Source organism: Spermophilus citellus, assembly GCF_964194105.1.
Source record: "Spermophilus citellus genome assembly, chromosome: 11".
Taxonomy (NCBI): domain Eukaryota; kingdom Metazoa; phylum Chordata; class Mammalia; order Rodentia; family Sciuridae; genus Spermophilus; species Spermophilus citellus.
In genome coordinates, this window is record NC_138192.1 from 98677620 (window position 1) to 98739846 (window position 62227).

A 62227-nucleotide genomic window follows, 5' to 3' on the forward strand; every position below is an offset into this window, starting at 1 on the left:
TGGCTTACTTCACTTAGCATTATATTCTCCAACTTCATCCATTTACCTGCAAATGCCATGATTTTATTCTCTTTCATTGATGAGCAATATTCCATTGTGTATATATACCACATATTCTTTATCCATTCATCTATTGAAGGGCATCCACAGTTTAGCTATTGTGAATTGTGCTGCTATAAACATTGATGTAACTGTGTTCCTGTAGTATGCTGTTTCTAAGTCTTTTGGGTATAGACCAAGGAGTGGGATAGAGCTGGGTCAAATGGTGGTTCCATTCCCAGTTTTCCAAGGAATTCCCTCTGTTAATTTCCTGATTTTGACAATTATACTGTGGTTACGTAGGACATTAAGATGCAAAAATCTGTCCAGGAGTGTTAGTTCACGCTTGTAATCCCAGCAGCTCAGGAGGTGGAGGCAGGAGGATTGCACGCAAGTTCAAAGCCAGCCTCAGCAAAAGCGAGGCACTAAGCAACTCACTGAGACCCTGTCTCTAAATAAAATACAAAATAGGGATGCGGGGCTGGGGATGTGGCTCAAGCGGTAGCGCGCTCGCCTGGCATGCGTGCGGCCCGGGTTCGATCCTCAGCACCACATACCAACAAAGATGTTGTGTCCGCCGAGAACTAAAAAATAAATATTAAAAATTCTCTCTCTCTCTCTCTCTCTCTCTCTCTCTCTCTCTCCCCTCTCTCACTCTCTTTAAAAAAAAAAAAAAAAAAAAAAAATAGGGATGCGGATGTGGCTCAGTGGTTGAGTGCCCCTGAGTACAATCCCTGGTACCAAAAAAGGAGGGGAGGAGAACTGGGGTTGTGGCTTAGCAGTAAAGTGCTCACCTAGTATGTGCCAGGTGTGCTGGGTTTGATCTTCAGCACCACATAAAAATAAATAAATAAAATAAAGGTATTGTGTCCAACTACAACTAAGACCAAAGAAAATTTTTTTTAGAAAGGGAGAAATCTGGGTATGGGTACATGGGATTCTTTATATCAGTTTTGCAACCTTTTTATAAAAATAAAATTATTTCAAAATGAAACTTTGAGCTGAGATCATAGCTCAATGGAGGCACTGGGGGGGGGGATGAAAAGTTAAAACATTTTAAAATCTAGAGGGCATTTGGTCGTTTTTAAAAAATGTTTCTTGGGCTGGGGCTGTATGTAGCTCAGTAGCAGAGCACTTGCCTAGCATATGTGAGGCACTGGGTTTGATCCTTAGCACCACATAAAAAAATAAAAAATAAAATAAAGGCATTCTGTCCATCTACAACCACAAAAAAATTAAAAAACATACAAAAAAATATTTCTCAAAACATTTGCCTTGGGCTGGGGTTGCGGCTCAGTGATAGAGTGATGCTTAGCACATGTTAGGCACTGGATTTGATCCTCAGCACCACATAAAATAAATAAATAAAATAAAGGTATTGTGTCATCTACAACCAAAACAAAATTTATTCAAAAGCAAACAAACATTTACATTGAATTCTGGCTACTTGCATAAGAGTCAATCACCTGCCCTTTCTACTTTGTGGTTGAGTCATGCATGTGTGCACACAGGTGATCTCCTTGCTGCCATTTATCATTGGAATGATGCCTATGAGAACAGTCACTTCCCTCCCTTATTCCTTTTGTGAAGTAGGATATATCCAAGAAGTATACATTAATAAGAACAGTAAAACTTTTTCTAGTCTTCTCCAGCTTATTCAAATGTAGGCTGTTAGCTCTGAAATGAGATGCATTGGCCTTGTTAAATTTATTTTGCCAGCAGTTGTGCATAATGCAATAAAGATGATTCCCTCTTCTGATGGTAAAGTCTCACCTCTATATACCTACCCAACTTTACCTTAGATCCCCAGGTCACAGTGTAAACACCTTGTCCTCAGTGGAAATTTAGCAGAAGAAAGATTTTTCTAAAACAATTTTTAACATTTTCTTACAGATTTCTTTTGAATTCCGCTCACTTCTACACTCGCAGCTTGCTACTCTGTTTTTCGATGAAGTTGTAAAACAGATGGTAGCTGCCTTTGAAAGAAGAGCATGTAAGCTGTATGGTCCAGAAACAAGTATACCTCGGGAATTAATGTTTCATGAAGTTCATCACACATAAAGAAAAAAAAAACTGGTGTCACCAACTTTTAATTTTAGTTCACTTTTAGGAAGTGCTTTTGTGGTTTATTTTCAGAAGTCAGAAAGCATTTGCTAAACCCAACTTTGATTATAAACCTGCTCCATTGAAAATTTGCACATAGAATATGGACCCACTTGTAAATAGAATTATTTCTTCAATCAAGTATAATTCAAAGTAATGTGTACATCAGCAGGTTCTGCATTTATAATAATGGGATGTCATCATTATTGCCAGAATATTGACATTACTCTTCTGTATGGAAGTTGAAACTGTAAATTTAATTCTTTTAATTATCACCTTACTTGAAAGAGATTAGTTGAGAATACTCCCTCTGTGGAGCACTTCAATATATATTAACCATATCATGTTTAAGTTATTATATTCAGAGTGTTTGTAACTTATTGCTATAGGGCCTGCCATATGACCTAGAATATTTGAGTAATCATCATATATTCAAAGTGAAAAACTTTGTTCATATGGGTAGTAGTTGATAATTCACTGTTATTGTGAGATTAGCTCCCAGGTAAACACTGAAGGTGTTTGTTTGGTTTTGTTGTTTTGTTTTGTTTTGTTTGGGTAAGTGGTCCAGAGCTTTGTGATACTGAGTAGTAGTTTGCAGCCTTCTCCCAGGTTTTGTGTCTTCTCTTTCAATAATGCTAATCACGTGTTAAATTCTGTCTACCACAGTAAGCAACAGATGAAAATAAGTTGGTTGGTATGTCTCCAGCACTTTGCATCCCTGTTTTCTATTTATTGCATGTATTCACTTTCAGTAATATATTCCAAACATATTTTTTTAACAAATCAATATAAGAACTGAAGTAGTAACTTAATAAAGTTAATTTGTCTATTTTTTGTACAGTTATTTTGTTTATTGAAATATTACTATGTTGTTTCAAAGTATATATTATACTGTATTGTTTGAAAGTGAAGTGTTATAGCATTTCATAACAAAAATACTTTTATAGGAACAGACTATGAAAAATCTGGGTGAAATTCAGTCTTTAATCAATACTGATCTCCTTCACTCTTTTCACTCCATACACACCACCCTCTAGCGTCAGGTTAGTGCTACTAAGTGTATTTTCTTGGATCAACAATCACTAATATGTTTTTATTTAAAGTGAGTGTATATGAATTTGTTCAGTTAATCTTTTCTTGAGTACCTGCTTTCTCTAAGACACTGACTATATAGTGGTAAAGAACTCACCTGGGAGTTTTGCTGTGCTGTCACACAAGTAAAACAATATATTCTCACTTATAGATGAGAAATCTTTCCAGAGAATAAGTAGTCTGCATATAATTATGTACCTTTTTTTTCCCTTTTCTTTTTTGCAATGCTGGGAATCATTAAACTCAGGGCCTCCCATGTAGTAGGCAAGTGTTTTGCCACTCAGCTATGCTCCCAAACCCCCCAATTTTTCTTTCTTTTTTGTACCAGGGATTAAACAGAGGAGTGCTTAACCACTGATCCACAGCCACAGCCCTTTTTAGAGATGGGGTCTCACTGAATTGCTTAGGGCCTCACTAAGTTGCTGACGCTGGCTTTGAACTTGTGATCTTCCTGCTTGAGCCTCCTGAGCTGCTGGTTACAGGGGGGCTCCACTGCACCCAGCCCAGAGTTTTTCTTAAATTGCAAAAATTCATATATGCCCTATACTGGATTTTTTTCTCTTTTGATGGAAATAAAAACTTACCATTGCTTGTACATGGTATCATAGGTAAACTTTTAGATTCAGAATCTGTCATTGGGATGTAACTGGGCTAATATGAGAGTATGTAATGGCATTTTGGTCAGGGAACTCAGGAATACTGAACTGTTGTTTTAACTATTCCTTTGACCCAAGAGGTTCCCTAGACATGGGCAGGATAAGCACAGGAGAGAAAAAAGGACAGCACTGGTTTTAGCCTTGTCCAGATGCTCATTGGTTCATGTAGCATTTCAAGGATGTTCTAAATTTGGGATTAAACTTAGTTGCCTGATCTAATTTCTCAAGTTCTAGCAGTTGGTTTTAGTAGTTTTCTTGCTTAGATTAACTATGGTGTTTCCTTTATTTATACAGCACCACAATGGTCATTTGAAAGGGATGCTAATCCTGCGACTTAAGCCCAAGTTTAGAGTGCCAGAGTTATCGTTCTATAGTTGATTGTATTCTCCAGGGAATTCTGTGCTCAGCCTCTCATCGAGGATAATTTTGATACTTCCCTTTATTTCTCCTACCTCATCTACAAGAAGAGTTCAGAAGACTGCGACGTGTAGATCTCTGGGATTTCATGGGGCTACCCACATAGATTTTCAGGACTCAAGTTTTTAGGCACTTAAAATTTTTTTGATGCTGTGTGTGGTGGTTCTCACCTGTAATCCCAGCTGCTTGGGAGCCTGAGGCAGGAGGATTGCAAGTTTGGGGCCAATTTAGTGAGCCCATATCTCAAAATTTTAAAAAAGGGTTGGGGATATGGCTCAGTGGTAGAGTACCCATTGGTTTAATTCCCACTACCAAAACTTTTTTTGTTTTGTTTTGTGTACTTATATAGTACTATGTGTTAGACATAGTAACTCTTTCAAATACATTCTATTATTATCCCCATTTTACATACAGTACAAAGAAAGAGATGGAGAGGTTAAGTAACCTTGACTAATGTCACAAGAAGTGATAGAAACAGGTTAAAATCCCCACATCACTGGTTCCTGTATCTTGCCTGACCTGGTCTAACAGTCTTGAGACCAGGAACTATTGATTTAAAATTTGTCATCTGTGCTTTCCATATTTTTTTCTTTTTGGGGAGAGGGGCCATTACCAGCGATTGAACTCAGGGCCACTCAACCACTAAGCCACATCCCCATCCCTATTTTGTATTTTATTTAGAGACAGGGTCTCACTGAGTTGCTTAATGAACTCGGGATCCTCCTGTCTCAGCCTCCTGAGCTGCAGGGATTATATGCACGCACCACCATGCCCAGCCACATATTTTAAGGGGAAAGAAAACACCAACTTTATAAACTTACCTGGTCAGTGGTATCTAAGATTTATAGCAGTGGGATTGCTTGGTAAAATTATTCTCTCTGTAAAAGGAACTTCTCTTCCTTGGTGTTGTGTTGGTTTTTTTTTTTTTTTTTTTTTTTTTTTTTTTTTTTTTTTTACTGTTTGAGGACCTGAGGTTTGTGGCTACATCTTCCATCTTTTTACTATGGAGAGGACCCAAATTATTTCAGAGAGGCTAACTCAAAACTCTTTAACACCATCCTTGTAGTACCAACTTTACACTTCTCCTTTGGGAGATAATAGACTTCTAGTGTTCAAGTCACTTGAACACAATTATTTGTAGGCCAAGCCTTTATCTTCCTGCTCCAATCTGAACTGGTTGCCCTCTAGGATGTTGTTCAGCTGTAATCTTAGGGATTTCCTGCAGTCGTTGCAGGATTTCCTTCATCTCTCTAATTTTGGGTCCCTATTTCCTGAATCTTTTGGCCTTTTAAAATTTTTATTTACACCCTAATGCTGAAGGAAATCCTTTTGCAGCTTTCTGAGAAAGGGTGACTGAGAGCTAGATTTTTAATTTGTAGTGTCAGAATATGTCATTGTTTTATAGTTGATTGGAGGGGACAAGCACTCAAACACTTAGCAGTTAGAAAAGAGCCAAGAGTCGAAGTTTGCAGTGTAGGTGCTCCCTTAATCTATTTTTAGTTCTCTGCCTTACTCTTGCTCTCTTTTCTCAGGCTCAGTCTTTCTAATTAGATTTATCTGTTTTTCTTCCCTTCACAAACACTTAAGTACTACACTGTATTGGCTGTTACTCTTTTCCCTTAGTGACCAGGAGTTCCTTATGTGTTCCTTGTTTGTGAGGCCAATCGTTTTTTAATATTTTCTCTTGGAACAGGGAGCAGAATAATTTTATTTGTTCTTAATACTTAATTTATTAATCTTATGAATTTATTGTACTTTAAAAATTAAACATTCCTTTAAATATTCACATACTATATGGAATAAGCAAAATAAATTTCCCTGAGCATTTAAATATTGCAAACCTAAGGATTTCTAAACATTTAATTAAAATTGCAAATCCAATTTATAAAATTCTCTTGGTTTTTAAATTATTTTATATGTATAAAATTTTTTTAGTTGTGAATGGACACAATACTTTTATCTATGTGGTGGCGAGGGTCAAACCCAGGGCCTTGCATGTGCTACGAGCTGGGTGAGCGCTCATCCGCTAAGCCACAACCCCAGCCCCCAGCCCTACTCCTTTTTGTTTTGAGTTGGGATCTCAGTTGTCTGACCTTGAATTTGTGATCCTCCTGCTTCAGCCCCTGGAGTAGCTGGGATTACCCATGTGCACCAATGCATGACTTCTCTGGATGTTTTTGAAAGTATTCATGCTCTCAAGCTATAACTGTTCTAGATCCGTTTGATATTTTTCCCATCACAAACCATGGTATCCTAGGAAGACTGTTTCCATTATTTTGCAGGGAGGTTGTTAGGGATTGAACCCAGCGCCTCATGCATACTAGGCAAGCACTAAGCATCTCCGGTCCTTCATTTTGAGACAAGGTCCAAGTTGCCAGGTAGGCGTCATTGTTGCAATCCTGCTGCCTCTTCCTCCTGAGTCTCTGGAATTACAGCTGTGTAATGTTTCATTTTTTAAAGTATGAGGGTTGAATCCAGGGATACTTTGCCACTGAGCTACATCCCCAGCCCTTTTTTATTTTTTGAGACAGGATCTCACTAAATTGCTGAGGCTGGCCTAGAATTTGCAGTGCTACTGAGTCACTGGGATTACAGGTAAGCACCACAATTGGCATCTTAACTCCCAACATAGATAGTTCCCAGCATTTAACCAAGTTTGAAAATGATCATACTGAATTTGTTGCTGTAAGAACTAGGAAGATACCTAAATCATAGGTCCCAAACTAAAGGTTTTTGGATGCTCCAAACGCTGAGCCTAGCAGGGGTTATCTCAGTTAAAGTAGAAATGTTTTACTTCCTCACGAATTTTCCTGAGTCAGCAGGATCTGACTCCCTAATTTCCCATGGGTTATTCCTGTTTTATCCAGGTTTATTTCCATGATTGGGGCTAAATACTGGATCATCGTTTGCTTCCCCTCTCTCTACATAATTCTGGACATTTTTATTTGAAAAGCCCCTCCTTCGTACATATAGATCCTTGGCAGAAAGGCAATTAAATCCTGCTTGTTTTCACAAGCCATTCCATGCTGCTTTTCTCTTTAGGTCAATCTCTCTTGACATTTTGTGAGTGGTTTCCCAGGGAATGTCCATGAACTGACTTGCACCAGGTTTCTTCAAGGGATCTAAATAAATACCTGTTTTCTTACCCACACTGACATCTTTAATAATTTAAAAAAAAATTTAGTTGTGTGCTGAGGATTGAACCCAGTGCCTCACGTGCAAGGCTGTGCTCTACTATCTTGACTAAATACTGTTGATATTCCTGCCCCTTTCTAGAACCTACCCCAAATTTCTGTTATCACAGAAGGTAGAACATGCTTTTCATGGATAGATTTTCTTTTAATATATTTTTTTTAGTTTTCAGTGGACACAACATCTTTATTTTTATGTGGTGCTGAGGATTGAACCCAGCACCCTGCACATGCCAGGAAAGCACACTACCGCTTGAGCCACATCCCCAGCCCAGATATTGTCTTTTTCTATTGGATATTTGGGAGGTGGAGGTTGGATTAAAGTCCCTTTCATCTTTTGTCATGAGCCTGGCCTAAAAATGGGTTTATTAATCATTTTCTACTTTGAAAGAAGTAGAATGGAAAGGATTAAGACTATGGTCTACACAATTCCATTAAGTATGACCATGGGTGTTTGCACTTAAGGCTAAGAAAAAAAGAAATTTCCACATCTCTCTGGCTGCAGCCTTTTTGAATTCTCTTGAAACAATTACCTAGAAGATAAATTCTTCCTACAAATCCTAATATTAAGGCATTTCTTCATTTTTTAAAATTTTTGTTGACCTTTATTGTATTCATTTATTTATATGCAGTGCCTCACATATGCAAGGCAAGTGCTCCACCAGAGCCACAACCCCAGCACCCCCCTTCCTTTTCTAAAAACCTCACTTGACCTCTTATTTGTTAAATAACAGGTCATTTAGTCTCCTCAAATCTGTGACTTAGTCAACTAAGAATACCTTGCTCTGGTAACTAGATGGAAGATTTCGACTTAAGATTTCTCATCTGTGACCAACTTTTCCTTTTTAAACGGGACTCTACTTCTGCCCAGCTTACATCCTTAAAGACAGCAGAGCACTTGCCTACTGTGTACTAGGCCCTGGGTTCAATCCCCTGCATTACAAGACAGTAAGAACATATACCTCAATGCCTAGTTTGGAGAAGCAGCCCAGTGCCAAGCTTAGTAAAATCCTTTCCCACACGAAAAGAGGTATACATTCTGCAACTTCAAGATAGACATCAAGTACACTGAGCCAGAACCTATTTCAAGTTATTAAAAAATAATGAAGTGCTTTGGGATGTAGCTCAATATTGTGCTTGCTTAGCATATCCAAATTCTCCATGCTGGAATGGCACACCCCTTACAAAAGTAAGACTTAGTAGGCTTTGTTCATTTGTGGGCACCCAGCAAGAACTACTCCTAACTCCCACAAGAAATAACAGATTGCCTATTATGACCAGGTCTCAATACACCCAACATTTCCCCCATTAGGTTTCCTGCCTTCTTTTAAAATTCCTCCAATTACCAATGATGCAATTCAGTGTGCAAAAAAAGAGCTACATGAAAATACTATTGGTGAAGTGTTTTACACATGCAAGCTGTCCCTCCTCTCCAACTTAATGTAAAAGCTAACACAAATATTAACTTTAAACAAATTTTTATTACACAAAGGTTGTCACATAATTGGATATTTCTCTACTTTGTACACAATTATTCTCCACAGAGGCTGCTTCTGAACTTCTCATCTGGTGATGGCAAGCACTAAAATCCTGATTTTAGCAGAATAGTAGTAGAAATGCCTCAATGATTTAAGTTGAAAGCAGTACATTGGTACATGGCTCTTGCACCCAGTATCAGGAATGTACAAATGTCTTTATTCAAAAATACAAAATAAATTATTTGTAGGCATGGACAATGACAGCAGTAAACTATTATATACTGTCAACTGAAACCAGTAACTGATGGTTATAGTGATTTTCTTAAACATCAACCAGCCTTTTCTTCAGTCATTCTCAACTGACTTCTCTGAAGTTATTGGTGAGGAACCCTGCCTTGAGCTTCCTGTCACAGTTCATTAATAATGGTAAAGCACTATTCTGAGAATTAGAACATGCCACCTCCCATACCACCTCCCATTCCACCCATTCCACCCATTGCAGGGTCCTTTTCTTCTTTAGGAATTTCTGTGACTACGACTTCTGCTGTAGTTAACAGAGAAGCAACTCCAGCAGCATCCAATAAGGCAGTTCTTACAACCTAGAAAAAGTGTAATGAAATGTTATTTTTCTCTTAGAAAAATGAGTTATGATAATTAAATTTGTCTCATATTGAGTTGTTAAAAGAATTAAAAGATACCTTCATTTTACTTATTTTTTTTTAATGTGGTACAGAGGATTGAACCCAGTGCTTCACATGTGATAGGCAAGCGCTCCCCCACTGAGCTAAAACTTCAGCCCCTTCTAAAAGAATTTTTTAAAAATATTCAACTAGGGCTGGAGCTGTAGCTCAGTGGTAGAGTGCTTGCCTCATACACATGAGGCCCTGGGTTCGATCCTCAGCACCACACAAAGATAAACAAAAATAAAGATATTGTGTCCGTCTACAACTAAAAATATTTAACTACTTACCTTTGTTGGATCAATGATTCCTTTTTCTACCATATTCACAAAATCTCCAAGCATAGCATCATAGCCAACTTCTGGGGAACTCTGCAGAATTTTCTCCACTATTAAAGAGCCTTCAACACCTGCATTCTTAGCAATAGTCATTGCAGGAATTTTGAGTGTTCTTTTAATGATTTCTATACCTGCAAAAAAGCAATTTTTAGCAAATTTACTTTCTTTCATTAGTATCACTATATTATTCTACTTCAGTTATTCAGGAAACCAAAATCAGGCTTCAAGTAAACTCATTTGAAAGTTTTGTTTCTTTACCAATTTTCTGATCTTCATTAGCTGGAGTTAGTGAGTCCAAGGCTGGAATGCACCGAAGCAGAGCACAGCCCCCACCCAGAACAATGCCTTCTTCAACGGCTGCTCTTGTAGCATTGAGGGCATCTGTAACTCTGTCTTTCTTTTCATTCACTTCGACATCACTTGTCCCACCAACCTAAATGTTAAAAGAATTCCAAGTAGTATGGTCTCTCCCATTCAAGATGTAGACGCCAGATCATTTCTAAAAAGCACCCAGGGCCAGCGGATCCCAAGTTCAAGGCCAGCCTCTGCAACTGAGATCCTTTCTCACAAAAGAAATGTTTTGGGCAAAAAATCAGAATTTCCATGACCAAGTTAATCCCATAAATATTAAAAAAAAAAAAAAAAAAGAAAGAAAGAAAAGGCTCAGAAGCCAAGACACTTTACCCCCTATAATAAATCTTACCTTCAGCACAGCTACTCCATCTGAAAGTTTTGCCAGTCGTTCATTCAGTTTTTCCTTTTCATATTCACTATTTGTCGTTTCTAATTGCTCTGTAATTTCTTGAATACGCTTTTCAATTTGAGCTTTATCACCTTTTCCTTTCAAAAGCATGGCATCATCTTTGGTGACAATGACCTCTCCAACTTTTCCTAAATCATGAGGCTGAACATCTTCAATATTTAGGGTCAAACCCTCCTCACCAAACACCTACAAAAAACATTACAAAGTGAATGCCTATAGGTTACAGTGTCTTCCTTTGTACCAAGTTTATTAATGCAAGTATTTTGACAGGAGAAACATCTTGAAATACCATATAGTTTTTCAAAGCTACTACTAGGTCAGAACAAGATTTGAATAGTCTTTCATTGCATTTCCAACTTCTCACTTAATCATCACAACTGTCATTAGTATTATTTAAGAAAACATCACCCAGTCTAAATTCTATATCCATTCTATCATATTCCTTCAAAACTGAAAACAGATATAGTCAGTAAACCCATTCTTATGCCAGACTAATTGCAACGAAAGAAAGGGAACCCAATCTAACTCCCACTTTCCAGACATCCAACAGAAACAGATAGTAGACATTTACTCATACATTTCAGACCTGGAAGTATAAATAACATACAGTAAATGAACATCACATTTAACTTACTGCACCACCAGTAGCAATAGCCATATCTTTAAGTTGGTTCTTTCTGTTGTCACCAAAACCTGGAGCTTTAACTGCCACAACCTGAAGACCAACTTTCAGCCTGTTAAGAACAATTAATGATAAGATTTAAATAGAATAAAAATACCCAGCTTAGTTCCCCTTAAGTTGCAGTACTATTACTTAGGACTGCTGCCATTGATTTTTCTTTCTTATTTTCTAACTTTGGTCAAATTAAGACCAGAAAGATATGAGACAGGCAGGACTATTTTCTACTCATATACATATTCCTATCTGATTACCTTTTAAAAAAATAAACGGATAGCCTCCCATTGCAGTTCAACAGCTAGACCCAGGAACAAAGAACACATCATTTTAGGTTAAAGGGTACACTGATAACTATTTTATAAATGGTAAAAATAGTAATAATAGATATTAAATTTGAGTCATCTAATAATCATTTTGCTCTATGGGTTCCAATCAATATTATAACAAGTTAGTATGAACAAGCAATGTTCTGAATGGACTCTTTTAAAATAAATGTTATATAAAGCTGATGGTGGCATTAAATTTACCTGAAATTTTATCAGGTAAATGAATACTTGGAATACAAAATTAAAGAAATGTCCATCTGAAAGCAGATTGTAGAACAGAAGGAATATTTAGATTTGACTCAGAGCTGGTCTATAGTACCGAGACAGACAGAAATCAGAACAGTAAGCTGTGATGATATGCCAAGTGAATCAACATCAACTTCACAGCTATCTATCAGTAAATGATTCAATAAAAACTCTGTAGGCTTTAGGGGAATATATATATATAGTGCTTGCCTAGCATATGTGAGGCCCTGGGTTCAACACTCAGCACCACAAAAATCAAAACAACTACCAAACAAAACAAAACAACAACAAAAAAACACCAAGGTAGGTAGGCTTCAAATTTCACTATCTACAAGGTTTTTCTTGACTCCCCTACTCCCCACACTTTGGAAACCTAAGCTAAGGAAGATATCCCATTAAGCAAGCTCACATAGAACTTTTCGATCAACTCAAGGTATTTTATATCTGAAATACACTTGCTAATTAATTTGTACATTTTCACTATAACAAAACTAGGAAAGTATTGGGTTGGATATACCTCGATTCTAAGATAAAAAAAATCTTAATGCTCGAGATTATGTTTATAGCATGAACATTACTTGTATTAAATTTTAAAGTGATATTTAAATACAGATTAGTGAAGAACTCGCTTTGATTGCTAATTTCTTTCAGATTGTTTATTAATGTTTACACATGACATGAAGTGCCTAACATTGTTTTATTACCCTAGCTACAAACAAGTGAATCAAGCCAGGCATGGTAGCACACTCCTATAAACCTAAAGATCCAAGAGGCTGAGGCAGGAGGATGGAAAGCTCAAGGCCAGCCTTAGCAACTTAACAAGGCCCTAAGCAACGTAAGACTTTTTTTTTTTTTTTTTTTTAAAGGGCTGGGGATGTAGCTTGGTAGTTCTGCACCCCTGGGTTCAACCTCCCATACTGAAAAACATAAGTGAATCAAATGTGGAGACACAAAATGAATATCTCAAACAGAAATATAAATAATTCTTTCCCCTAGAAATATAAACCACATACACTGCCTATTACCTATTCAAAACAAGTGTACTTAGAGCTTCTCCATCAACATCTTCAGCAATTATGACCAATGGTTTACGGTGAGCATTGGCAATTTCAAGAGCAGGTACAATGGACTGGACGCTAGAAATTTTCTTTTCACTCAACAGAACATAAGCATCCTGGAATTCACATTTCTGACCTGCAAAAACAATGTACGTTTCAAATCAAAATTTCACTACTGAGAATAATTCAACCACAACTTATTTAATGAAAAGTTAAAACAATGCTTCAATACCATTATTAAAAAAGTGGTGAAAAGGTTCATATTTTTTCCTTCTTCGCTTACTATAATATTAACTTTTAAAATATCACAAATCTGGGCTGGGGTTGTGTCTTAGAGGATTTAGCGCTCGCCTAGCATGTGTGAGGTACTGGGTTTGATCCTTAGTACCATGTAAAATAAAATAAAGATATTGTGTCCACCTATAACTAATAAATGTTAAGAAAAAATATTACAAATGCTTTCTAGTGGTGTGCTACCAACTAAGTAACACCTATACTAGTGAGGTGTATTTTTAAAGTTTTGCTCTTACCTTTTGATGTATTAATAAAGTACGGAGAGATATAACCTCTATCAAACTTCATGCCTTCAATAATTTCTAATTCATCCTCAAGTGTTTTTCCATCCTATCAAAAGTCAAAGAATTAGATATAGGACTTCACTGATAAAACACAAAACTTGGAATTACAGACCAAATTAATAACAATACAACCCACTGGTCGGTCATAACTCATTTAGAAAGAAGTATACAAATGCCTAGAGCATTCAACTCCAATTCTGCAACAATTTCCCAAAATATATATTTGAATAATTCTTCCAGGGGAATGAAACCTAACTCAGAACAGATTCATTGCAGGAAACCAAAGCTATTAGTTCACACAAAACCCAGTAAGTACTAAACTCCGTAGAGATGTGAACACATTAAGTAAAGTTTCAATTACCAGACACCTCATTCAAGCTATAGTTAAAAATACACAGTTGCCAAGCAGATGCAGTGGCACATGTCAATGGTTCTAGCGACTTGGGAAAAAGGAAGAGTTTAGGGCCCATCTGGGAGATAAAGCAAGGCCCTGTCTCAAAACAAAAAACCAAACACTTACCTTTACTGTAATCACACCCTTTCTTCCAACCCTTTTCATTGCATCAGAAATAATGTTGCCAATTTCTTTGTCTCCATTTGCAGAAATGGTAGCAACCTGAAATAATTGTTACTCCTCAAAATTAAATGGTAATGCTATTGTCCTCAATCAATACCCTTGGAGTTTCCTAGTAGCTTCCAAACTGATACTTCTATCCAGAAGAAAGGGGAATTCACTACATATTTTTTTCTTTTCCATACTGGATATTGAACCCGAGACCTCACACATAACAATGTATAAGCAACACCCCAGGTCTTTAAAACATGGTTTTTTGTTTGTTTGTTTTTAATTTTGACACCAAGTCTTGTTGCTCAGGCTGGTGTGGAACTTTGGAAACCCCTGCCTCAGATCCCTAGCAGCTGGGATTATAGGTGTGTATGTGGTAGATTTAATCAAATATTGATTCTCTGGTTCAGTGCTTTTTAAACTTATTACTTCGAAGATGGAATAAATACATCATCTTTTTAAAAAATATTTATTTCTTAATTGTAGTTGGACACAATACCTTTATTTTTCTTTAATTGCTGATACTTTGTATTTATTTATACGCGGTGCTGAGAATCGAACCCAATGCCTCACACATGCCAGGCAAGTGCGCTACCTACTGAGACACAATCCCAGCCCCTCCACAATACCTTTATTTTACTTAATTTTATGTGGTGCTGAGGCTCGAACCCAAAGCCCCGCGCATGCTAGGCAAACACTGTACTGCTGGGCCACAACCCCAGCCCAAATATATTATCTTAAACAAAAACAGCAAGAAAAAACTGATCTCATTTTTTGTTGGCAAATAAGGTGATATCATAAATTGACATCAAGGGTAGGAGTTTAGCTCCATAATAAGAGTGCTTGCCTGTCACATCAAAGACCCTAGATTCAATCCCTAGCACTGCAAGTAAAAGCATAACTGACAAGAATCAAGAACATGTTCATGTGTGTATGAATCCATTTTACAGCCACACAGAATAACCCATAAAGATCCAAATGACAGGGCTAAGGATGTGACTTGGTGGTCTTGACTAGCATGTGCAAAGGCCCTGGTTTTATCTCAAGCACAAATTATGGCAAGAGAATTTTAAAAACGTTTTAGAAGTGCAGGGCATGGTGGCATTAGCAGGCAAACCCAGCAACTGAGGATGCTAAAGAAAGAGGATAACCCAGCCTGGGCAACTCAGGAAGACCTGCCTCAAAACAGAAAATAAAAAGGATTGGAGGATGTAGCTCAGTGTTGAAGCACCCCTGGATTCAATCCCAAGTACGAAAAAAACCAAAACAATAACATACCAACCCATACATATCACTAAAAGCAAACCCTTATCATAACATTACAAAATGTCCTTACCTGAGCAATTTCTTCAGGAGTTGTCACAGGTTTAGACTGCTTCTTGAGTTCAGCAATTACAGCATCAACAGCTAACATCACACCTAGTTCAAAAACATATATTGGTTTCATTACTTCCATGTACAGTAGAAATACTGAGGTGACTATTTACTGGTACTACACACTGAACCAAGGGTTCTTATGCATGCCAGGCAAGCACTCTACCACTGAGCTACACTCCCAGCTCATGACTAATATTTTAATCCCTTAATTAAGTCTGTATACAGCTTTTGTACCAGTGCTTTTCCTAATCACATGGAGTTGGATAATATGCAATGAAGCAGTAAATTAAGATTTATCTAATGTAAACCGAGTCTCACAATACCAAAATTATTTTGAAAACCGGACCAAGAAAAGGTCCATGGGTATAATTTCAAGAATTTCAAGTCTTTCTAATTAAAGTATGTTGCCTGTCTCTAAGGTTTACTCAACCCCTCTCACTCCATTATATGACAGAAAAGAAGTCTTATTTCCAAAAAGTAGTATTTTTAGAAATAGTGAAATAAAGACATTTGTACCTCTCCTGATTTCCACAGGATTAGCACCCTTGCTAATCTTCTCGAAGCCTTCTTTGGCAATAGAGCGTGCCAGTACAGTAGCGGTGGTGGTGCCATCCCCGGCCTCTTCATTTGTATTATTGGCAACATCTTGAACAAGTTTAGCTCCAATATTTTTGTATTTATCCTTTAAATCAATTGACTTTGCAACAGTCACACCATCTTTTGTTACTTTGGGACTTCCCCAACTCTGTTCAATAATTACCGTTCTTCCCTATAATTGCAGAGGGAAAAAAATATGACAAGACCACTATAAAAAAATTATACTTTAACTTTGAATGAGGTATTATGGGAGGTAAAAATCCTAGGGACTAAAAGATGTCATCTTATAAAATGAACAAGAACATAAGACAAACTATAAAATTCCAGAACATTATCAATGATATAGAATTTTATATGTGTTTTGGAACAAGTGATGGCATAAACACACTATTATCTATGGGGAAAGAAAATGAGACTCTATAGTTCAATGGGCAATAGTTTTCCAAGTGCAGATGAAAAAAGTTGTGGAGATGGATGGCAGAGATGGTTGCACAATGAAAATGTAATCAATGCTCCTAAAGTATACACCTAAAAAGAAAAAAGGGTAAAATTTTAGCTAGGGTGGCACAGGCCTGTAATCCCAGCTACTCAGGAGGCTGCACAGGAAGATCAGGGAAGTGGGAGGCCACCTTAGAGAACCTGCCTCAAAATAAAATAAAAATGGATGGGGATGTAATTGCAGGGGTAAAACAACTGCCCAGCATTCAGGAGGCCCTGATCCACAATAAAGTGTAAATTTTTTAAAGCATATTTTACTACAACATAAACACACACACACACACACACACACACACTTGAGATATGGTAAGACATAAGCCATACTCTTTCCTCCCTCTATACTTAAATATTAACTACTGGGAAAAGATCCAAAATTTAATTCAAGTAGGCAATCAAAATTGTACCTTTAAGTTTTAAGAATCCACCTTGAGCTATGAGTTACTTCCCGATTACATCACACATTGTACAAAATAAATCGGTCGATCTGGCTGAAGCAGTTTAAGTTTTAAGACCACTAGATCTAGATAGACAAAACAAAAAACCGTCCCCAGAAAGTACAATAGCTTCAAATTCTTTTAAGTACTGTTTCATAGTTCAGTGAGACTACCTACATTAACAAAACGTTATTCCTTGCTTAATAATATTGTAATTAAAATAATAAAGAATACTGATACCTTTGGCCCCATTGTAACAGCTACAGCGTCGGCTAAAAGGTCTACACCTTGAAGCATTAAGGCTCGGGCATCTGCACCAAATTTTACATCTTTGGCATAAGCCCGAGTGAGATGAGGAGCCAGTGCCCTAGACACTGGTCTCATCTGGCGAAGGACTGTGGGTAGTCGAAGCATTTCTGGGGAAGAAAAGGAGATGATCAATAATAGCACTACCCTCGTGTCTCAGGAGAGACATGTCCACCTGTGTTTAAAAAAAAAAAAAATACATGCAACGTTTTCTGTGGGCTGACCTCTGATAACCACCACTATGTCAGAGCCATGGAACGCAGGGCATCTTCAGAACAGTTACTAGCCCTAGCTCAGAAAAGACGCCCCCAGGCCTGACCTACAGCACTAGCACAAAGCATATCCAACTCCTTTCCCATGGCCACCTACCCCAGTCGCTCCAAACGAGTTAATATTTTACCGCTAAAATGGCCTTGAAAGAACCACTCCAAAAATGTCCCTGCGAAACCCAGGCAGTGGGAGTAGAGAGGAAGGTTACAAATCCGAGTGAGCACGTAAGTATACGTATACTTGGCGATGCAAAACGCCGCTCAGCAAAAATTGTCTCCAAGTATCCACCCGAGGTTACTGTATCAGAACAAATTACCAAGACCGCGATGAGGGCACCCGCCCGGCCCACTCAGCAGCCCCACGTGTCTTCCCTTCAGGACGCCCCTAGCAAGGTCAAAAAAGGAGGTACAGTATCTCTGCTACCAGCGGGGCAAAAATCAGTTCCTTCACGGAAGCTACCACTCGCCCTGGCGCCCCGCAATCGGCCTGGAGCGGGTTGCACATGAGCGCCCAAGTAGCTACTATCCCCAGATTCTATCCCGCAGGCATGTCCGCTCTCCTTCCCACGCCTGGACTGGGGCCGCGAACCGTCCGCATGTGATAGGAACCCTCATGGCCGCGCGAGGCCTGGCTCCGCCGGCTAGGCCCGCAGAGCCGTGGAGAAGTACCGGCTGTAGCCCGCCGGCATTCTCAGGAACGTCTGCGTTGGAGGAAGGCCTACTCCGGGGTCGCCAGTCCTAGAACGAAGCGGCACAGGGCGGCCGCGTACCTGCGGGGCGTCGGCAGGGAGTGCACGCGGCAAGGCAGACCGTCTGCGGCGAGTGAGGGACAGAGTGCAAGGCGCACACGGCAAAGAGCCCGAATCCCCTCCCTCCGCCACCCCTAACCCCCCCACCCGCCCTGCGGCACCGCGTGTGCGGCTGCTCCCGCCCCCTCCGAGTCGGCGGCCCGGCCATCAGCATAACTTGCTCGCGAGCCCAGCCCCTCCTACCCGCACAGGGTCAGGCTAGCGGGCCCAGTCCTCTCTTGCCCGCTTAGGCTAGTTCCCGGGCCACTCTCAGTTCCAGAACTTTCCGGAAAGCGCCGCGCTCTCTTAGAGTCAAGGGTCAAATCGCGTCATTTCCGGGAGGGGACACAGGGGTAGATCTTTCACCTGGGCTGGCTGCCTAGAAAAGCCTAGAAAGAACGCCTCTTTTCTTCCGCCTCCCAGCCCTCCCGTCAGTGGCCTGCGCTGAGTCCTTAGGACGAATCACGGCGCGCGCTGGCGCGGCCGCCCTCTCTCCCGGGGGCGGGGGCAGGGCAGGATCCAGCGCGCGTGCGCGCGGGACGGCCTTTTCACGTGTTCCGAGGGCCGGACTGCGGGTCTCTTTGCGGCGGCTGCACGAGAGCAGAGTCCGAGCTGCGGCGGCGCGAGTCATGGTGAGTCCTGCATGGCCCGGAAGCCGCCGGATCCTACTCGGTTAGGATCCAAAGGGGAGTCCCTAGCGGCCCTCTTTTGGGCCTGGTAGGTGATATGGTGGGCCACTTGGTGACCGCCCCCACCTATACCCCGGGGGGGGTACCCCCGCTCGACCCCTTCCTCCACCGCGAGTTTTTTGGACGCACGCGTTCCGCAGGCGTGGTGGGTAGGGGGCGGGAACTTGGACGCGTGCGTGGCTGCCCGCCTGCTTCTGCGGGGCCTTCATGGGTGTGTGTCTTGGAGAAAGCATGGCCTCAAGTAAAAAGATTGACCTTCATCGCTTCCTGAAAGTGTCCAGAAAACCTGAGGACGGAAAATATTTGACCTTGGAATAAACTAAGGTTACCCCTAAAATAGACTGGTGGCTGATGGCGAGAAGCCACAACGACCCTAAAGGGACATAGGGAATGGGAATTAAACTTGACTTATAAAGTGGAACGTTCAAATTCACCTCCTGTGAATAATATGTTTTGGTATTAACTTTGAACTCCAGAACATGTTAGATGTAATGCTTATAGTGGTGTGGTCTGTTGAATGTAATTTACATAGTGTTGTTTCAGCTCTTTTAACATTTTTTTTAAACAGGCTGGACAAGCATTTAGGAAGTTTCTTCCACTTTTTGACCGAGTATTGGTCGAAAGGAGTGCAGCCGAAACTGTAACCAAAGGAGGCATTATGCTTCCAGAAAAATCTCAAGGAAAAGTATTGCAAGCAACAGTAGTAGCTGTTGGATCAGGCACTAAAGGAAAGGTAAATGGGCCACAGTGTGGAACTAATATTTTTGTGTGCATTGCAAGAGAAAAAAGTAAGAGAACCTTGTGTTATTTTCTAGGTAATCTCTAACCTTGCTTTAATGAAAGTGATTGTAAAATGATCACTTTGCTTGTTTTATGATAGGGATTTCCAGTGTATTGAAATTGTCCTTAGCTTTTTGGTAAGTTCCTTGTGATCGTTTTCTTCAAATTCTAAACTTTTGACTAGACAGAAGGTTATGTCTCAAGAAGTCACTGGGTTTTTTGACAATTCACTGAAATTAACTCCAATCATTGACCTTTGTTGGCATACCTGTGAAAGGAACCGTTGACCTTATCCTTGTAAGTTTTCTCCAGTTAATTGTGTAGACCTCCAGCTTTTTAAAGTGTCAGACAGTAAATGCTTTTATATATATTTGGGGGTCAAATATGATAACCACATTGTTCCAGTCTCCTCAAACTTAGTTCTACTAAGGAACTGTCCTGGAATTAGGAATAGGAGGACTTTCAGGAAACCCTTTTATTTCACGTGTCCATAGATTATGTTAATATTTAACAATTTTAAAGTTAGGTTTGGTTAGTTAAACTTTGCTTTTCCAGTAAAACTCCTTGGGCTTTTACCCTGAAGTCAGAATCTGAGTTTTAGTTGAAGAATGTTCCTTATTGCAAATTAGGATTTTAAAGTGATGTTTTTGTTGTGAAAAACTGCAATTCTAGTATAAAGTAGCCACCCAATTACCTTCATTAAGTGAGGGTTGGGATTGTTTCTCAGCAGTAGAGCACTACCTAGCATGTGCAAGGCACTGGGTTCGATCCTCAGCACCATATGAAAAAACAAAAGTATTGTGTCCAACTACAAAAAAATAAATATATGTTTTTTAAAAAGTTAAATGAACTGGATGTATTTGCTGATAAACATCTTTATTATCTTAAGGGTGGAGAGATTCAGCCAGTTAGTGTGAAAGTTGGAGATAAAGTTCTTCTCCCAGAGTATGGAGGCACCAAAGTAGTTCTAGATGACAAGGTATGTAAACTTAATAGCTCTAAAAAGAAGTTAAGTATTTGCTCTTAGCTGTCTTAACTAATAGTTTCTCTATTTGCAGGATTATTTCTTATTTAGAGATGGTGACATTCTTGGAAAGTATGTAGACTGAAACAAATCACTGTTGAAATGGCATCCTATGAAGCTGCCCATTCCACTGAAGTTCTGAGATCTTTCATCATGTAAATAATTTCCATGTGTCTTTTATAATAAACTGATGATAATCTAATAACATCCACTGTCTCAAAATCTTAGTTTCCCTGTACTTGTGTAAACATTTCCAAATAAAATATGTAATGAATGGTTAGTCTTTATTTTATAACTTAAGGTGGTTTAGAGTTCTCCAGCTTATGCTTTTTTCAAGTAATCTAGAAAATTCTGAGAAAGGAGGTTTCTAGGTAGGTGAATTTTCATGTTGAATTTAACTTTATTACATAGTTGTTTCATCCTGATACAAAGCCATGGATTTATACTTTTAAAAATTCTGGCTTAAATATAACAACCTTGTAGTACAGTCTTCTGTTGATGAATCCATTGTTTGGGTTTTGTTTTTTTTAATGCCTCGTTTCTTAATTTTTGTGTTGAAAAACTTATTTCCTGAATGAATATTTCCAGTTTTCAAAACAACACTACTACTTAATCTATTTGGCAAAAACAAGCAAGGCGAGATATAGTCATAACATAGGCTGAATGCCTTCTGTTTTCCAAGGTAGGAACTTTGTGGTGGTAATAATAAATAACCAAGGACACTCAGTAGGAAGTATCAAAGCCAGAATTTGGACTTCAAGATGCTATTTAAAACTTTATCCTTTGGCTTTTGCTATGTTAGCTACTTCTGAGAATTTAGAACACATTATTTGAATTAATTCTGCTGATCAACACTGGTATTGGGGAACAGGTAGTTCATTACTTACATATTTAGTATACCGTATGTTGAATTTTTAAAAATATTTTTCAGTGTTGATGGACCTTTATTTATATGCTGTGCTGAGAATTGAACCCAGTGCCTCACACATGAGACAAGCACTCTACCACTGAGCCACAATCCCAGCCCCCATAAGTTGAATTTAACAGAAAGAAAATAAAACATTTTCACTGAAGGAGATAAATATCGAGAAATTTAAGATTCCAACCTCCCACCTCTTGAGTCCCTTTCTTCCTCCAGGGAGAAGTCTTCTTTTCTGCTGTCCTCAATAAAGCTTCTACTTTCCACTCTTAAAAAAGATTCCAACCTGTTCTAGAGTTAACTCTTAAGCAACGATCTCAGCTAATGGCTTTTTCTTTTTTTTGTACCAGGGATTGAAGTGAGCCATATCCCCAGCCCTTTTTTTGTGTTTTATTTATAGAGACAGTTGCTGATGCTGGCTTTGAACCCCAAATCCTCCTACCTCAGCCTCTCAAACCTTTGGGATTATAGGCATCTGCCACTGTGCCCAGCAGTATTTATTAGTTTTAGTTCTTTACTAAAGTAGTATGTGCCATTAATATGTATATACATTTCTGTTTGTGTTGATGTCTGATATACTAAAGTTAATTTTTCTTTGTTTTGGCCTCTGTCTTGCTGTCCTCATGTCTCAGCCTCCCAAGTTACTTGAGATTACAGGTATCTGCTAAATTTAATTTTTGTCAAATTTAGAAATACGCCTTTTGTTGGGCATGATGGCTCATGCTATAATCCCTCCATAACTATGGAGGCTAAGGTAGGAGGATGGAAAATTCAAATCCAGCCTCGGCAATTTTGTGAGACCCTATTAAAAAAATATAAAGGGCTGGGAATGTTGCTCAGTGGTTAAGCACCTCTGGGTTCAGCAGTCCCGGTACCAAAAAAAAAAAAATGCATGTTAGTATTCAAGTTGATCATAAATTTCATACTCTGCCTCAGGCTAGATAGTTTTGATTTTTTTTTTTAGAGAATTTTATTTTTTTTAAAGAGAGGAGAGAATTTTATTTTTAATATTTATTTTTTGGTTCTCTGCGGACACAACATCTTTGTTGGTATGTGGTGCTGAGGATCGAACCCGGGCCACACGCACTCCAGGCGAGTGTGCTACCAGTTGAGTGTGCTACCAGTTGAGCCACATCCCCAGCCCAGGCTAGATAGTTTTGAAGCCCAGGTTTACCTTCCCAATTATTTCCCTTTGGGGCAAAGGTTGAAAAGCAACATAGTGGGGCTGGGGATGTGGCTCAAGCGGTATCGCGCTTGCCTGGCATGCGTGCGGCCGGGGTTCAATCCTCAGCACCACATACAAACAAAGATGTTGTGTCTGCCAAAAACTGAAAAATAAATATCAAAAGTTCTCTCTCCTCTCAAAAAAAAAAAAAAAAAAAAAAGCAACATAGTGGTCTGTAACATGCAGTTCCTAAATTTGAAAGACAAAGTTGTTTTCCCTATTTTAATCAGTATTTATTTAGTCATTCTGTTAGGCAAGCATCACAATAGAATTACTTAAATGTTAAAAAATTTATCTCCTGATTTAGTAGGTTTGGATGGGGCTTTCACATTTTATGTGTAACCAGGTAATTCCAAAGATGAATCCAAGTTTTGAACACTTTGATCTCAAAACTTACTTGTGTGGGTAAGTTGGAGAAATGGGAAAGCCATGGCCTTGAGCAAGTGTCCTAGGTTATTTGTGACAGGCTGTGCTGTTGCTGTTTTATTTTAAAACTGGCAAAGCACAGCTTTAGGGAAGGTGAAGGTAAGAGTAGTGCTCTGAAGAATGAGCCAAGGGGGAGAGCGGCTCAAGGCCTTTTTGTGATACATTTTTTTTTTCTTACAGTTTATCATTTTGACTTTTTCTGCTTACTATGTGCAGGAAGTCATTTTGGTATAATTAATAGCCATTTTGGCTCCTGGGTATTATTTCAAATTCTGAAGCATCTACTACCTGAAAGTTCTTCCCATGGTTTCAAGTTTTTCTTTTTTTTTTTTAATGTTGATGGAATTTTATTTTATTCATTTAGTTATATGTAGTGCTTAGAATCGAACCCAGTGTCTCACACATATAAAGCAAGCACTCTACCACTGAGCCACAACTCCAGCCCCTCAAGTTTTTCGTTTTTACTTTTAGCCTTAAAGGGGAGTGAACTCAGGAGCATTCTACCACTGAGCTATGTTCCCAGCACTTTTAGTTTTATTATTTTTATTTTGAACTGGTCTCACTAAATTGCATAGGTTGGCCTCAAACTTGCAATCTAGGCCCAGATTGAATTTAGTTTTGTTTTGTCATGCTGGGGATTGAATCCAGGGCTTTGTGCATGCTAGGCAAGCACTCTACCAACTGAGTTATATCCCCAGCCCTTGTTTTTTAATATTTTGATCTTGGCTGTATCTGGAGATTTTCCTATTAAAAAATAACAGGCAATGTATCAAACCACTTTACTCTTTTACAGATTAAGCCTAGTTCTTTAACCATGTAAAATTTAAGTCATGCAGAATTTCATCTCATTTAGCCTTAAGACATTGACTTGGAAAAACACCAATGGGCATTGTCTGGCTTGTGTGTCACTTCAAAAAGACCAGTTAATAGTATTTTTAAGTCACTTTTTAATCATGTAGGAGGCATTGTGGGCAGTGGGGATTCAAGAAATGTAGGAGAGGCACACAATAAACAAGATAATAGCATGCTTTTCATGTGAAGAAATTGGAAAAGCTGCTTAGGGAATAACATAAGTAAGTACCCTGTTAAGAGGATAATACTGTGACTTGTCTCTTCTGATCATTCTACTTCCCAGAAAGTTAAACTATTACATTATCTGTTGCAACCTTAGTGGCTTTACACAACAGTAAACATTTCACACTATATATGTAGATCAGAAATTGGGAGCTGGTCGAAGTCTGGGGGTCTAATGAGGCTGCCATTATTTGAAAGCTTCACTTGGGCTAGACAGTTTCAAAATGCACTGACGCCAGCAAGTTGATGCTTTTGGCAGAAGCCCTCAATTTCTCACTACACAGACCTCTGATATGTCTGCTTGACTGACTTCACACTTGAAAGCCATGATCATAGGGCAAGAGACTAAGGCAGAAGCCCACTGTCTCGTAACATCAAAAGTCACATTTCGGGGCTGGGGATGTGGCTCAAGTGGTAGCGCGCTTGCCTGGCATGCGTGCGGCCCGAGTTCGATCCTCAGCCCCACATATAAACAAAGATGTTGTGTCCACCGAAAACTGAAAAATAAATATTAAAAAAAATTCTCTCTCTTTAAAAAAATAAATAAATAAATTTAAAAAACAAAACAAAAAGTCACATTTCAACAACATCCTATTGGCTTTTCAAATCAGCCCTATTCAATGTGAAAGAATCACAGACGTGTGTAAATACCAGAAGATGACAGTCATTAGAGGCCAACAACTGCAGCCACCAATTTGATTAAATATTTTGGAATATTGCTAAGAGAGAAGTCACAAGAGTTTAGTATCATTTGCAGTCAGTTACCTAAGTTTAAATCCAAAAAAATTAACTTTGATAAATGTTCAGCAAATTTACTGAAGATGCATAAAATCATAAATGACACTGTTTTTTCCAACTGTGAATGTACATTACTATGGTTTTCTGCTGCTTCAACTTTACTCAGCCTGCAATGAAATTTCCTATATCTCATGAAAGTGCTACCCATACTTTAAAGCATATTTCAGCTACTTCTTACATTGTTCACTGGCTAAACTGTGCTTGGCTTGACTTCCTTTAAGCCAGGATTGATGCTACAGTCCCATACTTGGCAATGCCCAGTAACGGAAAAAAGGAACCATTTCTTTTGGCATCTCCTTTTGAAAACAAGAAACCTTTTTCCCAAAGTGCTCCATCAGACATCCTTAACATTTCTTTAGGATAAAATGGAGTTAAATGCCTACCCCATACTAATCATTGGCTTAAGCTAATAGGGATTTATCCCTCACTTGGAGATGAGATTTACCTTTCCTTGGTCACAGGAACAAATAGACAAGGAGCAGGATCCAAGTCTGTTTGCAAAGAGACTGCAAAAACGGAAGGGGTAATGAATAGGCAACCAACAGGAGCTGCTATACACTGGAGGCATTCTGTTTTGTAGTATAGTAATCTACATATTGCCCTTAAAGTCTTGGAGGAAAATCATAGCATCTAAAACATTCATGTTTCTCACCATCTTACCCTGTACTTTGCATATGTTACTTGTTCACTCTTTTTTTTTTTTATATTTATTTTTTAGTTTTTGGCGGACACAACATCTTTATTTGTATGTGGTGCTGAGGATCGAACCCGGGCCGCACGCATGCCAGGCGAGCACGCTACCGCTTGAGCCACATCCCCAGCCCCACTTGTTCGCTCTTAATAGTCCTGTGCCCCAATGTTTTAGTCAACAACTGCATATAAAACAGTGGTCTTGTAAGATTATATTGCCTAGTGACCTCAGCCATTTTTGTTTATGCAAGTACACTATGATGTTCGGTCAATGACAAAATTGCCTAATGATGCATTTCTCAGAATGTATTTCTGTTAAATAAAGCAGAATTGTACTTCGATTTAAAAATTACCCAAAGTCACCAGGTGTGGGGGGCACATCCCTATAATCACAGCTGCTTCAGAGGCTGAGACAGAAGAACTGCAAGTTCAAGGCCAGCCTATGCTATTTAATGAGACCCTATCCTAAAATTTTAAAAAATCATCAAGGCAGAAAGAACACTCCTGGATTTAACCTTCAGTATCCCTCTCTCTCATATATACACACACATACACACACACACACACACACACACACACACACACTCTGAAACACACTTCCCAAAATGAATTTCATACTAGAGAAGATATTTTGAAAATTATGATACTTTAGATTTATAAAAATCTTTTCTTCAGGAGACTTCTAAAACTGTTTAATATTAATTTTGCTTTTGTAGTCTGTTCAGTAGAGGAAAAGGACTATGTAGAACCTTCATTACAATTTAAGAAACTTTTTTTTTTTTTTTGGTACTGGGGATTGAACTCAGGGGCATTCAACCACTGAGCCACATCCCCAGGCCTAACAGGGTCTCAGTGGGTTGCTTAGCACTTCGCTTTTGCTGAGGCTGACTTTGAATTCAAAATCCTCCTCTCTCAGGCCTGTGTGTCACTGTATCTGGCTACAAATTAAGAAGCTTTTAATTGATAACCTTGTTTGAAGTCTTAAACTTTTACTTTTTTTGGTGGTACTGGGGATTGAACTCAGGACCTTGAATATGTTAAGCAAGTGCTCTACCACTGAGCTATATCCCCCAAGTCTTTGTTTGAAGTCTTAATCAAGTGAATAGTCAATAGTCAAGTGAATCTAGATTGATTCTCAGCCCAGGGTCATTTTCTTTGGTTTATATTGCCTTTAACTGAAATATTCAAATAGGCTCTTTGACCTGAAATATTCTAGTAACTCTTCATTACATCTGTTATTACTGATTAAGTTCTTTACTTCTTTTTTTTCCTGGTGGTGGTTGGGATCAAATCCAGGGCCTTCCACATGCTTAAGTAAGCACTGAAACACACATGAGTAAGCTCATTTTAAATTTTCTTTTCCCCTCACCCCCAACATTTTTCTTGTTTGAAGATCATAATCTGCAGGCTGACAGAGGAATGAAAATGTGAAGGTTGTGAAGTAGAAACATTTCAGCCCTAAAGAACAAGGTTCTTCTGTGAACAAGGTCAGGGTTGACATCACCATGCAAATTTATTGGTCTTTCCAAAGAGAATGATGAATATTTTTTTCCTGAGTTTAACATATATTCATCCATTTTTTTTTTTTTTACTTTTAAACAAAATGGGCTGAAACTATTTAGCAAATCTGGAATTAATAGAACATTAAAATGACCCCCCCTTTGACTATAGGTAACTACCATTTACACTCCGAGAAATTACCACACAATCTGTGGAATTTAAACGTAGTCCTTAGAGTGAGGTAGAGTCATCTATAGACCAAGAGACATACCAAGAACTCTGCCTTTTCACAGATCCTTCCTCCATCTCTGGTAGGGAGGTAGTTTTTGAGTGTCATTTGTCCTAGGATGTTCTACATTTAGTGTTAAGAATTGCTGATCTGCAGGTCTCCTTTGTTAAACTCTAAATAACATATGGTGAAAGTCTTGGGCTTTTCATGCTTGTACTTCAGTGCCTACCACATAGCGGGCCTTTTATGTTTTTTGCAGTACTGAGAATTGACACAGGTCCTCTGCATGCTGGGCAAGTGCTGTAGCCCTGAGCTACATCCCCAGCCCTTAATAAATATATGTTGTATGAGTAATTTTTTTCTTTGGTGGGGGGTTACTTGAGGTTTAACCTAACTGAAACACATCTCCAACTCTTTTTTTTTTTTTAATTTTTTTTAGTTGTTGATGGACATTTATTTATTTATTTATATGTAGTGCTGAGACTCAAACCCAGAGCCTCATACATGGTAGGCAAGTGCTCAGCCACTGAGCCAAAACCAAGCCCCCTAGCTCTTTATTTATTTATTTATTTATTTAACATTATGTTTTAATTGTAGTTGGACACAATATCTTTATTTTTTTATTTTTATGTGGTGCTGAGGATCAACTCAGTGCCCTGCACATGCTAGGCAAGCACTGTACTGCTGAGCCACAACCCCAGCCCCTCTCTTTATTTTTCATTTTGAGACAGGATCTTGTTGAGCTGCTCAGGGCCTCACTAAATTGCTGAGTGTGAGGATGACCTTAGGCCTGACTTAAGCAACTCCATTTAAAAAACCCCAGTTTGAAACCTCCAGTCTCATTAGGCACACCTAACAGAGCCCTCCAGTATGGCCTCAGACAAGTTACTTCCTCTCACCCTGATAAACAGAGTGAAGCCCCTGGCAGGCTGTCCTCTTCTGATAAGAGGAAAGGTAAGAAGGTCAGGGTGGAGACTAAAGGATTGAAAGGGAGAGGGGGGTCAAAACCTCCCAAATTTGTTAAATAAAGAGCTAATGAATAGAAATTCAACCAGCCAAAACAAGGATGCACTCCGCATGATGAGGACCTGGACTGACTGACATCCCGTCACTGATCCGCACTGATCCTCTGCATGATCCTCACTGCTCTCAAACTCTACCGCCTCTTCTGGACCCTTGTGACAGCTGCAACTTTTCCATAGGACCTGACCCTCTCTTCAACCGGTTATCCACTCCACACCAGGAGAAGTCTGCCTTGTTTCCAGATCTGATCACCACAGTTTGAGTGAGTGTGCATCTGCTGGACATAAAGTCTAAGGTTAAGACCTTTGAATTTAGCACACAGAGGGAATGTCTGTCCTAGCCTGTCATGATTAAGTGTGTTTGTAGTGCTTATAATTAATCTAGAATTGTTTGCTGTGAATTGATTATGTCTATTGCAGTGCCTAACATTAAGGATTGTTGTTTTCTTGATTAAGAACCTATAGAGTGAAACTGTATTAATTTGAGTGAATAAAGCATTGAAAGGGGCAGAAGCACATGGAGATTCTTTATTTCTCCCTCTTGACTGCATCCGTCACAATTTTGCCCTCTTGTGACACTGAAGTTGGCCGTTAACTTGTGATCCTCCTGCTTCAGCTTCTGGAGTCGCAGGGATTACAGGCATGTGCCACCAAGCCTGGCAAATCTTTTAACAGATAGGAGCTAGTGCTAGGCAGAAAAAAAAATAAGTCATTACTCTTATTTAAGAGTTACCAGTCTGCCCGGTTTGATGGCACACACACTGTAATTCCAGCTATTCAGGAGGCTGAGGAAGGCGATCTCAACTTTGAGGTTAGCCTAGGCAATTTTTTTTCTTTTTTTTTGGTGGTGCTGGGGATTGAACCCAGGGCCTTGGTGCCTGTGAGGCAAGCACTCTGCCAATTGAGCTTTACCCCCAGCCCTAGCCTAGGCAATTTAACTAGACCCTGTCTCAAAACAAAAATGGTGAGGCTGGGGATGTGGCTCAAGCGGTAGTCCACTCGCCTGGCAGGCCTGCTGCCCGGGTTCGATCCTCAGCACCACATACAAACAAAGATGTTGTGCCCTCCGGGAAAAAAAAAAATTTAAAATTCTCTCTCTCTCTCTTAAAAAAACAAAAACCAAAAAAACGGTGAATGGGGGCTTGGGATGTAACTCAGTGCTTGCAGGAGGCCCCAGGTTTAACCCCAAATACAGAGAAAAGAAAAAAAGTTTTTTTTTCTTTGAACCCAGGAAGCGCTTTACCACTTAGCTACATCCCCCGTCCTTTTTTTAAAAAAACTTTTTGAGACAGGGGTCTCTCTAAATTATTTAGGACCTTAATAAATGCTGAGGCTAGCCTCAAACTTCTGATCCTCTTGCCTCAGCCTCCCCAGTTGCTGGGATGATGGTCCTGTGCCACCGGGCACCGGCCCGGATCTTAAGTTTTCTAAACAGGATTTTTCTTTCTTTTCTTTTTTTTCTGTTTTTAACTTAACTTTAAAACTTGGAATCCTGGAAAAAGCAAAAATCCCACTATCAAGGACTACTCATTTCCTTCTGCTTCCGACTTCCAAAAACGCTAATTCTAAGTACACCTAACGCAGAATACCAGACATCCACTCTACATTTTATAATGGCCATCTGCTCTTCTATCTACGCAAACTTGTCATTGAAAAAGTCCTTGGCTTTGTAGACAGCAGGTGGCAAAATATTTAATAGTCAAATTTCCAGTCTAATTTCAGATTGGGTCGATTTCATGCAGATTCCTTATTATTTTTCCCAGACTGGTCCGTTTTCTAACCTGCCTCCCTTAGGTGGATTTTGGGGAGAATTAAGTTTCTTTAAATTTTTGCTTGCACGTGGGTTTACCAAAACGGTCGCCATTGCGTAAACTCTGCCCTTGTAATGTAATTAACAAGAGCCCAAGGGGAGGCACTTAAATGTGACGCAAGCCGTGCACACTGCCACAGGGGTCATCCTCGGTCACCACTCTCGAAGCCCGCCCGCGGACCTCCCCAAACCGTCCGTAAACCCCAGCCTTCCCGCCACTATTTCTCCCAGTCGACACCGGAACCTCCCTCCCCCTGCCTAGCCCGCCCTACTTCAGACTCCTCCCTGTCTTCCCGTCCTGCCCCGCGCGGACTACGGCTGTTCCGCAGAGTGCCGCCCCTTCCCAGATTCCAGACCCAGAGTGCCTCAGCGCCCCGCCCCCCGCCCAGGCAGTCGTCCCCTACATCCGGGTACCGACTCGAGCCGCCCAGACTCTGGCACTATGGTCATGGCGGAGGGGACGGCAGTTCTGAGGAGGAACAGGCCGGGCACAAAGGCGCAGGTATCATCTCCACACCTTTCTTGCCAGGGAACTCTCGGTACCCAGTGGTGCCGCGCTTGCAAGCTGGCGGCCGCCGGGGGAAGGTTGGGCCCCGGCCGCGGGCGGGGGCACTGGTGCCCGGCCTTCTCTTCCGGAGCCGCAGCCCCTCAGTCTGGCTGAGACGGCAGTGGCCGCCCTCAAGGCCTGCAGAGCTCAAAACTGAGTGGGGGCGTGAGGCGCGCGTGGCGGTGGGGAACGGGGGTGCCTGCCCCGGCCCCAGGCTATAAGCCTGTCCGGCGACTGCAGGTAATGGTCTTGGGGATGAGTTCCAGCTGACTGGCGCCGAAGGGGCGCGGCCAGCCAGGTGGAGACCTTGGGGTTTTCCTAGGGTCAGGGCCGGTGGTGTGGTAGGGGGTGCTAACACAGCCTACCTCCTCCCCGCTTCCATTGCCTACTTGCCTTGTGACGTACCTGTCGCTCTGCTCCCATCCAGCTTGTCTAGCCGGATGCGGGTGGCAATAATTTATCCTCCTCCGGTTGTTTGCCTTTGACCATCACTCCCTCTGCTTCCCTGCAGCTGTTTTCTGGTCCAGCAAGTTTTCAACACCAAGTTGCGACTTGTTAGATATCATTCTTTATAAATTTCCTTGTTAATTTCAATGAAGCATAGTCAGGGAATGAACTGATTATAATCTCATCAACTTTTAGTAGAGCACTATTTGGGGTAAGCTGGTGCTTATTTTGGTATTGCTTCTTAGGATTTGCAAAAGATGGGATGCTTCCCTTAAAAATTGAATTGGCATTCAGACTTGATTACTCTCCCAGCCAAAATGACTTGCCATAAAATAGATGCTCTAAAATCAGAAGAGCATGTTTAAAATGTAATTTTAAGGAAAAGTGATGAGTCAGAAAAGAAAACAGTCATGGAGCTATTATCATGTTTGTGAAAATAGATTTTAATTTCTTGTACAAAATTGTGGAAAAGAGACTTTTCAGAGGGAGTTTATATATCTGCACCTCTTTCCAGATCCATTAAAGGTAAGGAAGCTGAAGCCTAGGGAAACAATCTACTGAATTTGCTTAAAGTTACCCGGTTAATTCACTAGTGACTTTAACAAGTTGTTTCTGCTACTGTATTTTAGAATTGTTTTGAAAAGTTTTAGTATATAGTCACTTTGTCAGTTACTTCTACTGGCAGTTTTGCCTTCATACTACTGGAAATTTTGTGTGCTTGCTTTTACCATTTCTAAACTTTTTTTTCCTTATACAGGGTCTTTTCTCAGATAACTATTTCTTATTCTGTGGCAACATTGTTTCTGATTTTCTGATTTTTAAGTGATCAAGTTTCCTTTTTTTTTTTTTTTTTGATAGTGGGATAGGAACTGTGGACCTAGTATGGTAAGCAAGAGCTCTGTCACAGAGAGCCCTGGCCAAAAGTCCTTAATTTTGAAAATTAATTTTAAACAAATACTGTAAAATATCTGTTTGCTATGTTGTCATAAGAAAGCTCCTTTGCATTTTTCCACATTATCACAAATCAAGGCTAAGTAAAATGTAGGAAGATTAAAAGAAAAAAGACTTTAGCAGTATTCTTGTTTGTCACATGAATTTCCTTCAGTGAATATCAAAAATGATGTATTTAAAACTATAGTATAAAAAGTAGGTGATCTATCTTTCTACTTTTTTTTTTTATTGGTTAGACTGGAATGTAGGCACATAGTTGTTTTTCAATAAATATTAACAATTAGATAAGAAAAATTTCCCCCTTACCAGAGATTGAGCCCAGGTTGCATAATTGCTGAGCCATATCCTCACCCTTTTTATTTTTTATTTTGAGACAGGGTCTCATTAAGTTGCTGAGTCTGGATTTGAGCTTTTGATCCTCCTGCCTCAGCCTCCTGAGCCCCTGGGATTAAAGGCGTGTACCCAGCAGAGCTAGATTTTTGGTGTCTCATAACATGTCTAAAATATCACAATTATGATAACTGGGGTTTGGCTCAGTGGTAGAGTGCTCACCTCGCATGTGAGAGACCCTGGGTTTGATCCTCAGCACCACATAAAAATAAATAAACAAAATAAAGATATTGTGTCCATGTATAACTAAAAAAATGTTTTTAAAAAATGATGCAAAACTTTTTATTCCCAGTGAAATCATTAACATCCTTTCTATATAGTACTACTATGTATACTCATTAATATTTTTAAAACAAAATAATCTACAGTTTTTATTACCATATTGTTTTTTGTCCCATTTATTTATTTATTTATTTAGTAGTGCTAGGGATTGAACCCAGGTCCTTACACATACTGGGAAAGTGCTCTTATCATTGAGCTACATCCCAGCCACAATCATTATAATTTTTTAAATGAAAGAATAAGAAACATTTTAAAATGTGACTCATGTAGGAAGAATTTAAAAACTGCTCTTTTTTTTTTTTTAAGAGAGAGAGAGAGGAGAGAGAGACAATTTTAATATTTATTTTTCAGTTATCGGCGGACACAACATCTTTGTATGTGGTGCTGAGGATCGAACCCGGGCCGCACGCACGCCAGGCGATCTTGCTACCGCTTGAGCCACATCCCCAGCCCAAAAAACTGCTCTTTAATATTTAGATAATGTCTAAGAAAAGCCATCTGGGAACAAGTTCGAAAAGATTATTTTATTTATTGACATTTTTCCTTAATAAATTTAGTTCAATATTTTCTTTCAGATAGTACAACTTTGAAAACTTAAACATTGGTGAAATGTTTAAGGTAATCAAAAAGATATAACCATCACCTAACCTCAGAATATGATGTTGCTAATGTTTTTCTGTCTTCTACTTCCCCCAACCATCCAGAAATGGTGATTTCTTTATACTTTTAATATATGTGCATTATATCTGTAAATATATCTTGCATTTTCTTAAACTTTTATTCATGTGATATCGTACACTGTATATTCTTCCAGTTGTGGGTTTTTTTGTTTTGTTTTTTGATACCAGGAATTGAACTCAGGGCACTTGACCACTGAGCCACATTTCCAGCCCTATTTTGTATTTTATTTAGAGACAGGGTCTTGCTGAGTTGCTTAGCACCTCTCCCATGCTGAGATTGTCTTTGAACTGGCTTGTCTCAGCCTCCAGAGCCACTGGGGTTACTGGTGTGTGCCACCCATTGCACCTGGCCTTTTTTTTTTACTCAGTGTTTTGAAGACTTGCCTATGATGGTTGATTCAAATTTATTGAACATTGATTCAAATTTATGGAATATTACTACCTTTTCCCCCTTCTCAGTTTTACCCGAGACATATTGAAGACCAACTGTGTGTCAGGCATTGCTTGCTTACTAAGAATATATAGGTACACTTTGCTAGAAAATCAGTCAAATCTATTAATCACTTATCAGGGTTCACAGACATTCCCCTCTCTATAGATGATTCAGAAATAGTACCAGGTGTTTCACAAAAACATCCCCCTTAGAAGAAGTCATCTGTGGAGCCGGAGTTGTGGCTCAGTGGTAGAGCACTTGCCTCGAATGTGTGGAGGCACTGAATTCGATCCCTGGCACCACATAAAAACAAATAAAATAAAGGTACTTTGTCCATCTACAACTAAAAAAAAGAAGTCATTTGTCCAAATGCTATATAATCCTAGTTACTTGGAGACTGAGGAAGGACAATTCTAAATTCAAGGCCACCTCAACAATTTAATCTTTTCTCAAAATGAAAAAAGGGCTAGGGATATAGTTCAGTGGTCAAAAGCCCCTGGATTTAATCTCCAGTATCCTAAACCAGCAAACAAAATAGTCATCTTTTGGATACACACAGCCTTGGGGATCCAACTGGGATCTAACCCAGGACCTGGAACATGCCTAGTGCTCTACCCTTGACCTGTACAGCCAAATGGAGAGCTACTTGTTTTGTTTTGTTGTTGTTCTTTTTTTCTTTTTCTTTTTTTTTTTTTTAAACCAGGTATTGAACCCAGGGATGCTTAACCTTTGAGTTACATCCCCAGACCTGCTTATTTTTTTATTTTGAGACACACTTTTCCTAAATTGCTTAGGGCCTTGCTAAGTTGCTGAGGCTGGCTTTGAACTTGTGATCCCCCGCCTCAGCCTCTTGAGTTTCTGGGATTATAGATGTGTACCACTATGCCTGGCTGGATGACTACTTTTTGATGGAGTTTTGTTTTTATTTAGCAATTTGAAATTATCTGGAATTAGAATAATGATTTATAATGTCTTTCTAAAATAACACTTATGGAGCCATAAATTAGCTACTTTAGGTAAGAAACTGATTTAGTTTTTTGATGCCTGGAGACTTTTTTTTTTTTTGGTGGTGGTGGTGGTGGTGGTGCTGGGGATTGAACCCAGGGCCTTGTGCATGTGAGGCAGACACTCTACCAACTGAGCTATATTCCTACCCCTAGAGACTTTTTTTTAGTGCAACTTTTTTTTTTAGAGATGTTTAGCTATCTTCAACAAAAAAATGATAGACTCACCTCCCCAATTAAGTTATACATGAAAGGTTAATGGGAACCAGCTTTGAGAGATTTGTGGTTGAAAAAAATGTGATTTGTAGTTTGTTGTCTGTTTATTTATTTATTTATTTTTGAGATTTAAAAAAATATATTTATTTTTTTAGTTTTAGGTGGGCACAATATCTTTATTTTGTTTTTTTATGTGGTGCTGAGAATCGAACTCAGTGCCTGACACATGCTAGGTGAGCGCACTACCACTTGAGCCATATCCCCAGCCCTGACTTGTATTTAATTTTAAAAAATCTTGATGTTCACCTAAAAACATTGACTAAATTTTTTTTTGAAAAGAGGAGATATTTCCTTGTTCTTTCTTTTTTTAAAAATATGTCTGTAGTTTTTGGTGGACCTTTATTTTATTTATTCATTTATATTTGGTGCTGAGAATTGAACCCAGTGCCGCACACATGCTAGGCAAGTGCTCTTCCATTGAATCATAACCCCAGCCCCTTTTTTGGGGGGGTGGAATACTGGGGATTGAACTCGGGCACTCAACCACTAAGCTACATCCACAGCCCTATTTTGTATTTTAGTTAGAGACAGGGGGTCTCAGTGAATTGCTTAGTGCCTCACCATTGCTGAGGCTGGTTACAATCCTTTTGCCTCAACCTCTCCAGCTGCTGGGATTACAGACATGCTCTACGGCGCCTGGCACTCCAGCCCCTCTTAATTAATTTCTGATAATCACATTATAAAGGCTTTTCTTCCTCTCTAGTGTGAGCTTTGGATTTTTATTCAGAATCAAAATTAATAATAATATTAATGCATCCTCTTTATAACTTTGTATATGTTTTAACCTTGAATTTATTTTTATAGGATTTCTATAATTGGCCTGATGAATCATTTGATGAGATGGACAGTACACTTGCTGTTCAGCAGGTAATAAGAGATTCTTTTATAACTCAGCCTAATTATTTTATTACCTCTTTGGCATAGTTAAGTATTTCTATTTTATTTTTAAACAGCATAAACCAGATTCCACTGAGTTAATGAAATGCCCATTTAAAACTTTAATTAAGCCTCATTTTAAGATGGTATATTAAACTATAGTCAGTCTTAAATCCACTCTAATATGTTTTTTTATACCAGACTAGAGTACTAAATTTGATTTTATAATGAACTTAAAATTATTTGAATGATAATTTGAATAACATAATAAAACAACATCTGCAGTTTGGGAAAAACAGTAGTACGTAGAGCTAATTGTTAAGGATTACATTAAGGGTTTAATAGAAGAGTGACAAAGAGTGAGGTGTAATAGGGGTTGGGGGTGTAGTTCAGTGGTAGAGCATGTACAAGGCCCTGGGTTTGATCCCCAGCACTATAAAAAAGAAGAAAGAAGGTAAAACAACAAAAATAAAAGCAAGAAATTGGGGTATACTAGTAGATTAGGTATTAGTTAAGCTGTAATTTTATTTGCTTTTAATAGTGCTAAGAATTGAACCCAGGCCCTCATGTGTACTAGGCAAGTGCTCTACCACTGAGCTGTATTCCCAAGCCCTAGAAGTGCTTTTTCCATTCCTAAGCCAGAATTTCTATTTGACCACTCTCTGTCATCACTGTAGTATTTATTTTGGGGTTTCATATCAAGCCTAGAGTTCTTTTTTTGGTAGGGGAGTGTGTGTGTGTGTGTGTGTGTGTGTGAGAGAGAGAGAGAGAGAGAGAGGGAGGGGGAGGGAGGGAGATTGAATCCAGGGCCTAGCACATGCAGGCAAGTGTTCTATCATGCTACATCTTTAGCCTTTTTATTTTTTTAATTTTGAGATAAGGTCTAGGCTGGTCTCAAATTTGTTATCCTCCTGCCTCAGCCTCCCAGGTAGCTGGGATTATAGGCATGTGCCACTGTACTGAGCTGTTTTTGGTTTTCTTTCTTTTTTTTTTTTTTTTAACAGAGAGAGAGAATTTTAATATTTATTTTTTAGTTATTGGAGGACACAACATCTTTGTTTGTATGTGGTGCTGAGGATCGAATGCGGGCCGCACACATGCCAGGCAAGCGTGCTACCGCTTGAGCCACATCCCCAGCCCTTTGGTTTTATTTCTAAACTGAAGATCTCTAAGACAACTGATGAAAGTGGCTACTCTAAACAGAATTTCACTGTAGACAAAACAGTCTCATACCGAAAAAAAATTATATTTAGGACATTCATAGCTAGAGAGAAGTCAGTACCTCCCTTCAAAGCTTCAATGGATAGACTACCTCTCATGTTAGGAGTTAATGAGGCCAATGGCTTCAAGTTGAAACCAAAGTTCATTAACTATTCTGAAAATCCTAGGACCCTTAAGAAATATATTTAAGCCAGGTGCAGTGGTGCAAGCCTGTGAAAAGAATCTTTTCTGAGCAGAAGGTCTCAACAGTGGGCTTAAAATATTCTGTGGACTGTGTTATAAGCAGATTTTGCTGTCACCTAGGCTTTTCTTTTTTTGAAACAGGATCTCTCTATGTTTCTGAGACTGACCTTAAGCTTGTGAGTCTTCTGCCTTAGCCTTCTGAGTCACAGGGATCGCCAAGAAATACAAAAGAATCAGGGTGTATACTCTATTTTTGATGAATTTTGTTCTCTTTATCACTCCATGGCTTTAATATTTCAAACCATTATTTATCTTTGACCTCAAGTAAGGTGGTTTAAGTGAGGCCAGTAAACATTAATGAAACACTTTCTCTGTTTCAGGTGCTAATACCAAAATGCAAAACAAAACTTAAGTCTTTGTGTTCATGGTCTCACTATTTGTTGGAGACATAAGAAAATAAGTGCTATTTTTTTGTGTGTGAAATAAATGCTAGTAAAAGTTCTATAGAAGGAATCGTGGGGTTAGGAAAGATGAAAATGAAAAGACAGATTGCTAATTCAGATGATACAAAAAACAAATGTGGTCATAACCCCAGCCCCTGGAGGTGTAGATTTAGTATAGCTTGCACTTAGCATGCATGAGGCCCTGGGTTGGAACCCCTGCATTGCAAAAACAAAGCAAAAAAGCAAACAACTTTATTGTTAAAAATTGCAATCGATCATCAGAGTTCAGTAAGTCATAATCTTTTTTTAAGAATGTAGAATGCTTTATAACTTGCAGCAACTATATTTGATAGTATTTTCCCCCTTTTGGTACTGGGATTGAATCACTGAACCACATTCCCAGCTTTTTAAATGTTTTATTTTGAGACAGGCTCTTGCTCAATTGCATAGGGGCTCGCTAAATTGCTAAGGCTAGCTCTGAATTTCTTGCCTTAGCCTAATCCCACATGCCTGGGATTACAGGCATGTGCCAGTGTGCCTGGCTGTTTGATAGCATTTTACCCACACTAGTTTGACTTTAAAAATTGAAATCAAGCTGGGTATGGTGGTGCACACCTGTATTTCCAGCTGCTTGGGAGGCTGAGGCAGGAGAATCACAAGTTCAAAGCCAGCCTCACCAATTTAACAAGGCCCTAAGGAACTCAGCAAGACCTTGTCTCAAAATAAGATATGAAAAAGGTCTAGGGGTGCTGGGGTTGTGGCTCAGTGGTAGAGTACTCGCCTAGCATGCATGAGGCACTGGGTTTGATCCTGAGCACCACATAAAAATAAAAGGTTTTGTGTCCACCTAAAACTAAAAAATAAATATATATATATATATATATATATATATATATATATATATATATATGTTTTTTAAAAAGCTCTTTTTTAAAAAAAAAAGGTCTGGGATGTGGCTCAGTGGGTAAGCACCTGTGGGTTCAGTCCCCCATACTAAAAACAACAACAAAAAAATTGAAGTCAATCTTTTCAAACCCTGCTGCTAAGTTTATATAATATTGTAAACCTGTTGTTGTCATTTTAACAGTATTTACAGCATCTTCATCGGGAGTTTCTTCTCAAGGAAACATGTTTTTTGCTTTTCCCTAAGAAGCAACTCCATCTGTTAAAGTTTAATCATGAGATTGCAGAGATTCAGTCACATATTAAGGCTTTGTGTCTAATTCTAGTTGTCTTGCCACTTCTATCATATCTGCAGTTCCTCTGCTGCAGTCTTTAACCTGTAAAAGACATTTGTGAGGGTTGCAATCAACTTCCAAACTCCTGTCAGTGTTAACGTATTGACAGCCTTTCACAAATCACAAGTGTTCTTTCTTTTTTAATTTAAATTGTTTTTCAGAGTGATACATAAAAACATACAAGTTGTACATGTTAATTGGGGTAATGAGTATTTTTTTTGCGGGGGGTGGGGGGTACCAGGGATTGAACTCATGATCACTGAGCCACATCCCTAGCCCTGTTTTTTTTTTTTTTTTTTTTTTTTTAAAGAGAGAGTGAGAGAGGAGAGAGAGAGAGAGAGAATTTTTTTTTTTTTTAATATTTATTTTTTAGTTCTCGGCAGACACAACATCTTTTGTTGGTATGTGGTGCTGAGGATCGAACCTGGGCCGCACGCATGCCAGGCGAGCGCGCTACCGCTTGAGCCACATCCCCAGCCCCCCTAGCCCTGTTTTGTATTTTATTAGATACAGGGTATCACTGAGTTGCTTAGCACCTCATTAAATTGCTGAGGCTGGCTTTGAACTCCTGATCTTCCTGCCTCTGCTTCCCGAGCTGCTGGGATTGTAGGTGTGCGCCACCGTGCCTGGCCATGAGTGTTCTTTATACCATTTAGAATGGTAAATCCTTTCCAGATTGCTGGGATTACAGGTGTGCACCACCAGGCCTGGCTGCTTGTCAACTTTTAAAACAACTTTCCTTGGGTATAATTAATATGCCATATAAATACCCATTTAAAGTGTACAATTCTGTGGTTCTATTCAGAGTTGAAAAGCCTCAATTTAGTTTAATTTTGGATTGTTTTTGTTGACCCTAAAAGAAAACCCCATCCCCGATAGCAGTCAGCTTCATTCTCCTCTCTGCCTTCCTCTTCTCCTCAAACTTTAGCAACTGATAATCTAGTTTCCATCGCTAGAGGTTTGCTTAATCTAGATATTTTATATAAATGGAATCATATGATATATTCACAGTCACATTTACATTGTCTATATTTTATATTCATATGAAAACTATGGTTTTTCAATTTTGATCCCAGTTCTAGTTTTGATACTCTATCTTCAATGAAGTTGACTTGGAAGGGTTACCTCCTTTTTTGAGTTAACGGATGATTCAAAACTTGATTTTCTTTTTAGTGTATAACCCAAAAGTTGAACCACAACTGCAGTTTTGTATTAAAAAATGGAATACATTTAAAACCAAATTTGTCACGTAGTACAATATTTTAATTAACCATAAGAACTTCTTTGTTTATAGTATATTCAACAGAACATAAGGGCAGATTGCTCCAATATTGACAAAATTCTTGAACCTCCTGAAGGCCAAGATGAAGGTGTGTGGAAATATGAACATTTAAGGTAAGTTCTTATGATACATTAAAAAGCAATTATGCTTCTGGTAAAGATATCCTTCAGTATCTACTAATAATAATAATGAATCAGACCTTGTAAAGATCAAAACGCCACATTCTAAAGCTTTTGTGTCTTAATTGTTAAAAAGGTTCTTCAGCTTTGTTGTTCACTGGTTGTTTCCATGTGGAGTAATGCTACAAAGTCACTTGTTTTGAAAGGTGGCTGCAGACTTGCTTGTGCATGTTTCTATATTTATGGATTTGGGCCTTACTGTCTTTTTACATGGTTTTCCTTAATTGTATCTCTTAACTACAGATGCATTATTTCCATTTTCCCACTCATGAGTAACTTTAATAGAGGATCACCTCTAGGTCCTAATCTAGGCTTAATATCTGATGAGTTACTTAAGAACTGTCCAAACTTCCAGTCTTCCCTTTGGTAAATAAAGATAAATTATATTCCTAAAGTAAGGATTTTTATGCTTTCATTATATCCTTTGAATGAGATTATTGTTGACTAGTGAATAGGTAGAGATAACATTATTATTTTTTGTTCTGGGGATTGAACCCAAGGGTGTTGTTACCACTGAGCTAAGTTCCCAGCCCTTTTATTTTTTTAATTTTAATTTTTATTTTTGAGACAAGGTCTAGTTGCTTAGGACCTCACTAAGTTGCTGGGGCTGGCCTTGAATTTATGAGCCTCCTTCCTCAGCCTGTTGAGTTGCTGGGGTTACAGGCATATGCCACCATGCCCAGTTTAGAGTTAACTTTGGAAGCAGCAACATCCTGAAGTTAGTACTAAAATTGTAAACTTCTCAGTGCAAGTAAAAGCTGGGATGAGTTGACAGATTAAATATAGAGAATACAGTATAAGTTTAACTGCATAATACATTCTCAACTTGTAGACAGGGCTTTTTTTTTTTTTTTTTTTTTTTTTTTTATAATTCTTGATGCTGTCTGTTTGCTAAGATGTATATGTCTTGATATGTCCTGTTAAAATGGTTGAGCAATTTTAGAATGATACAACTTCTTTATATGCTTTGCCAGTTATTAGACAAATCACTTGAATATTTTATTTTAATATATTTATTTTTGTGGGGGTGAAGATCAAACCCAGGGCCTCACACTTTCTTTCTTTCTTTTTTTTTTTTAAGATCTTGCTCTATTGTCCAGGCTGATCATGAACTTAAGCTTTCTTTTTTGGGTACTGGGAATTGAACCCAGAGCTTTTCTTATGTTAAACATACATCCTACATCTTACATCCCCAATTCCCAGTGAGCATGTTTGTTCACTACAAACCTAATTCTAAAAAGTGAGGTCTTCCCGGGGATTGAACTCAGTTGGTAGAGTGCCTGCCTCACCTGCACAAAAGCCCTGGGTTCAATTGCCAGTGCATGCGCGCGCGCGCACACACACACATACACACACACATACACACACACAAAATCTAAAAAGTAAGGTTCAATTTCAGTGTACAGGGTTTTATTTCAGATCTAAGAAAACATTTTGTTCCCTATTTAACCTATACTGTGAGATATGCATTATATGAAACATATAAAAGTTTTATTCTGTTTTTCCTGGTGCTTTTATATTTACTTTTGTTATTTTTTTCTATTAACTACTTTTGAAGGGGCGACTTTAATATTGTAGTCATATATGTATTCTTTGGTCTCTTTGTTATATTGTATGTCACTGTAGTTGACCAAGAAGAGTTCCTTAAGTAGCCTTTTTGGCCCCCCCCCCCCCACATTCTTGATGTTATTGAACCTGAGGCTATGTACTTGCTGTTATTGGTTTATGTAATTAATTATATTATTATGTTACTTTGAGTTGGATCATGACTTTATTCAAATCTCCCAGTAGCTCATTCTGAATCTTTATGATTAGAAAAAGATACCCCTTTGAATGGCGTACAATTTTATGCCAGGATGTGTGGCTTGATACCTGAGATGTCAGACTAAATTTCTGTCCTAGCCTGTCTCTTCAGCTCTGCCATTGTATGTATTGCCCTGTATTAGATTAATTTAAAGCCTTGCTCTTAGGTTTGTACTGTTTATCCCAGATTATACCTGCAACACTTCAAAACAGTTAATTTTACTGTTGTCTATAAGAAGGTTGGATTAGGTAAGACACTTGCTTATCACCACCACTGTTCATTACCACTTAATGGGAAACAACTCAAAAACCCATAACCTGTAGCCTACTGATACAGGGAAATAGAGGATGATAGGTAATTTAGAAGTAGTGTTATTTTTGCAATCTAAGAAAAATATTAGGCATCTGGAAAGAAAATTATAGACAACTAAAAATTTGCTTCTTGTCTTTTTGTTTTCTTCTATTATAGTGTACCTAAAATAAATATGTAAATGAGTGTGGTTTTTCTTTTACCAAATTAGTTCATATATGTCCTCTTTATTCTTATCATTTGGAAATCCCTTTCATCTTCTAATTGTTTAGGTTTTAGCTTTGCATTGGGGGGAAGCAAAGTTTGTTTTGGTTTATTTGGTTGTTTGGTAGTTTGTATTTGGGATTTAACCCAGGGACACTTTCCCACTGAGCCATATCTCCAGCCCTTTTCAATTTTTTTTTTTTTTAAGAGAGAGTGAGAGAGGAGAGAGAGAGAGAGAATTTTTAATATTTATTTTTTAGTTCTCGGTGGACACAACATCTTTGTTGGTATGTGGTGCTGAGGATCGAACCCGGGCCGCACGCATGCCAGGCGAGCGCGCTACCGCTTGAGCCACATCCCCAGCCCCTAGATAGTATTTTTATAGGGAACACATTCAGTAGCTTGACAACTATAAAATTATTTTTATGACTTAGAGGATTGTCTTATATCAAATCAAATGCCTGTTTAAAACTGTCTTGTAATTTCCTACATTCTTCATTTATTAAAAAATATTGAGGGGCCGGGGTTGTGGCTCAGCGGTAGAGAACTTGCCTCTCACATGTGAGACCCTGGGTTCAATTCTCAGCACCACATACAAAAATAAATAAGTGAAATAAAGGTGTTGTGTCCAACTACAACTAAAAAAATTTAAAAAAAAATTGAGCACTTACTGTATGTCAGTCATTATATAGGCTTTACAATTATTAGTTTGTTTTAGAAGAAAAGAATATTATCAAAAAATTGCCAAAGGCCTGGGGGTACGATTTAATGGTAGAGCACTTGCCTAACATACACAGGGCCCTGGGTTTAATTTCCAGCAGTGGGGGAAAAAAATTGGCAAGATCTGTTAAGTACAAAAGCATTTTAGAAAATTGTGTATGATCTGATCCCAATATATTTAAAAAAAATTTTTTTTGTAGGTTGTAGAGGGACATCATGCCTTTATTTTATTTATTTTTGCATGGGATGCTAAGGATCAAACCCAGTGTCTCACACATGCTAAGTGAGTGCTCTGCCACTGAGCCACAACCCCAGCCCAATCCCAATATATTTTAATCTGTACATAGAAAAATAAATTTGCATTAAAACAGTAGTTAACTTTTGGGAGAAATAATTGAATTATAGAGAATTTAGAACTTCTACGTTATAAATTTGGTAATGTTTGACTTTTGTTTGTTGTTTTAGTTTTATGGTGCTGGGAATAGAACCCAGAGCCTCATACTGGCTAGACAAGCAAGTGCTCTTCCACTGATGTACACCCCCAACTCTGAAGATTTTAAAGGAGTATATTATTCATAGTGAGAATAAAACTTTGAAAATACATATAACACATTTAGTCTATCAGAAAAAGTCTAGTATTCTGTGTCTCTTTGTATATGAGTATATACATATACTTTTTTAGACAACTGAAATATTACTGTAAACAGACATTTACCCTTTGTATGTATATATGTGCCAATATTTTACTACCCTCCAATTGGAATATTTCAAAAAAATTTGTCATATTATAGTTCCTGTGAACATCTTTGTAATCTGTATCTGCTGCAGTTCTAATTATTTTATTACAATAGATGGATGACTTAGTTTAAAAGTACACAATTTCTAAGACTCTGGTTAAATATTTTCAAATTACCTCTTATAAAAATCATATTAATTTCTAGTGTATAAAAGAGCAATCAGCTCTCTGGACTCTGCTGTTGAACCTTTTTGGGTCATTGCTTTTGGGTTTTAATATGTAAATCTTTGGAAGAAATATGCCATTGTCAGTTCTGGTGGTGGTGATAATAGTGGTGAGAAAGGAAGAATGATACTGATGAGATTCTATTTCTACAATTAATTTTCTAAAAATAACTGGAGCCAGGCATGGTGGCATGTGCCTATAGTCCCAGCTACAAGGGAGGCTAAGGTGGGAGGATTGCTCGAGCCCACAAGTTCAAGATCAGTCTGGGCAACATAGCAAGGTCCTGGCTCAAAAAGAAAAAGGAAAAAAAAAGAAAAAAAAAAAAACCTGTGGAGAATAAATGTGATTTTTCATTTATATATTTGCATTTTCAGGCAATTCTGCCTTGAACTAAATGGACTTGCTGTCAAACTTCAGGTAATATTTTCTGTGAGTTAAAGCTGTAATTAAAAGTTCTGATATATTTCTGTTTCTGTAACTTAATGTGATTACAAAGACTTATCCAACTTTTCTAATAATTTTTCTTGTATTTTATATGGAAATGTAATAACCCAAATGATAATCATTTTCATCATTATTTTACATATTAACAAATACAATTATTTTTAACAGAGTGAATGCCACCCAGATACTTGTACTCAAATGACAGCAACTGAACAATGGATTTTTCTTTGTGCAGCTCATAAAACCCCAAAAGAGGTGAGGATTTATGAAATAGAATAACTAATAATCATCATAACCTAAATATCTTCAAGACATTGGTAGGCAGATTTTTAGAATTTTCATTTTCTGTTTGTTTTGCCACTTGGTTTATTTATTTTTTATTTTTTATTTTTTTTTTAAAGAGAGAGTGAGAGAGGAGAGAGAGAAAATTTTTAATATTTATTTTTTAGTTCTCGGCAGACACAACATCTTTGGTATGTGGTGCTGAGGATCGAACCCGGGCCGCACGCATGCCAGGCGAGCGCGCTACCACTTGAGCCACATCCCCAGCCCCGCCACTTGGTTTAGAATGTCTTGCCTGCAAGGTTATTACCACAGTGCTGTTTTAGGATTTCTTATGATTAGCATAATTTTTCATACTTCAGCAATTACGTGCAGTAGAACTCACTTTCTGATTAACTGACTTACCACAAAATAATCTCTTTCACACTAATAGTTGAGATATGCTTGTTTATATTTTTGTTGTCATATTTTCTTTTTTTAAAACATTTTTTATTGTTGTAGATGGACAATATTTATTTCTATTTGTTTATTTATTTGTTTATTTGGTGCCGAGGATTTTGAACCCAGGGCCTCTGCTAGGCAAGCGCTCTACTGCGGAGCCCTTATAATTTCTTTTGAGAGGCAGAACCATTGATTACTTATTGATGTCTAGTCTTTTTTTAAAAAAATACTTTTTTTGTTGTTGATGGACCTTTAATTAATTAATTAATGTGTGGTACTGAGAATCAAACTCAGTACCTCACACATGCTACGAGGGTGCTCTACCATTGAACCACAACCCCAGGCCTGATGCCTAGTCTTAGTAGAAATGTTACTTTTGAGATTTTTAATATTTATGTTGTTTTTCTTAGTTTTTGTCAGGGTATGAGTGTGAACAATAGCAATTGTTTATCATATTTATTTTAAGTCATTCCTTTTTATTATCTGATGCCTAATATGTATTCACTTCTTGTTTTAAAAATGTCCTTTATAGCTGGTTTGTTTACACTATGCATTGTGTTTCCCATGACCTGCATTTTTAAAAAATCTATAGTAATTACTTTTTACTTGACATTTATTAAGGATATTGCTCTAGGCCAGTTCTGTAGAATTATTGATCTTCAAATGGTTATTATATTGAGAGATCTCTAAAGCTAAAGACAAGCGATGTTCAACTTGCAAAATCAGTATGTGGTGTTCTTTTGTTTGAAAAAAGATAAATTCCTATAGGCGCATTGGCTCACGCCTGTAATCCCAGCAGCCCTGGAAACTGAGGCAGGAGGATCACAGGTTCAAAGCCAGCCTCAGCAAAAGTGAGGCACTAAGCAACTCAGTAAGACCCTGTCTTTAAATAAAATGCAAAATAGGGCTGAGGATGTGACTCAGTGGTCGAGTGTCCCTGAGTTCAATTCCTGGCACCCCTCCACCCCCCATCCCCCCGGAAAAAAAGGGATAAATTCCCAGAATAAGGAGTACGTGGTACCTGTGTAAGCAAATGGTAATTATTTGGAAGACCAGTTTCATTCAGGATTACATTTTTTGTATTAGTAGAGTGAAGTAACATGAAGATTGTGCATCAGTTTATATCTGGGAAAATCCACATAGCTTTTCACTGATAATTCCCTGAAGTTGGCTAGTTAATGTAGTGATTAATATGATAAGTGAAGTTAAGAAACTGTATTATGTCAGTTTTTCATTTCTGTGACAACTACCTGACATGAACAACTTAAAGGAAGAAAGATTTGTTTTGGCTAATGGCTTAAGAAGTATAAGTCCATGTTGGGCTCCTGTAATACTTTGGGCTTCAGGTAAGACAGATCATGGTAAAAGGGCATGGCTGAAGAAAGCTGCTCAGCTCATGACAGCTGGAAAGCAGAAGGGAGGGAGTGGCCAGGAACTATAAATACCCTTTAGGGCATGCCCCCAGAAACCTTCCTTCAACCATGTCCCAGTGCCTACAATTTCTACCACCTCCTAGTATTCCATTCACTTATTAATGGATCAATCACTAATGAAGTCAGAGCCTTCATGAACTAGTCACCTCCTAAAAGCTCCACCTCTAAGCATTGCTGCATTGGAGACCAAACCTTCAGCACATGAGACTGTAGGGAACATTCTATATCCAAACCATAACAAAAACTAAGTCAAGAAGACCAGGTTCATTTTGCCAAAATGTAAAGATGCATTTTTCTCACTTTGGGTTAGAGATGTTCTGTTTGTGATACATTATGTCTTAAATATAGCGTCATTCTCACATCTACTGTCTTCCCTATTAATATTAAATGTAAGCTGGGGTAATCATTAGCATTAGGACCTATAATGAAGTCTTAAATTGCAACATTGCTTGCTGAGTTCTAGTTACAATGAATTGGCCAAATTGGAAGGATGATAGTGCTATTTCCAAGTGATAGTTTATAGAATGATGTTAATGTTAAAAATAAAAACAGAAAGCCAGGCATGGTGGCACACACCCATAATCCCAGAGGCTTGGGAGTTTGACGGGAGGATCAAAAATTCAAAGCCAGCCTCAGCAACTTAGCAAGGCCCTAAGCAATTTAACAAGTAAGCACCCCTCAGTTCAAACCCCAATATACTTTCTGAACTCTTTTGAGGTAATTGTGCATAATCAAGAAACTATAGAAATTGACTAGTAGATAATAAAATTGCCTTTAATTTGATACAGGGTCTCACTAAATTGCTAAGGCTGACTTCAAACTTTTGATTTTCCTACCTTAATTATCCAAGTTGCTGAGATTATAGGTATATACCTCCTGCCCAGGATTTTTTGTTTGTTTTTTGGCACTAGGGATTGAACCCAGGTATGCCTTACCACAGAGCTCCATACCCAGCCCTTTATTTTTTATTTTTCCCATTCAGTGAGTAGGGCCTCCCTAAGTTGTTGAGGCTGGCTTCAAATTTGCAGTCCTCTTGCCTCAGCCTCCTGCGTCTCCTGGATCGCAGGTGTGTACCACCATGCCCAGCCAACCCCACCCCCTTTTAGTTGTTTATATATTTGCCATGATACCATACTGAGCTGTCTTTAGTATTTATTGCATTTCTAAATGTCAATTTCAGTTTCAGCACCTGAAAAATAATTCAGATTACTAAATAAAGCTAGAATCATTATTATTCCTTTCTCTAGTTTTCCTTCTGGTCCACTCTTGGCTTATTCCTAATCATCCTTGTCCCTTGATATTTCTTCCTGTCTGTCTTCAGGGAAATTACTTTGTAGTTTTATTTTTCTCTTTAAGTTTACTGACTCTCCATGAGCTGATGTATTTGATTGTTTCTGATAAATGTAATAGAATAAGACAGGTTTATTAAAACTTAAAGATACTTAAAATTTTTACATGAAAATTTAAAAGAGGTTCAAGGAGAAAGTGTTTTAGAGAGCTTTTAGATTGGCAAATGGCATCCCAGGGGGATAATGAGGGATGTTTTCTAGGTTGTAGGAAGGCAGTGGTCCCTGGAAATAATTTGTGAAGGGAAGGAAGCTTTGGGACGCTTAGTAATGTATAAACCAGTAGGCTAGGAATTAGTGTATCTGGGATGTTGTTTGGGAGCCCTTTTTCCTAACTATATGATTTGCATAAGTTATTGACCATTCATTTGACGTTGAATGTATAATCAGGTTGGATTAGTTAAATCAGGGGTGCTTTTCACTTGCTTTTTTGTTTTTGTTTTTGCATTGCTGGGGATCATCCCAGGACCTTTCACAAGCTAGGCAAGCGCTTTACCACTGAGTTACATCCCCAGCCATCTTCCCAGTCCTAAACATTGTTTTCTTCTAGGTTTATTGTTTGGAATGAAATTGGGAGACTGATTAATGTATCTTCTAGAAGCCTGATATTATGGTTCATGTGAATAAAAAAGCTTTATTTATTGATGTAACATTGTATTTTATGATCATTTTGAAATTGTAAAGGACTTTTTTCTTAGAATATACTCAAGTCTTTGGAGTAAGTTACCTAGATAATAAATATACCTAATTTAAGAGATAGAGCTTTTTGCTGATGCATTTTTAAAATCTTTTCTTTTCTAGTGTCCTGCTATAGACTATACTAGACACACACTTGATGGTGCTGCATGTCTTCTGAATAGCAATAAATATTTTCCCAGCAGGTAAACAAAGCTTTAAACATGATGTTAAATTTTGTGAGTTTACTTTAAAAGATTGATGTTTTAAAACTAAAATTAGGTGGTGGTTATTATTTTTTTTAAAGCTGTGTTTGTTTATGGATTTTTATGGGCTTTTTTTTTTTTTTTTTTTTGGTGGTACTGGTAGTTGAACCCAGGACCTTGTGTGTGCTAGGCAAGACTCTACCTTTGAACTACATCTTTAGTCAAATTACTGTGATATATTTTTGCTTGCTCATATTATTCAAGTTTTAAAATTAGGATTATAGTTAAACAGCAGGACTTGTTTCCTAAACCTCATAGACCAATTCAATCAAGATTAATTCTGCCTCTGTGCACCATTTCCTAGGTCTCATCCTGTCATGCTTTAGAGTTGAGATATTTACGAGCTTCTTCACTTGAATCACTGATAGTCAGCCTCTCCTTATACAGCATGCCTACAGTGCAGACTTTCTTAAGTTGGAGCATTTGTTTTTGTAGGATTCTTTTTTCTCTCCTATAGTTTTTTTTTGTTTGTTTGTTTCCCTATAGATTTTTAAGATCTGGGAAGAAGCCATGTATACATTATATTATTGGTGAGGTTTGTGATTGGTCTTTTATTCTTTTTAAGATATTTGTTACTAACCTGGGAGGCTGAGTCAGGAAGATGCAAGGAAGATTGGCCAGCTTGGGAAACCTGGGGAGACTCTATCTCAAAAATTTTGAAAAAGGGGATAGGAATATGTAGCTCAATGGTAGAGTACTTGACTACCATGTGTGAGGCCCTGGATTCAATACTCAGTACTGGAGAGTAGGGGACGGGGAGTCAATTTGTTTCCTGGTGGTTGGACTTGAGATTTTTTTCCTCCAAAATATTTATATTTGCTCAAGAAGCTCATATAAAATACTTTTTTTTTAAGTGGGGCTGGGAACATAGCTCAGTTGGAAGAGTGCTTGCCTCGCATGCACAAGGCCCTGGATTCAATCCCCAGCACCACAAACAAACAAACAAAAGTGATTTGATTTCAATATCCTGTATATACATATTTTTAAAAAGAATATCAGAAATAGGCATATTTTGATTTTTCAAAAAATCCAGTTCTGTAGAATAAGGAATATTCCTCTTTGTTTTAATCACCTCTACTGGACAGAGTATTAACATAGTAAAATGTTGTATTAAGTTTTGAGTTATCAGGGATTCATTTTAACTGTATTGAACTTTATAAGTTTCAGAACTGTAATATTGAATTTAACTTCAGTACTGTGGTTAAGGTGAAAGAGCACTGGCCCGGGAGTGAGGAATAATGGGAGGGTTACAGGTCTGCTTCTGGCACTTGTTAGTATTGTGTGATTTTAGATTAGTCACTTATTTTTTCTAGATGTGGATTTCTATACTTGTAAATTGAGAAGATTGTATTATATTGTCCTAACATTTTATTGAGCTCTATGAATCCATGATTTTGTTTCTGTTTTTAGGGTTAGCATAAAAGAATCATCTGTAGCAAAACTAGGATCAGTATGCCGTAGAATTTACAGAATATTTTCACATGCTTATTTTCATCACCGGCAGATATTTGATGAGTATGAAGTAAGTATATTTCATTAATTATACTAATAACATTTTTATCAGAATGATAACATGTGTTGATATTCTAGTTTTTTGATTTTGGATAATAAAATAACTTCTTTTCCTTCCTTTCTACAGAATGAAACATTTTTATGTCATCGATTTACTAAATTTGTGATGAAATATAATTTGATGTCGAAGGATAACCTGATTGTACCAATTTTAGAAGAGGAAGTTCAGAATTCAGTTTCTGGGGAAAGTGAAGCATGAAGGGAATCATATAGAAAAATGTACTGATCACATAATTAACGTTAATTATGTACTGTATATATATATATCATTTTAGACACATCAATCATGTATCCACATTATAGCTTCTTTCTTTAGTATAGGTTTTTGTATGCTGTGTGTTGCCTTTTAAAATGGGGAATACTTTTTAAGTTATTCATGAGCTGTATATTCACCAGTGTGGCACTCACAGTTTTTAAATAAGATTAGTATTATCTGTTTATAATGCTTGTTAATAAAAGAATTTACAGTTTGGTAAAATTGCTGCTAAGCAATCATTGGATCACAATCCTCATCAAATAAACCTATCTATAAAAATGAGTGAGCTTGAAGTTTCAACAAGCCATTTACTGAAAAGATAGTAATGTTTTCCTTTGGTTTTACCCCTGAGTTTAGATATTTTAAACAATTCTGTAGTACATAGTTTCATCTTAACTGTTAACATTTTGAAAATTAGATAAGTGTTTTAAAATTCTGTTTATAGTTTTTGATATACATATGTGATTATTATCCAAATAAAAGAGCAAATGAGGGATTAGTAATACTTAAATAAGTTTACTATGCTACATAAAGTATGTTCTAGGCCAGTATAGTATAGTTGGAAAGGTTTTACCTTTTCACAATAGCAGATTATTAAATATGTGATGATGATAACAGTAAAGCACTAAATGATGTTCCCACTGGAAACCTGCCCTGTCTCCTCCTCCTTATATCCCTTAATCCTCTCCCCAAACCACTTTGACTTAGAAGTTTTTTCACCATGATTTAGTTGTGGCTTACTCCTATTTATATTTGTATTAATTGCTTACAGATTATACCTCATATTAGCAATTATTTTACACTACAGGAAAACTGTATTGGCATAGGCTCTTGCTTATCTTTGTTTTGGGAAATTGTTCTTACTACTTAGAAAATAGCCTTAAGATAGTTTGACTTTTCCTGTTAGTGATATTAATCTTCTAATCCTAGCAGCATTAAATAGAAATGAAGACATACTATAGTATTTATTTTATGCCCCCTCCCCCAAAATTTATGTTGAATTATTATACAGGTGAGATTATTTGCAGTAATTTACAGGTTCCAGTGGTGTTTATGCATGGTCATATGTTTTGGGACTTTGTTATAATTCATTGTCTTTAACAAAAATTCAAGTGCAGGTTTAACAATTTTATAATTTGTTGAATAAGGTTTTTTGTAAAGTGTTGGAGGTCTTATTGCCAAACTGGTTATAATGACTCACTAAGATAGGATAAAAAAATTGTACGTGTTGTGAAGAAAATACTGAAAGCCATCTCTTGACCAAACTAAACAAACTTGAGGAACTTTTTTTTTTTTTTTTTTTTATTTAAAGGGGTTATTTTGAAGTGAAGATGAAAATGTATTCATCTTAATTTTTTTTTAATTTGACGAAATAAATTATACTGTATTACAAGGCAAGTATGTACAGAAAAGGGTGGGAAATAGTAGAAGACTGAGAGTATGTTTATATAGTTTAGTCTTTTCCAAGCCTGCCTGTCTTTTTGACTTTTAAACAGTACTATCCCAGCAGCCACAGTCATTACTGTACCACAAACCACAATTATCTTTCAAGAAGTTTTATGTTCACAGTGAAAGGAATGTGTTGACTTTGAAATTATGCATTATGTTACTATAAACCAATGGGAATACTACTTTTTAAGCAAATTTGCTAAATATTGAGAGACTAAACTACTAAGTTAATAAATTATATGTAGCAATGTAGCTGTTCTCTGGATGGTGTCTCACAATGGATTTCTGTTGCTTGAATATTTTCTTAGTGAACATTTGAACTAAGGTAGTGACTGGGATTGGTGATTTGGCTAAATATTTTGAATCTTAGTGTTAACAGGGAAATAAAATACCATTTTTTTCCTAACTCATTCCATCCTCCTCCCTGTACTTTGTGTTTGGAATTGATCTTTAAAAAACAAACTCACTCACTCCAAAAGAAAACCTCAGTTCGTAGTCTTGTTTTTGTATTTTGAATTCATATTGACATCTCACTAATCCTCATTATACTGTGAAATTAATTGACTATACTTGTTAAGACCTTAAATGAAATAATTTCTGGTTTTCTTTAATAGTATTTACAGAATTTTGAAAATGCACATGTATATAAGTGGTGTTTTTTTAAAAAAGGATTATTGAACCTGAGCTGGCAAACCATTGATTAATAAAGTGTTATAAGAAGAGGAAAAATGGAGAATTCACCGTTCTGTGTGATAAGGAAGTTAGGCTTTACTTTTTGTTTTAAAAACCTTATATAAATCCAAAAGTTAAAATTAAATTTTCTTTTCATAAAGACATATGGTCAACTCACTCTCTTTTTCCTGTTAATTCTGAGAAAGTAGCCAACTTCTAATCACTTACATTTCTCTAAGAATTATAAAGTTCCTTTGTCTATATTTTCTTTTCTATGACTTGAGGTGTCAAATATGCATTTCTAGAAGTATCTCAGGTTTGATTGTTTTTTTTTGTTGTTGTTGTTTTGTTTTGTTTTTGCAGTGCTGAGGATTTAACCCAGGGATGCTTAACCACTGAGTCATATCCCTAGCTTTTTTTATTTTTGCAGTGAAACAGGATCTCACTAACTCACTTAGGACCTCACTAAGTTGCGGAGGCTGGCTTTGAATTTGTGATCCTCCTGCCTCAGCCTCCCAAGTCACCAGTCTTATAGGTGTATGCCACCATATGCAGCCTGGTTAAATTCTTAATAACCACATTTTTTACTATCAGAATAAAATTAGAAACCTATGATTGTGTTGTAGTTATAAACACATTTACTGATTGTGAGAGTCATTGTAGTAGAACTAATTTTTTTTCCATGATATTTTGGCTAATCTCTATATGTTGACATCTTTAATTTTCAGGACTTCCTGTAATTTTATTTCTGCAATTCTGTAATTAATATTCAAGAATATTTCTAGAATGTACTAAAGCTTTTTTTCTATACTTTCTTGCTAAGCAGATGTTTTAGTTAAAAGTAATTGATTTTCATTTTTTGAACCATCTAATTTTTTTCCATGTTCATTAATTTCTTTAAGGATATTAAATAATAATTTGGAATTTTTTTCCGATAATGGCATCAGATGCTTTTGCATCTGGTTTTCTTTTTAAAAATTCTTTTTAGTTATATGTGACAGTAGAAAGTATTTTGGCAAATTATACATGCATAGATATGTATTATTCTAATAAGAATCCCCTTGTAACTAATTGTTAATGAAACAGACAATACAGATGTATTTGTACAACACATTTAGCAGTTTGAGATGGTCAAAACATTCACATCTGTTTCCTGAAAAAATAGGCATTATTACTGTCTGGCACACTACAAAACTGGAAAACTACTGAGTCCACTAGGTGTTAGATGACTCATCCAGCAGGTTGAGGAGCCTCATTCTTTGTTTGTGTGATTTCTTTCCTGCCATTGATAATTTTTTTATAATACAGAAAGTTTAATATCAAGTATGTGAACCTAAATTTTCATATTAATCTGACTTTCTAAAAGATAAATATATTAACATTTAGAACTTTTTTTTTTAAAGAACAGGATAGTTTTTTTTTTTTTTTTTTAAGAGAGAGAATTTTTTAGTATTTATTTTTAGTTTTTGGTGGACACAACATCTTTATTTTATTTTTATGTGGTGCTGAGGATCGAACCCAGTGCCCCGCGCATGCCAGGCGAGTGTGCTACGGCTTGAGCCACATCCCCAGCCCCGGCATTTAGAATTTATATCCGTGAAGATAGTATATACAGGGCCTGATCATTGTCAAATTATGACATCAACATTCAAAACTAGTCAGATGTTCATTTTTTAGTGAAATCGGGATTTGATCTGGAGCTAGATTTCTATAAGCCTTGGTAAGTACAATTTATAATTACATAAACAGTGTGTTTACCACTTTGAGAAGACCTCATGAGAGCCATCTGTACCTTGTGTAACAATTAAAACTTTTCCCTTCAAATTTGTAGTTTTGGGGTCTGGGAGTACAGTTCAGTGGTAGAGCATTTGGCTAGCACGCTTGAGGGTCTGGGTTCGATTCCCAGCACCAAAAAAATTATGATTTACATTATAGGCGGTAGGATTATCTGTATATGTGAGAGAGAGAGAGAGAGAGGGAGGTCATGTTACAATGCGTTGTTAAAAATTTTTTCTTCTTTCTTTCTCTCTTTTTCTCCTCCTCCTCTTTCTTTCGAACCCAGGGGCGCTTAACCACTGAGCCACATCCCCAGGCCCCCTTTTTATGTTTTATTTTGAGAAGAGAGGGCCTCACTAAGTTTCTGTGGCTGGCTTTGAACTCAAGATCCTCCTGCCTCAGCCTTCCAAGTTGCTGAAATTAACAATGTGTGCCACTATGCCTGGCCGTAGAAGAATTTTCTACATCCTATAAGTATTTGCTTATTTTAAATATTTTTGGTTTTCCTTAGTATCAATGTCTAGAAGAAAGTTGTTTTTAAGAGCTTAAATAGAATTCTTTCTGTGTATTTTTCCCCAACCCCTCTCAGAGATAAATTGAAGGGCGCTGATAAAGAACTAAGGGAACCCCATCTAAGGGAATAATGGGTATAGTCATTATTGCAATAGCAAATGAGGTAATCCTTTATTCACTTCCAGTAATTCAATTGGATCTCTTTTGAGGTTAAATCCCTACTTACCTTCCCAAAAGGTACCATTATGTTTTTAAAACTACTGGGGGCTGTAGCTCAGGGGTAAAATACTTGCCTAGCATGTGTGAGGCACTGGGTTCGATTTTCAACACAAAGGTCTCTTGACAACTAAGAAAATGATTAAAAAAAAAAAACAGGAGGGAGAGAAATTATACTTGATTTTGATAATACTTAAATCACTTTTATGGAAATAAAGATTTAGCTTAAAAATGGTGGTTTTGGCTTTTTAACATTTTATAAAACAAATGTGTTTCTTGGGTTCTGATGTTGAGATACCATGTCAATGATTATATTTGTTTCCTGTGGCTGCTATAGTAAATTACCACAAACTTGGTGGCTTAAAACAATACAGATTTATTCTCATTTCTTCAAGTCAGAGCTCAAAATCAGTTACACTGGGCTATAATCACATTTCTGGTTCCTTCTGAGGCTCTGAGGGAGAATCCTTTCCTTGTTTTCTTCCTGTTGTTGGTGGCTACTAGCATTCTTGGGCTAATGGCTGCATCATTCTAGTCCCTGCCTCCATTATCTCCATGCTCTCTTCTGCAGTGGGATCTCCCTCCACCAATGAGCACATTTGTGATCACATCCTTGTGGCCACTTGAATCCAAGTTAGTCTCCCAAGCTCAAAAGAATTTTTCTTTCTTTCTTTTTTTTTTTTTTGTGGTGCTAGGCATCAAACATCAAACTCAGGTCTTTATCCATGCTAGGCAATAGCTCTACCATAAGCCTAAGCCATGCCTCCCTCAAAATTCTTAATCACATTTGCAACATTTCTTTTGCCATCTGAAGTGACATTCACAGGTAACGTGGATATAGGGGCCTTCAGCCTGCCATAACAGTTCTCTCAAAATCATATTGTTACTCTCAAAAACTTCTTTCTATGGACTTAATCTTGACTCTGATAGAGCTATTTTTTATTTCCTACTTGTTATCCACTTCTTCATGCCTCTCCCCATTTACACACATTCAAGTCTCTAAAAAGGTTGAATTAATTTGAGATCACTTCCTACAAATTACCATTTACTACACCCTCCTCATAGTTCTTGGTAAGATTTATTTTAAAAAATTATTGTGGTAACAGCACTTTTAGGGTCTCCTCCTTTCTGTGTTCTGCTAAAAAAAACACAGCATTAATCATTTTGTGACCTACCAGATTTTTCCCAGCAGGCTTGAGCCCAAACCAGGCCCTTGAGCATTCCTAGGCACTGATAAAGATGTTTAGGTTGTTCCCCAAAACTAAAGAAAACTGGCCCTGGTCCTGAGACAAGATTCCTTAAATACTGGAATGAATTCTGTACCCTGGCTTCCTTGCTGCAAACATACCTAAGTAAGACACCTCTTCCTTGCCTCTGTTGAGAGGATTACCTGCAACACTCTTAAATTTCCCTAATAGTTTGAACTGTTCACCCTGGCATTTAGGGCTACTTTCTTTGGAATCTGAACTGGCCCCATCTCAGTATGGTTAGGGGCATTCCATTTTGGGAATTTCCATGCATCAGATTTTAGGACAACTCCAGCTTTGTTGATGGGAAGAAATATTTGAGATTTACCAACTTATAAGTTTTAAGTATACAGTACTGTTGACTGCAAGTACAATGTCAATAGCAGATTTATAGAACTTATCTCACTTGACTGCAACTTTTGATTAGTGACTCCTCGTTCCCCCTTCCTATGCTCCTGGTAGCCACCATTCCATTCTTGGATTCAATACATCTATTTTTTAGATGCCTCATATAAGTGAAATTATGCAGTATGTGCCTTTAACTATTCATGTAGCGTAAGATCTTCAAGCTTAATTCATTTTCTTTTTTAAAACACTATATTGTATATATTATCACATTTTTTTGTTCATCTGTCAATGGACATTTAGGTTGTTTGTATACCTTGGCTATTGCAATAAACCAAAGAATGCTAATGTCTTTTCAACATCTGGATTACAATTCTTTTGCATATGTGCTCAGAAGTAGCATATGCATTTGTACTCTTGCACTCTGCCCCAACCCAAGTTTTAGATTCAATTCCTAAAATAAAGCCAAATCTGGGGGCTGGAGGTCTAGGGGTAAGCACTAGTCCAGCATGCTCAAGACCCTAGGTTTGACCCCCAATACCTCTAAAAAATAGAAATATAAAGCAAATCATATTGATTCTGGTGATAGGAAGTCACTATACTGTCCCAAAATAGATAAATCTCAATGTATATGCCAAACAAGACTGCACAAACCTGATAATGAAACTCTTTTTTTTTTTTTTTAAAATATTTATTTATTTTTAGTTTTCGGCGGACACAACATCTTTGTTGGTATGTGGTGCTGAGGATCGAACCCGGGCTGCACGCGTGCCAGGCGAGCGCGCTACCGCTTGAGCCACATCTCCAGCCCGATAATTAAACTCTTATCCCTTCTGGGTGCTCTAGATACTATAGACTAGCTGGTAAGGAGCACTCCCCACCCCCTGCCTTGGAAATGGAGATTGAACCCAGGGCCTCACACATGATAGGCAAGCACTCTATCCACTGAACTACATCCCCAACCTGGAACACACTTCTTTTTTTTTTTTTTTTTTTTTTTAGAATTTTAGTATTTATTTTTTCTTAGTTCTCGGCGACACAACATCTTCGTTTGTATGTGGTGCTGAGGATCGAACCCGGGCCGCACGCATGCCAGGCGAGCGCGCTACCGCTTGAGCCACATCCCCAGCCCTGGAACACACTTCTTGAGAGAAGAAAAACTACGCAACCATGTCCTCTATGCTACCCATATCCACCATAGGTATGTTTGCAAAGGAGGCCTTTGTAAGCAATCAAAACACTACAGACTTGCTGGAACTTTTCTCATTTCCTTAAATCCCATGAAACCAAAATATAAAGGGTTTATCCTCAACTAAATGCCATGGCTGAAAGTCCTCACAAACAGTATTATGGTCTCATTATGAAACAGCTTCAATCCCGTCAAGGTGTGGAGCTCAAGATCTCAAAAAGCTCTGCCAACTTTAGCAACAAAGCCATTTAAGAGCAGAGGAGCAAGTCCTCCTCCATACTGTTCCTATGCAGCCTCCTTTAACACTGGGAGGAGCAGACGGTATATTCCAAACTCGTTCCTTCTGCTGGGAACTTCTTTGGCTACAATTACTGTTTACTTATTTGAAGGAGGTGTACCTTCTACCTCATCTGATTTTCCTAGTGACTTCCAGAATGAATAGCATATCAGATGCTGCCGCAGTCTGGCTGGGCACAAATCACGAGCCACTCAAGCAGGAACAAACTTTTATTTCTGAACTCCCGTGAACGCCACACACTCGGCCTTCTCCCCGGCACACCACACACCAACCGGAAATCCCTCCTCCGGAAATCCCTCCTCAGGCACTTCCCCAACCAACTCCCCAGGAATCCCCAGGAGAACTCCAAAGTAGCCGGCTGAGGCGGACAGCAGGGGTCTAATATACAATTGAATACACAGCTTAACATAACCATCATCATCTCAATGGCTTGCTGGCTTGTGGTCACCTCTCAACCACTCTGTTCTGGCAAAAATGCCATGCATCATCCCGACTCGGCTGTGGCCCTCAACAAGATGCTTTTAAAACCCAAGATGCAGGGCTGGGGATGTGGCTCAAGTGGTAGCGCGCTCGCCTGGCGTGCGTGCGGCCCGGGTTCGATCCTCAGCACCACATACCAACAAAGATGTTGTGTCCGCCGAGAACTAAAAAATAAATAAATATTAAAAAATTCTCTCTCTCTCCTCTCTCACTCTCTCTTAAAAAAAAAAAAAAAAAAACCCAAGATGCAGCCCTTCCCATTTCCAATCTCAGATCCCAAAGATAAAGCCCAGGAATCTCTCAATTTTAATTTTGTTTTTTGATACATAATAGAGGTTTGAAAAACATTCTTCCACCCCATTTTTTTCTATCTCTTCTACTCTGTCTTTCACAAACTGATAAGCAAGGCCTGTCAACCGCAGAATGATTGATTCTGTGCTTCAACTAAAAGGTCATATAAATAAATCCATGTCCCCCTCCAAACAAACTGAGAAAAGATATAGTCTTTTTTTTTTGGTCCTGGGGATTGAACTCAGGGACACTGGACCACTGAGCTACATCCCCAGTCCTATTTTGTATTTTATTTAGAGATAGGGTCTCACTAAGTTGCTTAGCATCTCAACTGGCCATTGCTGAGGCTGGCCTTGAACTCTAGATTTTCCTATCTCAGCCTCTGGAGCTTCTAGGATTACAACCTTGTGCCACCACGCCCTGCAAGATATGGTCTTTTCAACAAATGAGTCAACAAAATTGGATATTCATATATATCCCTCTCCCTTTCTGTTTTTTTAAACATTTTTAAAAATATATCAATAGACCTTTATTTTATTTACTTATATAAATATATTTTATTTATTTGTTCATTCGTTCATTCGTTCATTTATATAGTAATTCTGTGTGGGTTTTAAGGAGCTTTCATACTGATTTTCCATAGCTGCTGCACCATTTTGCATTCTCACCAACAGTATACAGGGTCCCATTTTCTTCATCAATACTTCACCAACACTTGTTTCATTGATAACAGCCGTCCTGACAGGTGTGAGATGACACCTTAATGTATTTTGATTTGCTCTTCCCTGATGACTAGACATCAAACATTTTTTCATATACCTGTTAATAATTTATATGTCTTTTTTGGAGAAATGTCTATTCAAGTCCTCAGCTTATTTTTAAATTGGGTTACTGTTTTTTTGTTTGTTTTGTTTTGTTTACTATTGAGATTTAGGAGTTCATTGTATGTTTTGGAGATTCAACAGATGTAGGTTTACAAAATTTTTCTTCCATTTTTTAGGTTGTCTTTTCACCCTGCTGATAGTTTCCTTTGCTGTGCAGAAGTTTTGATGTTTATTTGTGTTTGTTGTCTGTGCTTTTGGTGACCTATGTATGAAATCATTGCAAAAATTAATGCCATGAAGTTTTTCCCTTTGTTTTCTTCTTCTACAATACTATTTTGGATCTTACATTTAAGCCTTTAATCCATTTTGAGTTGATTTTTTGTATATGGTATAAGAATCCAGTTTCATTCACTTGCATAGTGGCAGAGTTGCGGCCGCAAATCCCTGAAAGGCATGGGTGTGAACACAGAGAGACAGAAGGAGAAAAGTTGCTGGGTGTTGTGGCGCATGCCTGTGATCCTTCTCAGTGACTCAGTAGGCTGAGGCAGGAGGATTGCAAGTTCCAGGCAATTTAGCAAGACCTTGTCTCAAACAATATAATGGGCTGGGATGTAACTCACTTGTAGAGTGACCCTGGATTCAATCCCCTGTATAATAATAATAACAATAAAATTTTTACCTAATGGGTCCTGAGAAACCAGCATCTTCCCCTCATGACTTCTCAGTAGTGTAAAGATGCACCATTAAGTATCTCAATTTTAAAAAAGCAAGTTGTATTTTAGCCAGATCCTACAACCCAACAGGAAATGATGGGATTTTCTAGTTGGACCCAAAAGTGCTTCTTAAGGCCAAACTTAACATTGCCATCATTGTCTAGTCTCTGGGAATAGGTGATAATTTGGAAGTTGCATGAAATCTTTTCATGTACTAGAATATTTGGTACAGCAGCAAGCTTCCAAAACCCCTGATTTCCTTCCAGGGCATATCTCGAGCATATTGTGATTTTAACTGTTTGTAAAATAGACCCTTCTCCTACTTACAATTCTAAATAAAAATAGGCCAGTCATCAACTGCTAAAATCCCATCTGCCTTCAGTTAATACATAAGTAAACCAGAAG

At 37.9% G+C, this 62227-nt stretch overlaps 3 protein-coding genes across 10 annotated transcripts in view; 2 read left to right on the forward strand and 1 right to left on the reverse strand.

Moving 5' to 3' along the window:
• Positions 1–2980, forward strand: part of COQ10B (coenzyme Q10B) — a 22686-nt gene extending 19706 nt beyond the window's left edge. For both annotated transcript variants that reach the window (XM_081260498.1, XM_081260499.1), the window contains exon 5: positions 1933–2980. In XM_081260498.1, coding sequence (XP_081116624.1) covers positions 1933–2100 — 168 coding nt within the window. In that variant the 3' untranslated portion in view covers positions 2101–2980. The remainder of the gene's footprint in view (positions 1–1932) is intronic.
• A 6192-nt stretch (positions 2981–9172) lies between these two features.
• Positions 9173–18983, reverse strand: HSPD1 (heat shock protein family D (Hsp60) member 1). 5 transcript variants are annotated; one of them, XM_081260497.1, is made up of 12 exons: positions 18845–18983; positions 17356–17531; positions 16103–16355; positions 15546–15628; positions 14165–14260; positions 13597–13690; positions 13034–13202; positions 11392–11491; positions 10698–10943; positions 10253–10427; positions 9947–10125; positions 9173–9575 (listed from the first exon to the last, which is right to left on the reverse strand). In XM_081260497.1, the coding sequence occupies exons 2-12, from the start codon at positions 17527–17529 to the stop codon at positions 9423–9425; spliced, it is 1722 nt and encodes a 573-aa protein (XP_081116623.1). In that variant the 5' UTR covers positions 17530–17531; positions 18845–18983; the 3' UTR covers positions 9173–9422. The 5 variants fall into 5 exon arrangements, with proteins under 5 accessions (XP_081116623.1, XP_081116620.1, XP_081116619.1 ...); XM_081260494.1 differs by lacking the exon at positions 18845–18983 and adding an exon at positions 18683–18816; XM_081260493.1 differs by lacking the exon at positions 18845–18983 and adding an exon at positions 18461–18603.
• LOC308630448 (MOB-like protein phocein) lies at positions 18978–54094 on the forward strand. 3 transcript variants are annotated; one of them, XM_081260502.1, is made up of 9 exons: positions 18978–19110; positions 19736–19900; positions 36479–36541; positions 40930–41030; positions 45469–45511; positions 45707–45793; positions 49842–49921; positions 51392–51503; positions 51621–54094. In XM_081260502.1, exons 1-9 carry the CDS (start codon positions 19108–19110, stop codon positions 51750–51752), a joined length of 786 nt encoding a protein of 261 aa, XP_081116628.1. In that variant the 5' UTR covers positions 18978–19107; the 3' UTR covers positions 51753–54094. The 3 variants fall into 3 exon arrangements, with proteins under 3 accessions (XP_081116628.1, XP_081116627.1, XP_081116626.1); XM_081260500.1 differs by lacking the exons at positions 18978–19110; positions 19736–19900 and adding an exon at positions 31013–31166; XM_081260501.1 differs by lacking the exons at positions 36479–36541; positions 40930–41030; positions 45469–45511; ... (2 more) ...; positions 51392–51503; positions 51621–54094 and adding exons at positions 20837–20926; positions 21006–21247.
• The last annotated feature ends 8133 nt before the right edge of the window (positions 54095–62227 follow it).

Excerpts from the sequence above, each read along its gene's own strand:
- LOC308630448 (XM_081260502.1), top strand. Across the intron at positions 41,031-45,468 it reads TGGAAATATGAACATTTAAG|GCAATTCTGCCTTGAACTAA; the intron begins GTAAGTTCTTAT and ends TTGCATTTTCAG. Across the intron at positions 49,922-51,391 it reads AATAAATATTTTCCCAGCAG|GGTTAGCATAAAAGAATCAT; the intron begins GTAAACAAAGCT and ends TTCTGTTTTTAG.
- HSPD1 (XM_081260497.1), bottom strand. The coding sequence starts at position 17,529 with ATGCTTCGACTACCCACAGTCCTTCGCCAGATGAGACCAGTGTCTAGG. Across the intron at positions 16,356-17,355 it reads CTGTTACAATGGGGCCAAAG|GGAAGAACGGTAATTATTGA; the intron begins GTATCAGTATTC and ends CTGCAATTATAG. Across the intron at positions 15,629-16,102 it reads TCCTGTGGAAATCAGGAGAG|GTGTGATGTTAGCTGTTGAT; the intron begins GTACAAATGTCT and ends TTTTTGAACTAG.